Genomic DNA, 72,089 nt, shown 5'->3' on the forward strand with positions numbered 1-72,089 from the left:
CTGCCCTTATCTGTGGTGGAGCAGTAGCTATTCATATAGCTGCCCTTATCTGTGGTGGAGCAGTAGCTACTCATATAGCTGCCCTTATACATGGTGGAGCAGTAGCTACTCATATAGCTGCCCTTATCCATGGTGGAGCAGTAGCTACTCATATAGCTGCCCTTATCTGTGGTGGAGCAGTAGCTACTCATATAGCTGCCCTTATCCATGGTGGAGCAGTAGCTACTCATATAGCTGCCCTTATCCATGGTGGAGCAGTAGCTACTCATATAGCTGCCCTTATCTGTGGTGGAGCAGTAGCTACTCATATAGCTGCCCTTATCTGTGGTGGAGCAGTAGCTACTCATATAGCTGCCCTTATCCATGGTAGAGCAGTAGCTACTCATATAGCTGCCCTTATCTGTGGTGGAGCTGTAGCTACTCATATAGCTGCCCTTATCTGTGGTGGAGCAGTAGCTACTCATATAGCTGCCCTTATCCATGGTAGAGCAGTAGCTACTCATATAGCTGCCCTTATCTGTGGTGGAGCAGTAGCTACTCATATAGCTGCCCTTATCTGTGGTGGAGCAGTAGCTACTCATATAGCTGCCCTTATCCATGGTAGAGCAGTAGCTACTCATATAGCTGCCCTTATCCATGGTGGAGCAGTAGCTACTCATATAGCTGCCCTTATCCGTGGTGGAGCAGTAGCTACTCATATAGCTGCCCTTATCTGTGGTGGAGCAGTAGCTATTCATATAGCTGCCCTTATCTGTGGTGGAGCAGTAGCTACTCATATAGCTGCCCTTATACATGGTGGAGCAGTAGCTACTCATATAGCTGCCCTTATCCATGGTGGAGCAGTAGCTACTCATATAGCTGCCCTTATCTGTGGTGGAGCAGTAGCTACTCATATAGCTGCCCTTATCTGTGGTGGAGCAGTAGCTACTCATATAGCTGCCCTTATCTGTGGTGGAGCAGTAGCTACTCATATAGCTGCCCTTATCCGTGGTGGAGCAGTAGCTACTCATATAGCTGCCCTTATCTGTGATGGAGCAGTAGCTACTCATATAGCTGCCCTTATCTGTGGTGGAGCAGTAGCTACTCATATAGCTGCCCTTATCCATGGTAGAGCAGTAGCTACTCATATAGCTGCCCTTATCCATGGTAGAGCAGTAGCTACTCATATAGCTGCCCTTATACATGGTGGAGCAGTAGCTACTCATATAGCTGCCCTTATACATGGTGGAGCAGTAGCTACTCATATAGCTGCCCTTATCCATGGTGGAGCAGTAGCTACTCATATAGCTGCCCTTATCTGTGGTGGAGCAGTAGCTACTCATATAGCTGCCCTTATCTGTGGTGGAGCAGTAGCTACTCATATAGCTGCCCTTATCCATGGTAGAGCAGTAGCTACTCATATAGCTGCCCTTATCCGTGGTGGAGCAGTAGCTACTCATATAGCTGCCCTTATCCATGGTAGAGCAGTAGCTACTCATATAGCTGCCCTTATCTGTGGTGGAGCAGTAGCTACTCATATAGCTGCCCTTATACATGGTGGAGCAGTAGCTACTCATATAGCTGCCCTTATCCATGGTAGAGCAGTAGCTACTCATATAGCTGCCCTTATCCGTGGTGGAGCAGTAGCTACTCATATAGCTGCCCTTATCCATGGTAGAGCAGTAGCTACTCATATAGCTGCCCTTATCTGTGATGGAGCAGTAGCTACTCATATAGCTGCCCTTATCTGTGGTGGAGCAGTAGCTACTCATATAGCTGCCCTTATCCATGGTAGAGCAGTAGCTACTCATATAGCTGCCCTTATACATGGTGGAGCAGTAGCTACTCATATAGCTGCCCTTATACATGGTGGAGCAGTAGCTACTCATATAGCTGCCCTTATCTGTGGTGGAGCAGTAGCTACTCATATAGCTGCCCTTATCCATGGTAGAGCAGTAGCTACTCATATAGCTGCCCTTATCTGTGGTGGAGCAGTAGCTACTCATATAGCTGCCCTTATCCATGGTAGAGCAGTAGCTACTCATATAGCTGCCCTTATCTGTGGTGGAGCAGTAGCTACTCATATAGCTGCCCTTATCCGTGGTGGAGCAGTAGCTACTCATATAGCTGCCCTTATCCGTGATGGAGCAGTAGCTACTCATATAGCTGCCCTTATCTGTGGTGGAGCAGTAGCTACTCATATAGCTGCCCTTATCCATGGTAGAGCAGTAGCTACTCATATAGCTGCCCTTATCTGTGGTAGAGCAGTAGCTACTCATATAGCTGCCCTTATCTGTGGTAGAGCAGTAGCTACTCATATAGCTGCCCTTATCCATGGTAGAGCAGTAGCTACTCATATAGCTGCCCTTATACATGGTGGAGCAGTAGCTACTCATATAGCTGCCCTTATACATGGTGGAGCAGTAGCTACTCATATAGCTGCCCTTATCCATGGTGGAGCAGTAGCTACTCATATAATCTACTCTTTCCACCCCATCTCTATATGCACTCACTGTGTAGCATACCCTTTACCAGAGTGCTTATACTATAGTACCATGGGACAGAAATTCCATAAGAATACTTTGATTTTGGGGTGAGCCATGTCTGTTATCAATCACATTCATTTAAATCAATCAAATGTATTTATAAAGCCCTTTTTACATCAGCAGATGTCACAAAGTTCTTATACAGATAACCAGCCTAAAACCCCAAAGAGCAAGCAATGCAGGTGTAGAAGCACCATGGCTAGGAAAAATTCCCTTTGAAAGGCTGGAACCTAGGAGGAAACCTAGAGGAAGTAGGCTGGAACCTAGGAGGAAACCTAGAGGAACTAGGCTGGAACCTAGGAGGAAACCTAGAGAAACTAGGCTGGAACCTAGGAGGAAACCTAGAGGAACTAGGCTGGAACCTAGGAGGAAACCTAGAGGAACTAGGCTGGAACCTAGGAGGAAACCTAGAGGAACTAGGCTGGAACCTAGGAGGAAACCTAGAGGAACCTAGGCTGGAACCTAGGAGGAAACCAGGCTCTGTGACGTAGCTAGTCCTATTCTGGCTGTGCCGGGTGGAGATTATAAGAGTACATGGCCAATAAGGCCAGATCATTCTTCAAGATGTTCAAACTTTCATAGATGACCAGCAGGGTCAACTAATAATCACAGTGGTTGTAGAGGGTGCAACAGGTCAGCACATCAGGAGTAAATGTCAGTAGGCTTTTCATAGCCGAGCATTCAGAGGTCGAGACAGCATGTGCATGTGCATGGGAGGGGGGGTTGAAACAGCTGGTCCGGGACAAGGTAGCACGACCAGTGAACAGATCAGAGTTTCATAGCCACAGGCAGGACAGCAGAAACTGGATCACCACACGACCAGGAGTTATCAGGCCAGGTTGTCCTGAGGCCAGGAGTCATCAGGCCAGGTTGTCCTGAGGCTAGGAGTCATCAGGCCAGGTTGTCCTGAGGCTAGGAGTCATCAGGCCAGGTTGTCCTGAGGCTAGGAGTCATCAGGCCAGGTTGTCCTGAAGCTAGGAGTCATCAGGCCAGGTTGTCCTGAAGCTAGGAGTCATCAGGCCAGGTTGTCCTGAGGCCAGGAGTCATCAGGCCAGGTTGTCCTGAGGCCAGGTTGTCCTGAGGCCAGGTTGTCCTGAGGCATGGTCCTCCAGGAAGGTAGAGAGAGAGCGAGAGAGATGGCAGAATTACAGGGAGCATACCTAAGATCACACAAGACACCAGTTTTTGACGACTGACCCTAGCCCCCCGGCACATAGACTGTTATAAATGATCATGTGTAATAAAAGGAAAGGGATGTTTAATTTTTATGATAAAGATCAGCGTAACTTAAAGCTATTCTCTCATACCAGTCAGCTGCAAACTTCAATGTAATTTCCAAGCCCACTCTTACATGGAGAAATGGAGGAAATTGAGCTGTGCATGTTGATGTTATCACCAACAATTTTAGTAAGTTAACAAACAATTGAAATAACCGAAGAACACAGAGTTCTGTATTATCTCAAAGTCTGAGCCGACCAAATGTGTAATAATCAAGCTTTGCCTGTATGGCTGTAGGCCTTAATAAGGAAGAGGCAGGCCAGGCTCAGAATGAACTCATTGGGTGGTGGGTTGTTGTGTCTCTATTGTGGTCTGTGCGTTCTGCCCCCCTCCTGACCAGTCCTGCATTGGTAAGCCCTCTATTGTGGGTGTAAGCCTGTTTACAGGGACGGGGTTAAAACCTGCTAGAGTGGGGAATTTATTTTCTATCACCTACCTCTCTGCTTCAGACTGCTGACACCAACACAACCAATCAATCCACAGCCCCTCTCTCTACCATCCAACCCATATAGCTCGCTACCATCTATCTAATACTGTTTCGCCTGGCTATCTTAAGATTAATGCACTAGCTGTGGGTCGCTCTGGATGTGAGCGTCTGCTGAATGGCTGAATTGTAATGGAAATCTAGTGCTGTGTATATCATGTTATGGTGTTTCCTGTTTGGATCCCAGGAAGAGTAACCATTGCCTTGGCAACAGCTAATTGGGGATCCTAATAAGTACTAAATCCACCCCAGCCCTGCTACTGTGTGGTAGAATCACACACTACAGCATACAGAAGCCTAGACCATCTCCTTCTCTCCGCAATACCAGCTCCGAGCTAACTCACAGGCACTACACAGTGGTAGAAACACTCATTACAACAAGGGTTGCAAAATTCCAGGAACTTTCCAGAAATCCTGGTTGGAGGATTCCGGATTTTCTACCTATCACGTGTCTTGATTTCGGGAATCCCCCAACGTCATTGTTAGATCTATGAATTTGAATTCAGCATTTAGGGCTCCCGAGTGGTGCAGTAGTCTAAGGCACTGCATCTCAGTGCTAGAGGTGTCACTACAGACCCTGGTTTGATCCCGGGCTGTATCACAACCAGCCGTGATCGGGAGTTCCATAGAGCGGCGCGCAATTGGCCCAGTGTCGTCCGGGCTCGGGGAGGGTTTGGCCGGGGGGGGCCCTCATTGTAATCACAGTGGTTGTAAAATAAGAATTTGTTCTTAACTGACTGGCCTAGTTAAATAAAGGTTAAATAAAATATTTAAAATAAATGACGTGTGGAAACTAAAGGTTTGCATATTTGCTGTGTCAGTAGAGCCCTGTTGATTATCTCTTTTATACCATGGCTATAATTTAACACATTTACTGCTAGAAATGTGTTCATTTGCAGGTAGAAATGTGTTCATTTGCAGGTAGAAATGTGTTCACTTGCAGGTAGAAATGTGTTCACTTGCAGGTAGAAATGTGTTCATTTGCAGGTAGAAACGTGTTCATTTGCAGGTAGAAACGTGTTCATTTGCAGGTAGAAACGTGTTCATTTGCAGGTAGAAACGTGTTCATTTGCAGGTAGAAACGTGTTCATTTGCAGGTAGAAATGTGTTCAACATCCACTGAAGTAGGTAGCAAGTTTTTGTTTTCTTGCAGCTTATTTGTGGAACAATCTTCAAAATGTTCTTAAATGTGATGTTCTGGTGTCTCTGGGGTAATTCAGAACGCTGATTGAGGACCTTATTACTGATGAATGTGCTTGTTATTTATGACCATGTTTTTCTTTCTGCTTGCATTTTGTATTTATATTTCGATGTGTGTATTTTCTGTAATTCAGGGCTCAGTATGACTCCCTGATAAAATAAATATACTGAATGTACAAAACATCTTCCCATGACAGACTGACCAGGTGAATCAAGGTGAACGCTATGATCCCTTATTGATGTCACTTGTTAAATCCACTTCAATCAGTGTAGATGAAAGAGAGGAGACAGGTTAAAGAAGGATTTTTAAGCCTTGAGACAATTGAGACATGGATTGTGTATCTGTGCCATTCAGTGGGTGAACGGGCAAGACAAAAGACGTAAGTGCCTTTGAACGGGGTACTGTAGTAGGTGCCGTGTACACCGGTTTGTGTCAAGAGAAGACTGGTGTGCGTGTGTGTGTGTGTCTTTGTGCGTCCGTGTGTGTGTACCTTGTTGAACTGAGCCCATGACACCAGCATGTTGCTGTAGTCTCCAGTCTGGCTTGTCGAAGATCTTCTGGACCAGGAAGTGTTGGATGTAGCTGTCAAAGCAACGCTCTGTCCCGACCTTCGACGTGAGCTTACTGTTCAGGGTCCGCACATCTGCTTCCAGGGCACGCGCTCACGGAACCACAAACGGAATCCTGTCATTATAAGGTTAGAGGTCAAAAGGTTGATGTTGTGAGAAAAGTGAGCAGACATAATGTTTAGTCCACTGTGTTGATAGTGGGTGTGATATGAGTAGGAAGAGGGTTTTTATATATATATATAGATAGAGAGATAGAGAGATAGAGAGATAGAGAGATAGAGAGATAGAGAGAGATATGGAGATGGATAGATGAGAGAGAGGAGGAGGAGACAGATCAACAGACAGACAGACATAGAGAGAAACAGAGGCAATGAGCTTGAGAGATAGGCAGTCACTGGTTCAGAGAAAGCACAGTCCCAAATGATGGTTGCTAGGGTGTCGTTATCCTGACTCCTATTATCACCATCACGGGAACAGAGATCATCTATAATCACACAGATCATCTACAATCACACACAGATCATCTACATGTCAGTACAGCCATACTATTCACTGATCAACAAGATTACTGCTCACAGTTTCAATTGATGATCTAAACTATGCTTCTGTGTGTCATGAGTTATACGAAGTGGCAGACGACAAGTCTGGTTGCATATCTCAGACCTGCTGTGCTATAATACTACTATTGCCAAGACGTTAACCGATAACAGATGTACTGCCAAGTTACCCAAAAGTGAGGTCTAAGCAGTCATGTCAAAGTTCAAATGACATTACACAGGCCAGAGGGTGAGACCAGTGAAAGAGTGTAGAAAAAGTCCAATACTTTATTGCCATACCTTACAGAAAAAAAGGTATTGGTATGTCATTCGAGCTTTGACATGCAGTCTTGGTTTGGCTGTACAACTCTTATTGAAAAGGAGATGACAAGGAGTGCTGACCTGTATTCTGTAGGGAGTGTCACAGCCAGTGATGCTGATTTCTGTGGTGAAGAAGAGAGCAAACTCCTATGTTACAGACTCCAACCCCTTTCTGTCTGCTCTCTTGATCTTCTTCATAGACTGGAGGAAACGACAGAACAAGATAGATGACTTTATGAAGACTATAGACTGGAGGAAACGACAGAACAAGATAGATGACTTTATGAAGACTATAGACAGGAGGAAACGACAGAACAAGATAGATGACTTTATGAAGACTATAGACAGGAGGAAATGACAGAACAAGATAGATGACTTTATAAAATGTATTTTTTTTTCATCACAAATTCATAATTGTACATAAGAATTGGACTTCCTCTATTACATTTCCTTATGACATATGTAAATCCTTCCATGAATTTTCATAAGGACATCTCTCCCAAATCTGGTTGATTAAAATACCGTCCATGCACATAAACTCAGCAAAAGAACGTACATTTTTCAGGACCCTGTCTTTCAAAGATAATTCGTAAAAATGGCAAAAAATGTCCGTACTGTGAGACGCCAAAGACAGCACTACAGGGAGACAGGACGGACAGCTGATCATCCTCGCAGTGGCAGGCCACGTGTAACAACACCTGCACAGGATTGGTACATCCGAACATCACACCTGAGGGACAGGTACAGGATGGCAACAACAACTGCCCGAGTTACACCAGGAATGCACAATCCCTCCATCAGTGCTCAGACTGTCCGCAATAGGCTGACAGAGGCTGGACTGAGGGCTTGTAGGCCTGTTGTAAGGCAGGTCCTCACCAGACATCACCGGCAACAATGTCGCCTATAGGCACAAACCCACTGTCGCTGGACCAGACAGGACTGACAAAAAGTGCTCTTCACTGACTAGTCACGGTTTTGTCTCACCAGGGGTGATGGTTGGAGTCGCGTTTATCGTCGACGGAATGAGCGTTACACCGAGGCCTGTACTCTGGAGCGGGATCGATTTGGAGGTGGAGGGTCGTCATGGTCTGGGGCGGTGTGTCACAGCATAATCGGACTGAGCTTGTTGTCATTGCAGGCAATCTCAACGCTGTGCGTTACAGGGAGGTCTACACCTGTTGTATTCGGCGCATGTGACAAATACATTTTGATTTGATGTGGTACCCTTCCTGCAGGCTCATCCTGACATGACCCTCCGACATGAAAATGCCACCAGCCATACTACTAGTTCTGTGCGTGATTTGCTGCAAGACAGGAATGTCAGTGTTCTGCCATGGCCAGCGAAGAGCCCGGATCTCAATCCCATTGAGCACGTCTGGAACCTGTTGGATTGGAGGGTGAGGGCTAGGGCCATTCCCCCCAGAAATGTCTGGGAACTTGCAGGTGCCTTGGTGAAAGAGTGGGGTAACATCTCACAGCAAGAACTGGCTAATCTGGTGCAGTCCCCCAGGAGGAGATGCACTGCAGTACTTAATGCAGCTGGTGGCCACATCAGATACTGACTGTTACTTTTGATTTTGACCCCCCCCTTTGTTCAGGGACACATTATTCCATCTCTGTTAGTCACATGTCTGTGGAACTTGTTCAGTTTATGTCTCAGTTGTTGAATCTTGTTATGTTCATACAAATATTTACACGTGTTACGTTTGCTGAAAATAAACGCAGTTGACAGTGAGAGGACATTTCTTTTTTTGCTGAGTTTGACATTACAGGAACCTGACAGACGTGGTAAAAACCTGGTTGCAGTACATACCATATTCCGGAAGGTGGCACATGTGCTCTTACTGGAGATGTGTTCCGAAATGGCTGTGTTATTGATCAACTCGCCAACATTCTGACTGGAATAGTCAGAACAAAAACACTTATTTAAACACTTGCAGGCCTGCAGTCTAATGGTGAGTGATATCCCTGTCTGTTGTACATTAGGCCTACTGCTTTCTGTACAACTATAGATAGCTAAAAGGAAGTTGCACACAGAAATGTGCTAATCAGTGTTACGTTCCCCAGTTTCTGTGTTATATTTGAGTGTGTGTGTTTCAGGAGATGGCTTCCTGGAAGCCTCCCCAACCAACTGATTGGTCGACCCTAGGCTAATTGATGATTGGAGCTGACCCCGCCCCCTCGTCAAGAAGCAGCTTACTCTAATCACCATTGCCACCTGAAGATATAAAGCCAGTGTTCTGTTCAGGAGAGAAAAAGAGAAATGATTGGAGGTTAGAGGGAGATTGAATGTTTTGGAGAAAAGATTAGAGGGAGATTGAATGTTTTGGAGAAATCATTAGAAAGAGTTCTGTGTTTGTTGCTTTGTCAAAGCTTCTTTAGTGGCCTGAGTTAGTTTACTCAGTTTTGTTGTAAAGTGTTTGTGAAATTGTTAATAATTATTCTGTTTCATTTGTTCCCAGGGGGGAAGGGGAAGGCACTTAGGGAGTGCTTAGGCAAGAGGCCCGAGGGCATACATATACCCGTAGTATATTCAATGTCTAGGCACACTAGGTAAGACCTGGGCGGACCACCCCCTGTATTTTGGTTAGGGCACCAGGTGGTGCTTAGTTAGGTAAGTTAAGTGGGTAGGCAGGTTAGATAGGAGAGGGGGAGCTTTGATATTTACTTTCTTTCCTTTGGTTCCGTCCAGCCCCTTTTCCCCATATTACCGTGTAGGAAATAAATCCTAGTAAACGGTAAATTCTGCCTTTGTCGTCCTTTCTCGCACCTACGGTCCATACCTCTTTCGCTTCACGGAGAGTTGAGTTGCAGCAGGGAGTTGCGTTCCCTCTTTATAGAGGCGTGCGTAACAATCAGATTGTGAGAAGAAAGACTCTTCTTTGGCCATCTTATGAACATGGGTTTACTATCTAGGCCTATGGTAATGTCTTGAGTATAGATATTTGTATGCATTTGTTCTAAGGCTGCGTTTACACAGCCAGACCAATTCTGATCTTTTTTTCTACTAATTGGTCTTTTGACCAGTCACATCAGATCTTTTCACATCAAATCTTTTTCAGAGCTGATCTGATTGGTCAAAAGACCAATTAGTGAACAAAAATATAAAAATTAGGCTGCCTGTCTAAACACAGCCTAAGTGACTGAGTGGGCTACATGTAAATAAGTATTAGAGTAGTCCAAATGCTAACAGTCATATGTAAACAAAGCGATAGCCTTACATTAGTCTGAGGAAACCCTCTAAATCCCTAAATCCCCCTGGTGATAACTGATGTAAGACATGTTGCATATTTGCCAGGAGCATTAACGGACCAATTCACCTGTATAGCTTTTCTCTGTCATGGCAATCCTTGGTCCAGGACGATAATACTTCATGTCTCTTAGTTCAGCAAGACAGTAGACAGCCTGTCTATGTGCTCTTGAACACCTTAACCGTAATTGCTTCTGTAAATAGCTCTGGATAAATGACTAAAATGTAAAATGTAAATGGTCTGCAACACAAGACAGACTGTAGCTTGCCTGTCCCTTGTACAAAAAAGGTTGAGATGCACGCCGTTACATCACTGACCTGGGTACAGTGCCTAGCTGTCTGAGGTTCCTAGCCTGGGCCTCTGTGATGATCTGAGCCTTGATGAGGACTGGTTTCCCGGGTGCAACTTTTCCCCCCAGCAGGTAGCGCACCGTGGTGGAGAACTTAGACTGGGTCTTAATCACCTGGGGAGGCTGCTTGTCTACCATCAAATCAAATGTTATTGGTCACATACACATGGTTAGCAGATGTTAATGCAAGTGTAGCGAAAGGCTTGTGCTTCTAGTTCAGACCGTGCAGTAATATCTAACAAGTAATCTAACAATTTCACAACAACTACCTTATACACACACAAGTATAAAGGAATTAGTAAGAATATGTACATATAAATATATGGATGAGCGATGGCCGTGCGGCATAGGCAAGATGCAGTAGATGGTATAGAGTACAGTATATACATATGAGATGAGTAATGTAGGGTATGTAAACATTATATAAAGTGGCATTGTTTAAAGTGATTAGTGACACATTTATTACATCCACCTTTTTATTATTAATTATTAAAGTGGCTAGAGATTTGAGTCAGTATGCTGGCAGCAGTCACTCAATGTTAGTGATGGCTGTTTAACAGTCTGATGGCCTTGAGATAGAAGCTGTTTTTCAGTCTCTCGGTCCCCGCTTTGATGCACGTGTACTGACCTCACCTTCTGGATGATAGCGGGGTGAACAGGCAGTGGCTTGGGTGGTTGTTGTCCTTTATGATCTTTTTGACCTTCCTGTGACATTGGGTGGTGTAGGTGTCCTGGAGGGCAGGTAGTTTGCCCCCGGTGATAAGTTGTGCAGACCTCACTACCCTCTGGAGAGCTTTACGGTTGTGGGCGGAACAGTTGCCATACCAGGCGGTGATACAGCCCGACAGGATGCTCTCGATTGTGCATCTGTAAAAATTTGTAAGTGTTTTCAGTGACAAGCTGAATAGCTTCAGCCTCCTGAGGTTGAAGAGGCGCTGTTGCGCCTTCTTCACCACGCTGTCTGTGTGGGTGGACCATTTCAGTTTGTCCGTGATGTGTACGCCGAGGAACTTAAAACTTTCCACCTTCTCCACTACTGTCCCGTCGATGTGGATAGAGGAGTGCTCCCTCTGCTGTTTCCTGAAGTCCACGTTCATCTCCTTTGTTTTGTTGACGTTGAGTGTGAGGGAGCTGCAACCATAGAAATAGAATTACTAGAACGATCAATGGGTCTGTGATGGGTGGATTGGCAGCCACATTGTCCCCATCAGAGAGCTGCCACCATAGAAATATTATTACTAGAACGATCGATGGGTCTGTGATGGGTGGACTGGCAGCCACATTATCCCCCATCAGAGAGCTGCAACCATAGAAATAGAATTACTAGAATGATCAATGCGTCTGTGATGGGTGGACTGGCAGCCACATTGTCTCCCATCAGAGAGCTGCAACCATAGAAATAGAATTACTAGAACGATCAATGCGTCTGTGATGGGTGGACTGGCAGCCACATTGTCTCCCATCAGAGAGCTGCAACCATAGAAATAGAATTACTAGAACGATCAATGCGTCTGTGATGGGTGGACTGGCAGCCACATTGTCCCCCATCAGAGAGCTGCAACCATAGAAATAGAATTACTAGAACGATCAATGCGTCTGTGATGGGTGGACTGGCAGCCATATCATCTCCCATCAGAGAGTTGCAGCAGGAGAGGAAACATGACTTAATACTAGTGAGTCAGTACAATGCTGGTATGTCCAAAATACTACAGGTGTTTATGGTAATGCGATGCTTGTCTGTGTAAACATAGTAGATTCTAAGTTTTCCTAAAAAGGAAAATAATACCCAAACATGACCATAACAATGACAACAACAATATGACTCAGACATAACGCTAGGTGTTAGAGAGGCCCCTCCCACTGGGCACAAACTGGTTGAATCAACATTGTTTCCAAGTCATTAAAACATCTATGCCATGATGATGTTGAATCAAAGTGGAAAACTGATTGTATTCGCAAAAAGTCATCAATGTAAAGGAATTCCGGAAATGTTTTTCATTTTCCACCCAAATGTTACTTAAATCTGATGACGTGGTTCAAATGTTTGTTGATTTCACGTTGAATTCACGTCAGTTGACAACTCAAGCAAATGTAAATCAAAACTAGATGTTGAACTGACGTCTCCGTCCAGTGGGAATGACGTCTCCGTCCAGTGGGAAGGACGTCTCCGTCCAGTGGGAATGACGTCTCCGTCCAGTGGGAAGGACGTCTCCGTCCAGTGGGAATGACGTCTCCGTCCAGTGGGAAGGACGTCTCCGTCCAGTGGGAATGACGTCTCCGTCCAGTGGGAATGACGTCTCCGTCCAGTGGGAATGACGTCTCCGTCCAGTGGGAATGACGTCTCCGTCCTGTGGGAATGACGTCTCCGTCCAGTGGGAATGACGTCTCCGTCCAGTGGGAATGACGTCTCCGTCCTGTGGGAATGACGTCTCCGTCCTGTGGGAATGACGTCTCCGTCCTGTGGGAATGACGTCTCCGTCCAGGGGGCATGACGTCTCCGTCCAGGGGGAATGACGTCTCCGTCCAGTGGGAAAGACGTCTCCGTCCAGTGGGAATGACGTCTCCGTCCAGTGGGAAGGACGTCTCCGTCCAGTGGGCATGACGTCTCCGTCCAGTGGGCATGACGTCTCCGTCCAGTGGGCATGACGTCTCCGTCCAGTGGGAATGACGTCTCCGTCCAGTGGGAATGACGTCTCCGTCCAGTGGGCATGACGTCTCCGTCCTGTGGGAATGACGTCTCCGTCCAGTGGGAATGACGTCTCCGTCCAGTGGGAATGACGTCTCCGTCCAGTGGGAAGGACGTCTCCGTCCAGTGGGAATGACGTCTCCGTCCAGTGGGAATGACGTCTCCGTCCAGTGGGAATGACGTCTCCGTCCTGTGGGAATGACGTCTCCGTCCAGTGGGAATGACGTCTCCGTCCATTGGGAATGACGTCTCCGTCCTGTGGGAATGACGTCTCCGTCCTGTGGGAATGACGTCTCCGTCCAGTGGGAATGACGTCTCCGTCCAGTGGGAATGACGTCTCCGTCCAGTGGGAAGGACGTCTCCGTCCAGTGGGAATGACGTCTCCGTCCAGTGGGAATGACGTCTCCGTCCAGTGGGAATGACGTCTCCGTCCTGTGGGAATGACGTCTCCGTCCAGTGGGAATGACATCTCCGTCCATTGGGAATGACGTCTCCGTCCTGTGGGAATGACGTCTCCGTCCTGTGGGAATGACGTCTCCGTCCAGTGGGAATGACGTCTCCGTCCAGTGGGAATGACGTCTCCGTCCATTGGGAATGACGTCTCCGTCCAGTGGGAATGACGTCTCCGTCCAGTGGGAATGACGTCTCCGTCCTGTGGGAATGACGTCTCCGTCCAGTGGGAATGACGTCTCCGTCCAGTGGGAATGACGTCTCCGTCCAGTGGGAATGACGTCTCCGTCCTGTGGGAATGACGTCTCCTTCCATTGGGAATGACGTCTCATTCCATTGGGAATGACGTCTCCGTCCAGTGGGAATGACGTCTCCGTCCAGTGGGAATGACGTCTCCGTCCTGTGGGAATGACGTCTCCGTCCATTGGGAATGACGTCTCCGTCCATTGGGAATGACGTCTCCGTCCTGTGGGAATGACGTCTCCGTCCAGTGGGAATGACGTCTCCGTCCAGTGGGAATGACGTCTCCGTCCATTGGGAATGACGTCTCCGTCCATTGGGAATGACGTCTCCGTCCATTGGGAATGACGTCTCCGTCCAGTGGGAATGACGTCTCCTTCCATTGGGAATGACATCTCCGTCCAGTGGGAATGACGTCTCCGTCCAGTGGGAATGACGTCTCCGTCCAGTGGGAATGACGTCTCCGTCCAGTGGGAATGACGTCTCCGTCCAGTGGGAATGACGTCTCCGTCCAGTGGGAATGACGTCTCCGTCCAGTGGGAATGACGTCTCCGTCCAGTGGGAATGACGTCTCCGTCCAGTGGGAATGACGTCTCCGTCCAGTGGGAATGACGTCTCCGTCCAGTGGGAATGACGTCTCCGTCCAGTGGGAATGACGTCTCCGTCCAGTGGGAATGACGTCTCCGTCCAGTGGGAATGACGTCTCCGTCCAGTGGGAATGACGTCTCCGTCCAGTGGGAATGACGTCTCCGTCCAGTGGGAATGACGTCTCCGTCCAGTGGGAATGACGTCTCCGTCCAGTGGGAATGACGTCTCCGTCCAGTGGGAATGACGTCTCCGTCCAGTGGGAATGACGTCTCCGTCCTGTGGGAATGACGTCTCCTTCCATTGGGAATGACGTCTCCGTCCAGTGGGAATGACGTCTCCGTCCAGTGGGAATGACGTCTCCGTCCAGTGGGAATGACGTCTCCGTCCTGTGGGCTGTCTGACAGGAATGTCGTAAGAGTCAGTGACTGAAGTAGATTCCCAGAAGGGACTACAAACACATTTTGTTTTGTTTTCAAACTGAAGACATTGCAATGAAGGCAAATAAATTTTCTAATACATAATTAACAAATTAGATAACTACCCAACATATGAAAACACTAAACTGTTTTAATAAGCCTACAGTTTGGGTTAAAAGAACAGTCAATGAGGGATAACTTCAGTGTCACTGACTAAGATAACATTTTCTTGTCTGGTTCCACATACATTTGATTAGCATCTTTAGAACACACAATACAACATAGAACATATGAAACCAATGAAGGACAGGGGACTTTTCAGCGGACTATAAAAGTGATTGACATCATTGAACTAACAGTTTTCCCTATACTGAGCTTCAAAAGTATTGGGACAGTTATCATTTTTTGTTGTTGTTTTGGCTGTGTACTCCAGCACTTTAGATTTGAAATGATACAATGACTATGAGGTTAAAGTGCAGACTGTCAGCTTTAATTTGAGGGTATTTTCATCCATATCGGGTGAACCGAACAAGTCCCCCCATTTGAGAACAATATGTTTCTCAACACTTCTACATTAAAATGGATGTTTCTATGATTACAGATAATCCTGAATGGATCGTGAATAATAATGAGTGAGAACACACAAATATCATACCCCCCCCCCCCTAAAATGCTAACGTTCCCTGTTATTGTAATGGTGAGAGGTTAGAATGTCTTGGGGGTATGATATTTATGCGCCTCTTTCTCAACGATTCATTATTCACGATTCATTCAGTACTATTTGTAGTCATGGTAGCATCCACATGAATGTAGAAGTGTTTAGAAACATATTATACTCTTATTTACAATAAAAGTTACTCAAAAATGACACAATACATTATTTAGCATTAATTTCTATTGGGCACAAAATAATCTGAAACACAACCAAAACAAACAGCAAATGCATCCAACACATTTGTAGAGTTACAAGCTTGATGTAGTCATTGCATGCTAGGAATATGGGGCCAAATGCAACATTTTTGACTACTTTATTACACATAAGTGAATTTGTCCCAATACTTTTGGTCCCCTAAAATGAACAAAAAGGGAGGGAGAGAGAGAGAACATTTGTGAGTATAATGTTTACTGTTAATTTTTGGTTTATTTCACTTTTGTTTATGACCTATTTCACTTGCTTGGCAATGTAAACATATGTTTACATATGAACCAGGACATAAAACCAGGACATAACACCAGGACATAATATACCAGGACATGATATACCAGGACATGATATACCAGTATGTAAAATGGGGCGGCAGGTAGCCTAGTGGTCAGAGTGTTGGACTAGTAATCGAAAAGTTGCAAGATCGAATCCCTGAGCTGACAAGGTAAAAATCTGTTGTTCTGCCCCTGAACAAGGCAGTTAACCCACTGTTCCCCAGCAGGCTGTCATTGAAAATAAGAATTAGTTCTTAACTGACTTGCCTAGTTAAATAAAGATTTCAAAAATCTCCCAAACTAGTGATATGTTTTCTCTTTCCTGCTGCTGCAGAGTGCCTCACCAGCAGGAAATATAATTGAGAGAGAGAGAGAGAGAGAGAGAGAGAGAGGGTGAGAGAGAGAGAGAGAGAGAGAGAGAGAGAGAGAGAGAGAGAGAGAGGGTGGAAGATAGAGAAAAATTATTGGGATGTGTTTGTGCATCCACTTTTCCAGTTTTATTTGTGCAAATTCACATTGTATGTGCTTGCTTGGGTGCGTGCCTACATGTATTCTTGCATGCTCGTGTGTCTCATACCATTTCTGGTCTTCGATCCAGTTGACCAGGTAGCACCTCAAGGGGAAGGAGGGGGGATAGAGATGGTTGAGGGTCTGTGTGGCCAGATAAGCGATCAGCTGTTTCATCTGTATCCACTGTGCCATGGTGAAGCAGAACTGGAAGAGACAGGAATAAAGGACATCTGATGAAGAACTAAACACGCCGACCTAAACGGCACCATATTCCCTACATCGCAATCGCAATCCAACCACACTGCACACTGCCCTAACCCATCTGGACAAGAGGAATACCTATGTGAGAATGCTGTTCATCGACTACAGCTCAGCATTTAACACCATAGTACCCTCCAAACTCGTCATCAAGCTCGAGACCCTGGGTCTCGACCCCGCCCTGTGCAACTGGGTCCTGGACTTCCTGACGGGCCGCCCCCAGGTGGTGAGGGTAGGTAACAACATCTCCACCCCGCTGATCCTCAACACTGGGGCCCCACAAGGGTGCGTTCTGAGCCCTCTCCTGTACTCCCTGTTCACCCACGACTGCGTGGCCATGCACGCCTCCAACTCAATCATCAAGTTTGGGGATGACACTACAGTGGTAGGCTTGATTACCAACAACGACGAGACGGCCTACAGGGAGGAGGTGAGGGCCCTCGGAGTGTGGTGTCAGGAAAATAACCTCACACTCAACGTCAACAAAACAAAGGAGATGATTGTGGACTTCAGGAAACAGCAGAGGGAGCACCCCCCTATCCACATCGACGGGACAGTAGTGGAGAAGGTGGAAAGTTTTAAGTTCCTCGGTGTACACATCACGGACAAACTGAATTGGTCCACCCACACAGACAGCGTTGTGAAGAAGGCGCAGCAGCGCCTCTTCAACCTCAGGAGGCTGAAGAAATTCGGCTTGTCACCAAAAGCACTTACAAACTTCTACAGATGCACAATCGAGAGCATCCTGTCGGGCTGTATCACCGCCTGGTACGGCAACTGCTCCGCCCACAACCGTAAGGCTCTCCAGAGGGTAGTGAGGTCTGCACAATGCATCACCGGGGGCAAACTACCTGCCCTCCAGGACACCTACACCACCCGATGTCACAGGAAGGCCATAAAGATCATCAAGGACAACAACCACCCAAGCCACTGCCTGTTCACCCCGCTATCATCCAGAAGGCGAGGTCAGTACAGGTGCATCAAAGCAGGGACCGAGAGACTGAAAAACAGCTTCTATCTCAAGGCCATCAGACTGTTAAACAGCCACCACTAACATTTAGCGGCCGCTGCCAACATACTGACTCAACTCCAGCCACTTTAATAATGGGAATTGATGGAAATTATGTAAAAATGTACCACTAGCCACTTTAAACAATGCCACTTAATATAATGTTTACATACCCTACATTACTCATCTCATATGTATATGTATATACTGTACTCTATATCATCTACTGCATCTTGCCATCTTTATGTAATACATGTATCACTAGCCACTTTAAACTATGCCACTTTATGTTTACATACCCTACATTACTCATCTCATATGTATATACTGTACTCTATACCATCTACTGCATCTTGCCTATGCCGTTCTGTACCATCACTCATTCATATATCTTTATGTACATATTCTTTATCCCTTTAGACTTGTGTGTATAAGGTAGTAGTTGTGGAATTGTTAGGTTAGATTACTTGTTGGTTATTACTGCATTGTCGGAACTAGAAGCACAAGCATTTCGCTACACTCGCATTAACATCTGCTAACCATGTGTATGTGACAAATAACATTTGATTTGATTTGATTTGATTTGATACATAGCGTACTGCTTCTGGCTCAATTCAATCAAAACCACATTGCTGTATTAAGAAATCACAGTTGGTTTTGGTTACTGTAAAAGCCTTCTGCTGCCAGTTAGGGTCACGTTCATCTACCTCTCATGCAGATGCTTTCAATTAATGTGTCAGCTATGTTGCTTTGATTGAGTTCCAGCCGAAGCCAAAGGGGCCTGAATAGGGAATACTTCAGATAAATCTGTGAATATAAATCCCTTATAAAGAGGTTATTTGTAAGAGCAGATTGTCAGGAGGTCATTGTTAGTTCCATGCATCATACAGAGACAAACCCCAGAGGTCTATACCACAAAGGAGGGTCAAGGAGCTAGTCAGCTAACTTTAATAAATATTCTGGTATAACTTTTTATTTTTTAGAAAGATAAGCTTGATATGGGCATGGTCTCATTGATTCAACTAACAAAAGCACATGTCTAAGTTGAGCTTTTTTTAATGAATCAGAAAACCAATAGTCATTTCTGGTTGCTTATTAAGTTAGCTGGCTAAATCCTTGATCCTTCTTTGAAGTACACCCCTCAGAACAGTCATTACGTCACTGTGTTACAATCACTTCCGGTCATGTAAATTACCACCCTGACTCAGTAATGAGAATAAGATAAAAGATGCAAGTCCTCAACAGGACAGTGGAGGGACTTATACAAACAAAAAGGTTATCATTTGCTACCTTGTTGTTGTCATGTTGTGTTGCTACCTTGTTGTTGTCATGTTGTGTTGCTACCATGCTGTGTTGTCATGTGTTGTTGCCATTCTGTGTTGCTGTCTTAGGTCTCTCTTTATGTAGTGTTGTAATGTCTCTCTTGTCGTGATGTGTGTTTTGTCCTAAAAATATATTTTTTATCCTAGCCCCCGTACCCGCAGGAGGCCTTTTGCCTCTTGGTAGGCTGTCATTGTAAATAAGAATTTGTTCTTAATTGACTTGCCTAGTTAAATAAAAATACAATTAAAACATTGTCCATCTATTGTTATGTTAGTAACGCAATGCCATCATCCCTAAACAAATTAAAGCAACAACATAAAACAGCATTCAAAAACATTGCTATGAGAACTATGGAAGAAATACTGTGCAAATGCCAGACATGCAGAAAACAAAATACAATTTTCCAAGTAAAGAATATGGTATAGAGACAAGAACAAGACAGAACTGTTGAGACAATCTACACTATATATACAAAAGTATGTGGACACCCCTTCAAATTAGTGGATTTGGCTATTTCAGCCACACCCATGGCTGACAGGTGTATACAATCGAGCACACAGCCATGCAATCTCCATAGACAAACATTGGCAGTAGAATGGCTTTACTGAAGAGCTCAGTGACTTTCAACGTGGCACCGTCATAGGAAGCCACCTTTTCAACAAATCAGTTTGTCAAATTTCTGCCCTGCTAGAGCTGCCCCGGTCATCTGCAAGTGCTGTTATTGTGAAGCTGAAATGTTTAGGAGCAACAACGGCTCAGCCGCAAAGTGATAGGCCACACAAGCTCACAGAACGGGAGTGCAGAAGCACGGAACTATTCGAAGGGACCTTCATGAAATGGGTTTCCATGTCCAAGCAGCCGCACACAAACCTAAGGGCACCTGGTGCAATGCCAAGAGTCGGCTGGAGTGGTGTAAAGCTCGCCGCCATTAGACTCTGGAGAAGTGGAAACGCATTCTCTGGAGTGATGAATCACGCTTCACCATCTGGCAGTCCGACGGACAAATCTGGTTTTTGCGGATGCCAGGGGAACGCTGCCTGCCCCAATGCATAGTGCCAACTGTAAAGTTTGGTGGAGGAGGAATAATGGTCTGGGGATGTTTTTCATGGTTTGGCTAGGTTCCAGTGAAGGGAAATCTTAATGCTACAGCATACAATGACATTCTATACGATTCTGTGCTTCCAACTTTGTGGCAACAGTTTGGGGAAGGCCCTTTCCTGTTTCAGTATGACAATGCCCCCGTGCACAAAGCGAGGTCCATACAAAAATGGTTTGTCGAGATTGGTGTGGAAGAACTTGACTGGCCTGCACAGAACCCTGACCTCAACCGCATCGAGCACCTTTGGGATGAATTTGAACACCGACTGCGAGCCAGGCCTAATCGTTCAACATCAGTGCCCGACCTCACTAATGCTCTTGTGGCTGAATTGAAGCAAGTCCCTGCAGCAATGTTCCAACATCTAGTGGAAAGCCTTCCCAGAAGAGTGGAGGCTGTTATAGCAGCAAACGGGGGACCAACTCCATATTAATGCCCATGATTTTGGAATGAGCTTGTTGACAAGCAGGTATCCACATACTTTTGGTCATATAGTGTGCTTAATACACCTAGCCTATAGCTTAATACACATAGCCTATAGCTTAATACACCTAGCCTATAGCTTAATACACCTAGCTTATAGCTTAATACACATAGCCTATAGCTTAATACACCTAGCTTATAGCTTAATACACCTAGCCTATAGCTTAATACACCTAGCCTATAGCTTAATACACCTAGCTTATAGCTTAATACACCTAGCCTATAGCTTAATACACCTAGCTTATAGCTTAATACACCTAGCATATAGCTTAATACACCTAGCTTATAGCTTAATACACCTAGCCTATAGCTTAATACACCTAGCCTATAGCTTAATACACCTAGCCTATAGCTTAATACACCTAGCCTATAGCTTAATACACCTAGCTTATAGGAGGGAATTCCGACCCTAAGCACATAAAGAAAGATCTAGTTACACTGCAGCTGGCCCAGAACAGAGTGGCACGTCTTGCTCTTCATTGTAATCAGAGGGCTAATATACTATGCATGCCAGTCTTTCTTGGCTGAAAGTTGAGGAGAGACTAACTGCATCACTTCTTCTTTTATAAGAAACATGAATGTGTTGAAAATTCCAAATTGTTTGCATAGTCAACTTACACTTAGCTCTGACACACACACACTTACCCCACCAGACATGCCACCAGGGGTCTTTTCACAGTCCCCAGGTCCAGAACAAATTCAAGATTCAGATAAAGCAACACCTCACCGCACAACGCCTCTCCCCTATTGACCTCAATATTTTGTGTGTATGTATTGATATGTAGGCTGTGTGATGTCCTTGAGCTGTTCTTGTCTATCAATGTTCTGTATTATGTCACGTTTCTTGTTTTGTGTGGACCCCAGGAAGAGTAGCTGCTGCTTTTGCAACCGCTAATGGGGATCCTAATAAAATGCCAATAGCATGCTATTCATTCGAAATGAAGTTGTGGCGGAGGTATGTCTACAGATATGCCATATTCTGACTTTGACTTAATTCTCTCGTAATTCCACCACCTTTACGAGTGATAAAACAATGAACAAGGTCAAGCATCCTGTCGGTTCCAAATGGAACAACACCTACTTTATGTTTTCCAATAGAAATAACACCATTCTCCTGTCATTTACAAATTGATAAGAGCTATTGATAAGAGCTAAGAAAATGAGTAAGCCGTTTGGATGAGGGGATTGTAAATATAAATGACAATTGTTTTAGATCTATTTTACCTTATGATCAGTGGAGACCAATGTGAAACAAGTCATATGGCAGCAAACTGAAGCATATCAACACATCACATTTTCCACAGGGACGTTTATTAAATGCTGGACTTATAACCTTTTTAGTGATGACATTTAGAGACCCTTCACTATAGGCTTCTGTAGACATGCACAAATGAAAGTACAGCACCAAACCTACCGGGGATTAAAAAAAACCTGGAACCTGGCACACGGTTCACGACGTCTGGACCGTTATCATCACAGTTCCATAATTAGTGAGGATTATTAGTGTAGATTTATAGGACTACTGTTCCACCCCTATTGTACACTTTTCTCACCTTCCAATATTTCATGGATTGAACAATTGAATATGGCAACTTTCAGGATGAATCAAACCACTGTATTTTTGATTCACCAATATATTTAGTGCATAAAGGCTCTTCAAACCTGTCTTTCTATTATTCATAAATACTTTCCTAACCCTAAATAATATACAAGATCAGATAATTTTTTAATCTACCAATTGTTGCTGAATAGGTGACGAATATGAGTGTACTTACATGGCTTTCTTTCATTGATCCCTAATATTCTGAACCGTTCTCTCCGTATATTCTACACTGTTAAAATGAAGTGCTTTGTAGCACCAAAACTAGTGGCAACTGAGCTGCCACCAACTTGAAGGAGATGAAACCTTAACTTTGCTGGAAACACATCATCCCGAGATGTTCTGAAACATGACAGTGTGTTGTAACACCACTTAAGCAAGTATTGTGCAACACCTTGCCAGAGACTGGTTGATAATTTGTTTGTCACATGCGCCGAATACAACAAGTGTATGCTTTACCGTGAAATGTTTACTTACAAGCCCTTAGCCAACAGTGCAGTTCAAGAAGAGTTAAAAAAATATTTAATAGTAGACTAAAATAACTAAAGTAATAATAAAAAGTAACACAATAACAATAACAATAACGAGGCTATATACAGGGGGCACCGGTACCGAGTCAATGTGCGGGGTGACAGGTTAGTCGGCGTAGTTTGTATGTAGGTTGGGGTGAAGTGACTATGCATAGATAAACAGCGAGTATCAGTCAATGTAGTAGTCCAGGTGGCCATTTGATTAATTGTTCAGCAGTCGGAAGTTTACATACACTTAGGTTGGAGTCATTGAAACTCGTTTTTTCAACCACTCCACAAATTTCTTGTTAACAAACTATAGTTTTGGCAAGTCGGTTAGGACATCTACTTTGTGCATGACACAAGTAATTTTTCCAACAATTGTTTACAGACAGATTATTTCACTTATCATTCACTGTATCACAATTCCAGTGGGTCAGAAGTTTACATACACTAAGTTGACTGTGCCTTTACACAGCTTGGAAAATTCCAGAAAATTATGTCATGGCTTTAGAAGCTTCTGATAGGCTAATTGACATAAGTTGAGTCAATTGGAGGTGTACCTGTGGATGTATTTCAAGGCCTACCTTCAAACTCAGTGCCTCTTTGTTGACATCATCGGAAAATCAAAAGAAATCAGCCAAGACCTCAGAAAAACAATTGTAGACCTCCACAAGTTTTGTTCATCCTTGGGAGCAATTTCCCAACACCTGAAGGTACCACATTCATCTGTACAAACAATAGTACGCAAGTATAAACACTATGGGACCACGCAACCATCATACCGCTCAGGAAGGAGACGTGTTCTGTCTCCTAGAGATGAATGTACTTTGGTGCAAAAAGTGCAAATCAATCCCAGAACAACAGCAAAGGACCTTGTGAAGATGCTGGAGGAAACAGGTACAAAAGTATCTATATCCACAGTAAAACGAGTCCTATATCGACATAACCTGAAAGGCCGCTCAGCAAGAAAGAAGCCACTGCTCCAAAACTGCCAGTAAAAGTCCAGACTACGGTTTGCAACTGCACATGGGGACAAAGATCGTACTTTTTGGAGAAATGTCCTCTGGTCTGATGAAACAAAAAGAGAACTGTTTGGCGATAATGACCATTGGCCATCGTTATGTTTGGAGGAAAAAGGGGGAGGCTTGCAAGCCGAAGAACCCCATCCCAACTGTGAAGCACGGGGGTGGCAGCATCATGTTGTGGGGGTGCTTTGCTGCAGGAGGGACTGGTGCACTTCACAAAATAGATGGCATCATGAGGCAGCAAAATTATGTGGATATATTGAAGCAACATCTCAAGACATCAGTCAGGAAGTTAAAGCTTGGTCGCAAATGGGTCTTCAAAATGGACAATGACCCCAAGCATACTTCCAAAGTTGTGGCAAAATGGCTTAAGGACAACAAAGTCAAAGTATTGGAGTGGTCATCACAAAGCCCTGACCCCAATCCCATAGAACATTTGTGGGCAGAACTGAAAAGGCATGTGGAGCAAGGAGGCCTACAAACCTGACTCAGTTACACCAGCTCTGTCAGGAGGAATTGGCCAAAATTCACCCAACTTATTATGGGAAGCTTGTGGAAGGCTACCCGAAACGTTTGACCCAAGTTAAACAATTTAATGGCAATACTACCAAATACTAATTGAGTGTATGTAAACTTCTGACCCACTGGGAATGTGATGAAAGAATTAAAAGCTGAAATAAATCATTCTCTCTTCCATTATTCTGACATTTCACATTCTTAAAATTTAGTGGTGATCCTAACTGACCTAAGACAGGGAATTTTTACTCGGATTAAATGTCAGGAATTGTGAAAAAAAATGAGTTTAAATGTATTTGTCTAAAGTGTATGTAAACTTCCGACTTCAACTGTAGCCTTCAATTCTACCATTGCACATGCCTACAGTTGTGACCTTCACAAAAAAATGGCAACACCTATTAGTAGGATCTTAACCCAACCATCGTTTTGTTTATTATTAAAGAAATGTTGTGGAAATACAAGAACAACCAAATGTTGATAAAGGACTGGTCAATTTGACCCTTCGGTAAGCCCCGCCCCCCCTTGGTTATTTTTGCAACCTCAGACAAAATTTGACAGGTGTGGTGACAGGTGTGGTATTTAGCAAATGTTATTGCGGGTGTAGCGAAATGCTTGTGTCCTAGCTCCAACTGTGCAGTAATATGTAACAGTGCAGTTGTATCTAAAAACAATCACAGCAATACACACATCTAAAAGTAAAATAAAGGAATTAATAAATATATAAATATTAGATCAAGCAATGTCAGAGTGGCATTGACTAAAATACAGTAGAATAGAATACAGTATATACATATGTCATGAGTAAAGCAGTTTGTTAACATTATTTAAACATTATTAAAGTGACTATAGTGTTCCATTATGAAAGTGGCCGGTGATGTATATAGTCTATGTATATAGGGCAGCAGCCTCTAAGGTGCAGGGTTGCGTAACCAAGTGGAAGCCGGCTAGTGATGGCTATTTAACAGTCTGATGGCCTTGAGATAGAAGCAGTCTCTCGGTCCCAGCTTTGATGCACCTGTACTGACCTCGCCTTCTGGATGATAGCGGGGTGAACAGGCCGTGGCTCAGTTGGTTGTTGTCCTTGATGATCTTTTTGGACTTCCTGTGACATCGGGTGCTGTAGGTGTCCTGGAGGGCAGGTAGTTTGCCCGCGGTGATGCATTGGGCCGACCGCACCACTCTCTGGAGAGCCCTGCGTTTGTGGGTGGTGCAGTTGCCGTACCAGGCGGTGATACAGCCCGACAGGATGCTGTCAATGGTTTGATTACATAGCAGGTTAGGATAATTAACGCAGCAGGTTAGGTGAATTAACGCAGCAGGTAGGAAAAGGCTTAGCTGTTGTCCCTGGCACGACCACTAGAAGGCGCTGTAGGCCTCCGTCCTAGACATAATTCTAAAAATGTAAACAAACCATCTGTAGTGCTGACAAGTGCAATTAAATCAACATATGTATGTGCCTTACTAGTGGAGGCAGGGGAGATGCCTTTGGATATACCGCATAACAAATTGTAATTTGTTTATTGGGTTGAAAGGCTGTGAGGTTGAGCATCCCACTGCTTCTGTTCTAGATGACTGTTGGGAATATACTAGTAGACAAGGCAGTGGTTTTGGTTGGACAGTTGGAAAGCTTGCTGATGAGAGTGGTTTGAGGGAGTTGGAGGTTGGCTCTTCTGTGGTGAGAGGGGATGTTCCTCCATGGTTACTCCCAGATCCTGTTGTTGATCAAACCTTGGTAGAGAAAGGGAAAGATGGGTCAGAAGTCAGTGATGAAGGGAAACTGGTTGACAGTTACATTGGTAGAAGTTTTTATGCTTTTTTAACCGCTTTTCACAGATGGATCCAAGGACCCAGATAGTGGAGCACAGGAGCAGGCGTTTACCTTCCTGAATTTGATGTGCAGATATGTAGAAAACAGATGAACTGTCAGTATACTCAGTTGAACTGTTGGCGATAGTAGTTGCCCTCCAGTGGGTGGAGGACATACAACCTGTTAGAATTATAGTATGCTCAGATTCTCTGTCTGTATTGAATAGTTTATCATCTGGTAAATCTAATAGGAGTGATCTACTATTGGAGGTATTCATGTTATTATGGAGAATTGAGAGAATGGGTGTAGTAGTGAGATTCTGCTGGTTTCCAGCACATTCGGGTGTGGAAGGGAGCTAATTGTAGACCAGTTAGCTAAAAAAGCTTTGAAACTAGATATAATTGATATTAATGCTCCACTGGGTAGAGGTGAGGTCAAATGTAAGATCAGAGCCATTTTGATAGATGTGTGGCAGAAGAGATGGGACTCTGAGCCCAAGGGCCGGCATTTATATGCTCTCCAAAGAAAGGTCAGTGGACCAAGTTTCAAAGGTCAGATTAGGAAGGAAGAGGTGGTGTTTGCTCGATTGCACTTAGGACATTCTACATTGAACTCATCATTATATCTGGTTGGCAAACATGTGAATGGTTTGTGTCCGGAGTGTATGGTCAATGAAACGGTGGAGCATGTGTTGTTATATTGTTGTAAGTATGTTGAAGTGAGGGTAAGATTGAAGTGTAGGGTCATTGAGGCACATTTAACGTTTGTTTGCGGACCGCCATTATATCGAAGAAGAAGAAGAAGAAGAAGAAGAAGAAGAAGAAGAAGAAGAAGAAGAAGAAGAAGAAGAAGAAGAAGAAGAAGAAGAAACAAAGCCCAATTCCCCAGGAATTGAACCACTGGCTAAATCCTCTTAGAATGATCTCAAAGTTGGTTGAGATCTGATTGGTCCGGTAAATTACTGTACACATATGATTGGTCAATTGCATTTGATTGGTGTGTGACCAAATGAAAAGTACAGTTCTTACCAATGGTTCTTGCACTCTGTAAAATGTAATCGCCAACGCTTTCCTGCCTGAGCAGAATGTTAAATATTTTGCTGGATCATGACCTCTGGGTGCATTACTGAGTATCATTTGCTGGTGTCAAACTACATATGAAAACATGATACATATTTTGAAAGCTGAGAAGGAGTTCTTTCAAATGATATGACAAACAATAGCACCCCATCAATCAGTCAAAAAAAAACACCTGTGAAAATGAGTATCGTATATGAAAATCCCTGCTTTCCCACCAAACAACTGCCATTTACACAACATTCTAATGAAAATATTCTGTTAGGCTTGATAATCTGATATCAGAATAAAAATATATTTTACTGTGCACAATTTAGTGGCCGACGGTTTTGTTCTGTGAACAGACACTTCCTTATGTGGGTAGTTTTATGTGGGTATATTTAATACATATCTAATTACAAATGGTATTTAGTCTTATATATGACAAGGAAAGACAGTAATATAACTGTAATGAAAGAAAAAAGGTCAGGGGAATACATTCTTATTCAAACCTGAAAACAAAGTGCAAGTTACATCGCTATCATAACCGTAACATTATACAACATTCATCTATATATATATATACACACACACACACAATCTTTAATATTTGCATCATGTGTTGGGACATACTGACCCATCTGCTGGTGGAACGCCTTCCTCAGGATCTCAGTGTTTGACAGCCAGACCTCTAGCACGACCCAGCTCCTCTGTCAACTCAGTGTAGGCCAGAGCTCTAGCACGACCCAGCTCCTCTGTCAACTCAGTGTAGGCCAGACCTCTAGCACGACCCAGCTCCTCTGTCAACTCAGTGTAGGCCAGACCTCTAGCACGACCCAGCTCCTCTGTCAACTCAGTGTAGGCCAGACCTCAAGCACGACCCAGCTCCTCTGTCAACTCAGTGTAGGCCAGACCTCTAGCACGATCCAGCTCCTCTGTCAACTCAGTGTAGGCCAGACCTCTAGCACGACCCAGCTCCTCTGTCAACTCAGTGTAGGCCAGACCTCTAGCACGACCCAGCTCCTCTGTCAACTCAGTGTAGGCCAGACCTCTAGCACGACCCAGCTCCTCTGTCAACTGAGTTTAAGCCAACGCCAGGTTCACCCTGCAGAGGAGGGACAATAGTTGATCATCTTTCAATGCTAGGGCTGCTTTCCAAATGACATCCTATTCCTTAGAAGGAGGATCAGTGTAGATATCATTGATAGCTACCTTTTACTAGTCCCTATTTCCGCAATGATTTACACTCACTGGAGTGTCACAACCGAAAACAATTTTGTTCCCTTACGATGCATAACCATTTGCCCTTACATTCAGGTGCTACACAATCAAACCATCTCCTATTTTTAGTTTAACAAAGCTAACAATTTCCAGAGTAGTCATCCAATACATAAAGTTTAACTTTTTCTGTTCTGACAGTCAGCCAATTGTAAGTGTGGTCTTTGATCTATTTGTGCCAGATAGCCAACTCCTATGGTAACATGGCATGACAACAATCATACAGTAGGACTTGGCAAAACAGCATAAACAGATCTGGGATCAGGCTAGCCAAACGTCGATTCTCTGCACTCTTAGAAAAAAGGGTTCCGAAAGGTTTCTATGTGGAGGGATCGGGTTCTACCAACAAACAAAAAATAACCTGTTTGATCTGAAGAACCCTTTTTGGAAAACAAAAAGGCAAAGGGTTCTACCTAGAACTTTGAATATCTAAGGACCGTTTTTGGAAGACAGTTTTTTTTAATGATATTTTGGAAGGCAAGAAGGGTTCTTTGGAAGGCAAGAAGGATTCTACATAGAGCCATATGTCCTATTTCCCAGCATGCTATATTGCAAGGTGATTTTCTGAACTGTTTGTTTTATTATCTGTATTCTTGCATGACCATTGATTGGTTAATGAATTTTATGCCACACAAAGATAAATAACATACATTTTTCTAAACTAATCCATTCTGTAAGTAGGTGGACTTATTGCAGTCATTTGTGGGATGGTTATATCCAGTTTAGAAGATCGAGGTAGTCTCAGTATTCAATCTTCCCTAACCTAGTAGTCATTCTAAATGCAGGTTGCGTGTGATAAAAAAATGCCACTTGTTGGATATGCTAACTCTGTCTGGATTTCACTAGGATTTACACATCACTTTAAAAGCCAGCATAATGTGACTTGTAGGCCTGATGTGGCCTGTAAACGAGGAGTTTCCTAACACCCCTGTGTTAGCCAGAAAAGCAATAAAATGAATCGCTTACCTTTGATGATCTTCGGATGTTTGCACAAAAAACCTCCATTTGTTTGGCGCGTTATGTTCAGTATTCCACAGCCTTAGGCAGGTCATCAAGGCTTGACGAAAATTCCATATAGTATCCGTAAAGGTCGTAGAAACATGTCAAACGTTTTTAATAATCAATCCTCAGGTTGTTTTTAACATCAATAATCGATAATATTTCAACCAGACTGTAAACTATTCAATACTGGAGAGAAAGAAAATGTCGAGCAACCAGTGTCGTGCGCAAGAACTAATGGAGGGACATCCGTCTATCCACTGACGTGTTTTGATAAATCTCGCTTATTCTTCAAAATAAAAGCTTGAAACTATGTCTAAAGACTGTTCACACCCTGAGGAAGCCACAGGAAAAGGAATCTGGTTGATATCCCTTTAAATGGACGAAAGGCAGGCAATGGAACAGTGATTTTTCCAAATAGAAGTCACTTCCGGGTTGGATTTCCTCAGGTTTTCGCCTGCAAAATCAGTTCTGTTATACGCACAGACAATATTTTGACAGTTTTGGAAACTTTAGAGTGTTTTGTATATGCATATTCTAGCATCTGGACCTGAGAAATAGGCAGCTTACAATGGGAACGTTATTTTTCCAAACATAAAAATTCTGCCCCCTAGCTTCAAGAGGTTATTAACAATCAGCATTAATACTAGCGGGTGAGGGCATTCACAGCCAACCGCTCAGACCAGCTCCAGGTTAGCCATTTTTTCAAGGTCCTTAATTTTGCCGGATTTAGCGACCAACAGTTTTTACATAGCCGTCTGCAGCTCGGGGAGACATGCCCCCCGCCCCCACCCCCACCCCCAAACATCTTCCCATGGCTATGACAGAGGGCTGAAGAAAGTATTGCCTATTAACTAACTAAGATGATAACTTCCAGTAAAGAGGTGATTGTTTTAGGGGTCTCGACCATCAGGACTCCGGCATGCCCACGCAGTGCTGTTGGCATGTGGTCACGTTTGAGGGACACATTGCAGCCTGGTCTCATAGACTAGACCAAACGTAAATCCGAGACAATCAGGTCGCTGATTCAAATCCCAGAGCCGAGTAGGTGAAAAATCTGTCGATGTGCTCTTGAGCATGACACTTAACCCTAATTGCTCCTCAAAAAACAATTGGTCAGATTTTTCTTAATCATTTGTCCAATAAAATAATGTTTTCCTTTGTATTCCCATTATGATTGATTGGTCCCTGAACCCTAGGAGGCCATTATGAAACATATAATTTGTAAAAGTGTAAAAGAAAAACCCTGACAAAGCTGAAATGCGTAGGCCTATGTTTTCTTCTATCAACTTCCTCTGTCCTCCAAGAGTTGCTGAATTTCCTCTAACCCTCTGATGAACACCAGCCAACCCTCAATGTGGCTGGTCAGTGCATACAGGGGCGGACTAGCCATCTGGCATTTCGGGAAAATGCCTGTCTAACTTGTTTTTATGGGGGGCGCAAAATGATAATTATCTGTCTAATAATGCTGAGCCTCAAGGAAAGACATTTGCAGGTGTGTTAGAAATGCTAGGGATCATTTTTGGTCCCAGTCCACTTATAGGAGAGGAGAGGGAAACACAGATGACTGCGTGGCCGGATGACTGCGTGGCCGGAGGACTGCGTGGCCGGAGGACTGCGTGGCCGGAAGACTGCATGGCTGGAGGACTGCATGGCTGGAGGACTGCATGGCTGGAAGACTGCATGGCTGGAGGACTGCATGGCTGCAGGACTGCATGGCTGGAGGACTGCATGGCTGGAGGACTGCATGGCTGGAAGACTGCATGGTTGGAGGACTGCATGGCTGGAAGACTGCATGGCTGGAGGACTGCATGGCTGGAGGACTGCATGGTTGGAGGACTGCATGGCTGGAAGACTGCATGGCTGGAGGACTGCAAGGCTGGAAGACTGCATGGTTGGAGGACTGCATGGCTGGAGGACTGCATGGTTGGAGGACTGCATGGCTGGAGGACTGCATGGCTGGAGGACTGCATGGTTGGAGGACTGCATGGCTGGAGGACTGCATGGCTGGAAGACTGCATGGCTGGAGGACTGCATGGCTGCAGGACTGCATGGCTGGAGGACTGCATGGCTGGAGGACTGCATGGCTGGAAGACTGCATGGCTGGAGGACTGCATGGCTGGAGGATTGAATGGCTGGAGGACTGCATGGCTGGAGGACTGCATGGTTGGAAGACTGCATGGTTGGAGGACTGCATGGCTGGAGGACTGAATGGCTGGAGGACTGCATGGCTGGAAGACTGCATGGCTGGTGGACTGAATGGCTGGAGGACTGAATGGCTGGAGGACTGCATGGCTGGAAGACTGCATGGTTGGAAGACTGCATGGCTGGAGGACTGCATGGTTGGAGGACTGCATGGCTGGAAGACTGAATGGCTGGAGGACTGCATGGCTGGAGGACTGCATGGCTGGAAGACTGCATTGCTGGAGGACTGCATGGCTGGAGGACTGAATGGCTGGAGGACTGCATGGCTGGAGGACTGCATGGCTGGAAGACTGCATGGTTGGAGGACTGCATGGCTGGAGGACTGCATGGCTGGAGGACTGAATGGCTGGAGGACTGCATGGCTGGAAGACTGCATGGTTGGAAGACTGCATGGCTGGAGGACTGCATGGTTGGAGGACTGCATGGATGGAGGACTGAATGGCTGGAGGACTGAATGGCTGGAGGACTGCATGGCTGGAGGACTGCATGGCTGGAAGACTGCATGGTTGGAGGACTGAATGGCTGGAGGACTGAATGGCTGGAGGACTGCATGGCTGGAAGACTGCATGGTTGGAGGACTGCATGGCTGGAGGACTGCATGGTTGGAGGACTGCATGGCTGGAGGACTGAATGGCTGGAGGACTGAATGGCTGGAGGACTGCATGGTTGGAAGACTGCATGGTTGGAGGACTGCATGGCTGGAGGACTGCATGGCTGGAGGACTGCATGGCTGGAGGACTGCATGGCTGGAGGACTGCATGGCTGGAGGATTGCACCATTGACCTTCGGTTTGAGACATCAGACATACTATACACAGTTCAGCTGGAGGTTGTCATTACTCGAACACTAGCAACACAAACACACACGCAATATTGGACTTGGTTGTTTTTATGTCTTATGTTTTATTTTTCTTCCAAGTCTTGAAAAGTGACACAGAAAGGTAAAGGTTATTTCCCTGTTGTAATTCCAATACTAAATCAGTGATTGGACGTAACACATTACAGAATGTATCCTTCACAGCAAATACTTACTGTGAAATGGCAACTAAAAGCGGTAATTTGAAATACTGTTTGAGACAAAACAATAACAGTCTTGCCTATAAACATCATCACCAGTGGGGTCAAAAGTTCAGCAAGTCATCTTTTACATTTATTTATCCTGTTAATGATAGGCTATCAGATTCCTATCTCTCTTTCCTGCTACCTCCCTCCCGCCCCCTCTCTCCGTGCCATAGCCTGGAGGAGTGTTGCAGCCAGCATCTGGAGTCCGGCTGTTTGAATGGGATCCTTTCTTACAGGGGCCTATCGGTCCAGCGAGCTCTGCAGACCCACCCAGGCAGGGGGAGTGGAGAGGTAGGGGTAGGCAGGGGGAGTGGAGAGGTAGGGGTAGACAGGGGGAGTGGAGAGGTAGGGGTAGGCAGGGGGAGTGGAGAGGGAGGGGTAGGAAGGGGGAGTGGAGAGGTAGGGGTAGACAGGGGGAGTGGAGAGGTAGGGTAGGCAGGGGGAGTGGAGAGGTAGGGGTAGACAGGGGGAGTGGAGAGGTAGGGGTAGACAGGGGGAGTGGAGAGGTAGGGTAGGCAGGGGGAGTGGAGAGGTAGGGGTAGACAGGGGGAGTGGAGAGGTAGGGGTAGACAGGGGGAGTGGAGAGGTAGGGGTAGACAGGGGGAGTGGATAGGTAGGGGTAGGCAGGGGGAGTGGAGAGGTAGGCAGGGGGAGTGGAGAGGTAGGTTAGGCAGGGGGAGTGGAGAGGTAGGGGTAGACAGGGGGAGTGGAGAGGTAGGGGTAGGAAGGGGGAGTGGAGAGGTAGGGGTAGACAGGGGGAGTGGAGAGGTAGGGGTAGGCAGGGGGAGTGGAGAGGAAGGGGTAGGAAGGGGGAGTGGAGAGGTAGGGGTAGACAGGGGGAGTGGAGAGGTAGGGGTAGGCAGGGGGAGTGGAGAGGAAGGGGTAGGAAGGGGGAGTGGAGAGGTAGGGGTAGACAGGGGGAGTGGAGAGGTAGGGTAGGCAGGGGGAGTGGAGAGGTAGGGGTAGACAGGGGGAGTGGAGAGGTAGGGGTAGACAGGGGGAGTGGAGAGGTAGGGGTAGACAGGGGGAGTGGAGAGGTAGGGTAGGCAGGGGGAGTGGAGAGGTAGGGGTAGACAGGGGGAGTGGAGAGGTAGGGGTAGACAGGGGAGTGGAGAGGTAGGGGTAGACAGGGGGAGTGGAGAGGTAGGGTAGGCAGGGGGAGTGGAGAGGTAGGGGTAGGAAGGGGGAGGGGAGAGGTAGGGGTAGACAGGGGGAGTGGAGAGGTAGGGGTAGGCAGGGGGAGTGGAGAGGAAGGGGTAGGAAGGGGGAGTGGAGAGGTAGGGGTAGACAGGGGGAGTGGAGAGGTAGGGGTAGGCAGGGGGAGTGGAGAGGAAGGGGTAGGGGTAGGCAGGGGGAGTGGAGAGGTAGGGGTAGGAAGGGGGAGTGGAGAGGTAGGGGTAGACAGGGGAGTGGAGAGGTAGGGGTAGACAGGGGGAGTGGAGAGGTAGGGTAGGCAGGGGGAGTGGAGAGGTAGGGGTAGGAAGGGGGAGTGGAGAGGTAGGGGTAGACAGGGGGAGTGGAGAGGTAGGGGTAGGCAGGGGGAGTGGAGAGGAAGGGGTAGGAAGGGGGAGTGGAGAGGTAGGGGTAGACAGGGGGAGTGGAGAGGTAGGGGTAGGCAGGGGGAGTGGAGAGGAAGGGGTAGGGGTAGGAAGGGGGAGTGGAGAGGTAGGGGTAGACAGGGGGAGTGGAGAGGTAGGGTAGGCAGGGGGAGTGGAGAGGTAGGGGTAGACAGGGGGAGTGGAGAGGTAGGGGTAGGAAGGGGGAGTGGAGAGGTAGGGGTAGACAGGGGGAGTGGAGAGGTAGGGGTAGGCAGGGGGAGTGGAGAGGAAGGGGGAGGAAGGGGGAGTGGAGAGGTAGGGATAGACAGGGGGAGTAGAGAGGTAGGGGTAGGCATGGGGAGTGGAGAGTAAGGGGTAGGAAGGGGGAGTGGAGAGGTAGGGGTAGACAGGGGGAGTGGAGAGGTAGGGTAGGCAGGGGGAGTGGAGAGGTAGGGGTAGACAGGGGGAGTGGAGAGGTAGGGGTAGACAGGGGGAGTGGAGAGGTAGGGGTAGACAGGGGGAGTGGAGAGGTAGGGTAGGCAGGGGGAGTGGAGAGGTAGGGGTAGACAGGGGGAGTGGAGAGGTAGGGGTAGACAGGGGGAGTGGAGAGGTAGGGGTAGACAGGGGGAGTGGAGAGGTAGGGTAGGCAGGGGGAGTGGAGAGTTAGGGGTAGACAGGGGGAGTGGAGAGGTAGGGGTAGGAAGGGGGAGTGGAGAGGTAGGGGTAGACAGGGGGAGTGGAGAGGTAGGGGTAGGCAGGGGGAGTGGAGAGGAAGGGGTAGGAAGGGGGAGTGGAGAGGTAGGGGTAGACAGGGGGAGTGGAGAGGTAGGGGTAGGCAGGGGGAGTGGAGAGGAAGGGGTAGGAAGGGGGAGTGGAGAGGTAGGGGTAGACAGGGGGAGTGGAGAGGTAGGGTAGGCAGGGGGAGTGGAGAGGTAGGGGTAGACATGGGGATTGGAGAGGTAGGGGTAGACAGGGGGAGTGGAGAGGTAGGGGTAGACAGGGGGAATGGAGAGGTAGGGTAGGCAGGGGGAGTGGAGAGGTAGGGGTAGACAGGGGGAGTGGAGAGGTAGGGGTAGGCAGGGGGAGTGGAGAGGTAGGGGTAGGCAGGGGGAGTGGAGAGGTAGGGGTAGGCAGGGGGAGTTGAGAGGTAGGGGTAGGCAGGGGGAGTGGAGAGGTAGGGGTAGACAGGGGGAGTGGAGAGGTAGGGGTAGGAAGGGGGAGTGGAGAGGTAGGGGTAGACAGGGGGAGTGGAGAGGTAGGGGTAGGCAGGGGGAGTGGAGAGGAAGGGGTAGACAGGGGGAGTGGAGAGGTAGGGGTAGGCAGGGGGAGTGGAGAGGTAGGGGTAGGCAGGGGGAGTTGAGAGGTAGGGGTAGGCAGGGGGAGTGGAGAGGTAGGGGTAGACAGGGGGAGTGGAGAGGTAGGGGTAGGAAGGGGGAGTGGAGAGGTAGGGGTAGACAGGGGGAGTGGAGAGGTAGGGGTAGGCAGGGGGAGTGGAGAGGAAGGGGTAGGAAGTGGGAGTGGAGAGGTAGGGATAGACAGGGGGAGTGGAGAGGTAGGGATAGACAGGGGGAGTGGGGGGGTAGGGGTGGGCAGGGGGAGTAGAGAGGTAGGGGTAGAAAGGGGGAGTGGAGAGGTAGGGGTAGACATGGGGATTGGAGAGGTAGGGGTAGACAGGGGGAGTGGAGAGGCAGGGGTAGACAGGGGGAATGGAGAGGTAGGGTAGGCAGGGGGAGTGGAGGGGGAGGGGTAGACAGGGGGAGTGGAGAGGTAGGGGTAGGCAGGGGGAGTGGAGAGGTAGGGGTAGGCAGGGGGAGTGGAGAGGTAGGGGTAGGCAGGGGGAGTTGAGAGGTAGGGGTAGGCAGGGGGAGTGGAAAGGTAGGGGTAGACAGGGGGAGTGGAGAGGTAGGGGTAGGAAGGGGGAGTGGAGAGGTAGGGGTAGACAGGGGGAGTGGAGAGGTAGGGGTAGGCAGGGGGAGTGGAGAGGAAGGGGTAGACAGGGGGAGTGGAGAGGTAGGGGTAGGCAGGGGGAGTGGAGAGGTAGGGGTAGGCAGGGGGAGTTGAGAGGTAGGGGTAGGCAGGGGGAGTGGAGAGGTAGGGGTAGACAGGGGGAGTGGAGAGGTAGGGGTAGGAAGGGGGAGTGGAGAGGTAGGGGTAGACAGGGGGAGTGGAGAGGTAGGGGTAGACAGGGGGAGTGGAGAGGTAGGGGTAGGCAGGGGGAGTGGAGAGGAAGGGGTAGGAAGTGGGAGTGGAGAGGTAGGGATAGACAGGGGGAGTGGAGAGGTAGGGATAGACAGGGGGAGTGGGGGGGTAGGGTTGGGCAGGGGGAGTAGAGAGGTAGGGGTAGAAAGGGGGAGTGGAGAGGTAGGGGTAGACAGGGGGAGTGGAGAGGTAGGGTAGACAGGGGGGGTAGAGAGGTAGGGGTAGACAGGGGGAGTGGAGAGGTAGGGGTTGACAGGGGGAGTGGAGAGGTAGGGTAGACAGGGGGAGTAGAGAGGTAGGGGTTGACAGGGGGAGTGGAGAGGTAGGGGGTGACAGGGGGAGTGGAGAGGTAGGGGTAGACAGGGGGAGTGGAGAGGTAGGGGTAGACAGGGGGAGTGGATAGGTAGGGGTAGACAGGGGGAGTAGAGAGGTAGGGGTTGACAGGGGGAGTGGAGAGGTAGGGGTAGACAGGGGGAGTGGGGGGGTAGGGGTAGACAGGGGGAGTGGAGAGGTAGGGGTAGACGGGGGGAGTGGAGAGGTAGGGGTAGGCAGGGGGAGTGGAGAGGTAGGGGTAGACAGGGTAGGGGTAGACAGGGGGAGTGGAGAGGTAGGGGTAGACAGGGGGAGTGGAGAGGTAGGAGTAGACAGGGGGAGTGGAGAGGTAGGGAGAGCCAGGGGGAGTGGAGGGTAGGGGTAGGCAGGGGGAGTGGAGAGGTAGGAGTAGACAGGGGGAGTGGATAGGTAGGGTTAGACAAGGGGAGTGGAGAGGTAGGGGAGGCAGTGGGAGTGGAAGGTATGGGTAGGCAGGGGGAGTGGAGGGTATGGGTAGGCAGGGGGAGTGGAGAGGTAGGGGTAGACAGGGGGAGTGGAGAGGTAGGGGTAGACAGGGGGAGTGGAGAGGTAGGGGTAGGCATGGGGAGTGGAGAGGTAGGTGTAGGCAGGGGGAGTGGAGAGGTAGGTGTAGGCAGGGGGAGTGGAGAGTTAGGGGTAGGAATGGGGAGTGGAGAGGTAGGGGTAGACAGGCGGAATTGGAGAGGTAGGGGTAGGAAGGGGGAGTGGAGAGGTAGGGGTAGACAGGGGGAGTGGGGGGTAGGGGTAGACAGAGGGAGTGGAGAGGTAGAGGTAGGCAGGGGGAGTGGAGAGGTAGGGTGGGCAGGGGGAATTGGGGGGTAGGGGTAGACAGGGGGAGTGGGGGGTAGAGGTAGACAGGGAAGTGGGGGGTGGGGATCGACAGGGGAGTGGGGGGTAGGGGGTAGGGGTAGACAGGGGAGTGGGGGGTAGGGGTAGACAGGGGGAGTGGAGAGATAGGGGTAGACAGGGGGAGTGGAGAGGTAGGGGTAGACAGGGGGGTAGGGGTGGGCAGGGGGGTAGGGGTAGACAGGGGGGTGGAGATGTAGGGGTAGACAGGGGGGTAGGGGTAGGCAGGGCAGGAAAGGGGATAGGAGAGGCAGCGTAAGACAGTGGGAATGGAGCTCGGCATTAGGTGGGTTTTGGGGCAGAATCAACAAACATAGCATTTTAGCCTCACACCTTTGCACATGTCCTCCCCTCTCCTCAATATACAGTGCCTACAGAAATGATTCATACCCCTTGACTTATACCACATTTTGCTGGTTTACAGCATCAATTAAAAATGGATTAAATCTATCTACACAATACCCCATAATGACAAAGTGAACACATGTTGTTAGATTTGTTTTGAAAATTTGTTTTGAAAATTAAATACAACACTATGTAATTGACAATATTCAACCCCCTGAGTCAATAGATGTTAGAATCACCTTTGGCAGCGATTACAGCTGTGAGTCTTTCTGGGTAAGTCTCTAAGAGCTTTGCACACCTAGATTGTAGAATATATAATTTTTTAAATTCTGGTTGTTGATCATTGCTAGACAGTCATTTTCAAGTCTTGCCATAGATTTTCAAGACAATTTAAGTCAAAACTGTAAACAGGCCACTCAGGAAGATTCAATGTCGTCTTGGTAACCAACTCCAGTGTAGATTTGGCCTTGTGTTTAAGGTTATTGTCCTGCTGAAAGGTGAATTTGTCTCCCAGTGTCTGTTGGAAAGCTTTTGCCTGTGCTTAGCTCTATTCAGTTTATTTTTATCATAAAAAACTCCCTAGTCCTTGCCGATGACAAGCATACCCATAACATGATGCAGGCACCACCAGGCTTTAAAATATGAAAACTGGTCCCCAGTGATGTGTTGTGTTTGTTTTGCCCCGAACATAACTCTTTGTATTCAAGCCATTATTAAGTCTATTTCTTTGCTACATTTTTAGCAGTTTTACTTTGTTGCAAACAGAATGCATGTTGTGGAATATTTGTATTATGTACAGGCTCTTTTCACTCTGTCATTTAGGTTAGTATTGTGGAGTAACTATAATGCTGTTGATCCATCCTCAGTTTTCTTCCATCACAGCCATTAAACTTTGTAAATATAATTAATTTATTTAAAAAATTAAAAACATTATTCCACTTTGACATTATGGGGTATTGGGTGTACGCCAGTGACAGAAAATCTAAATGTAATTAATTTAGATTTAGGTGGGCAATGCAAATAGTCTGGGAAGCCATTTGATTAGCTGTTCAGGAGTCTTATGGCTTGGGGGTAGAAGCTGTTTATAAGCCTCTTGGACCTAGACTTGGCGTTCCGGTACTGCTTGCCGTTCGGTAGCAGAGAGAAGAGTCTATGACTAGGATGGTTGGAGTCTATGACAATTTTTAGGGCCTTCCTCTGACACCGCCTGGTATAGAGGTCCTGGATGGCAGGAACCTTGGCCCCGTTGATGTACTGGGCCGTACGCACTACCCTCTGTAGGGCCTTGCGGTCGGAGGCCGAGCAGTTGCCATACCAGGCAGTGATGCAACCCGTCAGGATGCTCTTAATGGTGCAGCTGTAAAACCTTTTAAGGATCTGAGGACCCATGCCAGGGGAAATAGGCTTTGTCGTGCCCTCTTCACAACTGTCTTAGTAGGCTTGGACCATGTTAGTTTGTTGGTGATGTGGACGCCAAGGAACTTGAAGCTCTCAACCTGCTCCACTACAGCCCCACCGATGAGAATGGGGGCGTGCTCGGTCCTCCTTTTCCTGTAGTCCACAATCATCTCCTTTGTCTTGATCACGTTGAGGGAGAGGTTGTTTTCCTTGCACCACACGGTCAGGTCTCTGACCTCTTCCCTATAGGCTGTGCTTCCCTTTGTAGTCTGTAATAGTTTGCAAGCCCTGCCACATTCGACGAGCGTCGGAGCCGATGTAGCACAATCCGATCTTAGTCCTGTATTGATGCTTTGCCTGTTTGATTGTTCGTCGGAGGGCATAGCGGGATTTCTTATAAGCTTCAGGGTTAGAGTCCCAATCCTTGAAAGTGGCAGCTCTACCCTTTAGCTCAGTGTGAATGTTGCCTGTAATCCATGGCTTCTGGTTGGGGTATGTACGTACAGTCACTGTGGGGACTATGTCCTTGACACACTTATTGATAAAGCCAGTGACTGATGTGGTGTACTCCTCAATGTCATCAGAAGAATTCCGGAACATATTCCAGTCTGTGCTAGCAAAACAGTCCTGTAGTTTAGCATCTACTTCATCTGATCACTTTTTTATAGACCTGGTGCTTCCTGCTTTAATTTTTGCATGTAAGCAGCAATCAGGAGGATAGAGTTATGGTCAGATTTGCCAAATGGAGGGCGAGGGAGAGCTTTGCACACGTCTCTGTGTGTGGAGTAAAGGTGGTCTAGAATTTTTTTCCCTCTGATTGCACAAGAAATTAAGTAAAACGGATTTAAGTTTACCTGCATTAAAGTCCCCCAACCACTAGGAGCTCCGCCTCTGGATGAGCGTTTTCCTGTTTGCTTATGGTGGAATAGAGCTCATTGAGTGTGGTTTTAGTGGCAGCCTCGGTCTGTGATGGTATGTAGACAGCTACGAAAAATAGAGATGAAAACTCTCTAGGTAGATAGTGTGGTCTACAGCTTATCATGAGATACTCTACCTCAGGCGAGCAAAACTGAGACATCCTTAGATATCGTGCACCAGCTGTTGTTTACAAATATGCATAGGCCCCCGTCCCGTGTCTTACCAGAGGCTGCTGTTCTGTTCTGCCGATAGAGTGTATAACCCGCCAGCTGTATGTTCTTAATGTCGTTGTTCAGCCACGACTTGGTGAAACATAAGATATTACAGTTTTTAATGTCCCGTTGGTAGGATATACGTGCTTTCAGTTCGTCCCTTTTATTTCCACCGATTGAACATTAGCTACAAGAACGGAAGGCAAGGGCAGATTAGCCACTCCTCGACTGATCTTCACAAGGCATCCTGATCTTATTCCACGAAACTTACGTTTCCTTTTCCAGCGAATCACGGGGATCTGGGTCTGGTCGGGTGTCCGTAGTATATCCCTCGCGTCCAACTCATTGAAGAAGAACTCCTCGTTCAATTTGAGGTGAGTAATCGCAGTTCTGATGTCCAGAAGCTCTTTTCAGTCATAAGAGACGGTTGCAGCAACATTATGTACAAAACAAGTTACGAACAACGAGAAAAAACAAACAAAATTGCATGATTGGTTAAGAGCTGATAAGACAGCAGTCCTACCCTCCGGCGCCATCTGGTCTGTTAGAGAAGAAAGTTATACAATCTCTAGCAGAAGGCTGAGACATGGGGTTATGGTATAACTCTGATCTCTAGCAGAAGGCTGAGACATGGGGTTATGGTATAACTCTGATCTCTAACAGAAGGCTGAGACATGGGGTTATGGTATAACTCTGATCTCTAGCAGAAGGCTGAGACATGGGGTTATGGTATAACTCTGATCTCTAACAGAAGGCTGAGACATGGGGTTATGGTATAACTCTGATCTCTAACAGAAGGCTGAGACATGGAGTTATGGTATAACTCTGATCTCTAGCAGAAGGCTGAGACATGGGGTTATGGTATAACTCTGATCTCTAACAGAAGGCTGAGACATGGGGTTATGGTATAACTCTGATCTATAACAGAAGGCTGAGACATGGGGTTATGGTATAACTCTGATCTCTAGCAGAAGGCTGAGACATGGGGTTATGGTATAACTCTGATCTCTAGCAGAAGGCTGAGACATGGAGTTATGGTATAACTCTGATCTCTAGCAGAAGGCTGAAATGGGGTTATGGTATAACTCTGATCTCTAGCAGAAGGCTGAGACATGGGGTTATGGTATAACTCTGATCTCTAGCAGAAGGCTGAGACATGGGGTTATGGTATAACTCTGATCTCTAACAGAAGGCTGAGACATGGGGTTATGGTATAACTCTGATCTCTAGCAGAAGGCTGAGACATGGAGTTATGGTATAACTCTGATCTCTAGCAGAAGGCTGAGACATGGGGTTATGGTATAACTCTGATCTTTAACAGAAGGCTGAGACATGGGGCTATGGTATAACTCTGATCTCTAGCAGAAGGCTGAGACATGGGGTTATGGTATAATTCTGATCTCTAACAGAAGGCTGAGACATGGAGTTATGGTATAACTCTGATCTTTAACAGAAGGCTGAAATGGGGTTATGGTATAACTCTGATCTCTAGCAGAAGGCTGAGACATGGGGTTATGGTATAACTCTGATCTCTAGCAGAAGGCTGAGACATGGGGTTATGGTATAACTCTGATCTCTAACAGAAGGCTGAGACATGGGGTTATGGTATAACTCTGATCTCTAGCAGAAGGCTGAAATGGGGTTATGGTATAACTCTGATCTCTAACAGAAGGCTGAGACATGGGGTTATGGTATAACTCTGATCTCTAGCAGAAGGCTGAAATGGGGTTATGGTATAACTCTGATCTCTAGCAGAAGGCTGAGACATGGGGTTATGGTATAACTCTGATCTCTAACAGAAGGCTGAGACATGGGCTTATGGTATAACTCTGATCTCTAACAGAAGGCTGAGACATGGGGCTATGGTATAACTCTGATCTCTAGCAGAAGGCTGAGACATGGGGTTATGGTATAATTCTGATCTCTAACAGAAGGCTGAGACATGGAGTTATGGTATAACTCTGATCTTTAACAGAAGGCTGAAATGGGGTTATGGTATAACTCTGATCTCTAGCAGAAGGCTGAGACATGGGGTTATGGTATAACTCTGATCTCTAGCAGAAGGCTGAGACATGGGGTTATGGTATAACTCTGATCTCTAACAGAAGGCTGAGACATGGGTTATGGTATAACTCTGATCTCTAGCAGAAGGCTGAAATGGGGTTATGGTATAACTCTGATCTCTAACAGAAGGCTGAGACATGGGCTTATGGTATAACTCTGATCTCTAACAGAAGGCTGAGACATGGGGTTATGGTATAACTCTGATCTCTAGCAGAAGGCTGAGACATGGGGTTATGGTATAACTCTGATCTCTAACAGAAGGCTGAGACATGGGGTTATGGTATAACTCTGATCTCTAACAGAAGGCTGAGACATGGGCTTATGGTATAACTCTGATCTCTAACAGAAGGCTGAGACATGGGGCTATGGTATAACTCTGATCTCTAGCAGAAGGCTGAGACATGGGGTTATGGTATAATTCTGATCTCTAACAGAAGGCTGAGACATGGAGTTATGGTATAACTCTGATCTTTAACAGAAGGCTGAAATGGGGTTATGGTATAACTCTGATCTCTAGCAGAAGGCTGAAATGGGGTTATGGTATAACTCTGATCTCTAACAGAAGGCTGAGACATGGGGTTATGGTATAACTCTGATCTCTAACAGAAGGCTGAGACATGGGGTTATGGTATAACTCTGATCTCTAGCAGAAGGCTGAGACATGGAGTTATGGTATAATTCTGATCTCTAACAGAAGGCTGAGACATGGAGTTATGGTATAATTCTGATCTCTAACAGAAGGCTGAGACATGGAGTTATGGTATAACTCTGATCTCTAACAGAAGGCTGAGACATGGGGTTATGGTATAACTCTGATCTCTAACAGAAGGCTGACATGGGGTTACGATATAATGGTATTCCCCACAGTCAAAATAAAATGTTCTTTGTGCATTTTAGTCTTATCCATAGCGATTTACTGTAGTGAGTACATACACTATCATACTTTTTCGAAGTGGTCCTCCATGAAAATCAAACCCACAAACCTGGCAAGCACCATGTTCTACCAACTGAGCCACACAGCACACAACTCTTTCTTCCTGCTTTAACGTGTGTCTCTGAAAGATATTACAGAGCCCAGCCTGCCTCTTAAAGAGGCACGTACAGATTACCATGTAGACCTATTGACAGCACAGCATATCACAACACAGCACATCACGGCATGTCACAGCACAGCATATCACAGCACATCACGGCATATCACAGCACACTATATCACAGCACAGCACAGCACAGCATATCACAGCACAGCACAGCACAGCACAGCACAGCACAGCATATCACAGCACAGCACAGCACAGCACAGCACAGCATATCACAGCACAGCACAGCACAGCATATCACAGCACAACACACTATATCACAGCACAGCAGATCACAGCACAGCACAGCACAGCAGATCACAGCACAGCATATCACAGCACAGCACAGCATATCACAGCACAACACACTATATCACAGCACAGCACAGCAGATCACAGCACACTATATCACAGCACAGCATATCACAGCACAGCACAGCAGATCACAGCACACTATATCACAGCACAGCAGATCACAGCACAGCACAGCAGATCACAGCACACTATATCACAGCACAGCATATAACAGCACAGCACAGCAGATCACAGCATTTCACAACACAGCACAGCACAGCATATCATAGTAGAACACTGTCTCCATGCAGAGGCTTTGAACTAGCAGGAGGTCAGGTTGGCTTCTCGAAATGTAAAAAGCTTTCATTTTGTTGTTTTTATTGTCTGTTTCTTTATCTTGTCCCATGTGACAAATCCTATCCTTCTTCCTCCTTATTCTCAGAATCTCTGTTAATATGTGTCCTATTCCCTGTGGGGCTGGATCAGACTTAGTACATCTTTCAGTACTTTCACTACATCTTTCCTACGCATGCCTTTCCTGCGCACAGTTTTTGGTATTCAGACTTGCCTCATTCAGTCATGTAATACGCTCCGAATAAAATGCATTCAACCACTGAAAACGCTCCCACTGGCTGATCAACACATTTGTCTATGGAGTTCATGTTCAATAGGTTTTTCAGTACATTTATCTTAATCTTGGAAATAGGGGGCGCCCTTTTCACTTTTGGATAAAATTGTGCCCAATTTAAACGGCCTCGTACTCTGTCCTACATCATATGATATGCATATTATTATTACTATTGGATAGAAAACACTCTGAAGTTTCTAAAACTGTTTGAATTATATCTGTGAGTAAAACAGAACTCATTTGGCAGGCAAACTTCCAAACAGGAAGTGATAATTCTGAAATGGGTCTCTGTGAAAGGCATCGCCTATTCAATTGCCTTGTATTTATGGATCTGTATGCACTTCATACGCCTTCCACTAGATGTCAACAGGCAGTAGAACGTGGAATGAAGTGTCTAGCCTTATGTGGGACCGGATGAGAGTCTTTGGAGTGACAGGTCAGCCATATTGGCAGTATTTGGTTACGCACTTGGGTATGTCATATCTTTGTCTGCAATGCGTTAGGTAGACCCGAAGAAATGCTCCGTCTGGGACGTTATTGGATATATATGAGAAAAACATCCTAAAGATGGATTCTCAACTGAGTTTGACCAGTTTATTCAACTTTTATTATCACTTTTTGAATTTTTCGTTCATTGCGTCAAATCTTCATGGACACGTGAGCTACACATGCTAGGCAAAGTTGCTAATTCGACAGAAGAAATGGACATTCTAAAACAAAACAACGATTTATTGTGGAACTAGGATTCCTGGCACTGCATTCTGATGAAAGTTCATCAAAGGTAAGGGAATATTTATGATGTTATTTTGTATTTTTGTTGACTCTGTTGACTCCAACATGGCGGAGAATGGCTGAGCGCTGTCTCAGATTATTGCATGCTGTGCTTTTTACTAAAATTTCTCCGGACATTTTGGAGCCATTTCTGACCATGTCGCCAATGTAAAACCATGATTTGTAGCTATAAATATGCAAATTTTCGAACAACACATAAATGTATTGTATAACATGATGTCATAAGACTGTCATCTGATGAAGTTGTTCAAAGGTTAGTGATTCATTTTATCTCTATTTGTGGGTTTTGTGAAGGCTATCTTTGCGGTGAAAAAATGGCGTTGTGTGTTGGGCTATTGTGGTGAGCTAACATAAATATATGTTGTGTTTTCGCTGTAAAACATTTTAAAAATCGGCATGTTGGCTGGATTCACAAGATGTTTATCTTTAATTATGTGTACAACATGTATTTTTCATAAATGTTTTATGATGAGTATTTCTGTATTTCACGTTGCTCTCTGTAATTATTCTGGCTGTTTTGGAGCCATTTCTGACCATGTCGCCAATGTAAAACCACGATTTGTAGCTATAAATATGCACATTTTCGAACAAAACATAAATGTATTGTATAACATGATGTCATAAGACTGTCATCTGATGAAGTTGTTCAAAGGTTAGTGATTAATTTTATCTCTATTTGTGGGTTTTGTGAAAGCTATCTTTGCGGTGAAAAAATGGCGTTGTGTGTTAGGCTATTGTGGTGAGCTAACATAAATATATGTTGTGTTTTCGCTGTAAAACATTTTAAAAATCGGACATGTTGGCTGGATTCACAAGATGTTTATCTTTCATTTGCTGTATTGGACTTGTGATTTCATTAAATTATATTATATTATGTTCCCTGTGGCGCTAGGCTAGGCTATGCTAGTCAGCGTTTCTGATGAGAATGATCCCGGATCCGGGATGGGTGGTCCGTAGAGGTTTTAAGCCATACCTTTTAGAGTGAATTTTGTCAACAGACGCACTAGAATATATGGAGAGAAAGGTTCAGAATATAAGCCGTCTAAATATATGCCTATTCGTCTTCGTTTCAGCATCAATTGGTAGATTTAAAAAATACTCTGATCTTGTAGATTATTTAGGGTTCTGAAAGTATTTATGAATCCTAAAAAAAACTGTGTTGGAGAGACAGAATCTACCAAAAGCAACTTAACAACTTTACATTCTATAGCTAAGTAAAATATCATCAGCCAGCTAACTTCATATTAGCTTGTTATCTCAATTTAGGCCTATTTATCATTGTACGTTAACAACTAATGCTCTAAATGCATTTGTAGATAACAGCAACGGAAGGAGGGGGAAATTATTTTCTGCTCCAGCTGTCAGAAAAATGGAGTAGGTTTACTAGTTAGACGGGGTTGTGGGATGACATTATCAAAAGATTCTCCAGCTGTAGTCCCTGGAGAGGAAAACTAAGCAGACAGACAGAGAGATAATAGTCAGGACTGTCTAATTGTGATAAAATGAAGCCTGTTTCTTTGTGATGTCGGGTGGAGATTATAACAGAACATACCCAAGATGTTCAAACGTTCATAGATGACCAGCAGGGTCAAATAATAACAATCACAGTGGTTGTAGAGGGTGCAACAGGTCAATACCTCAGGAGTAAATGTCAGTTGGCTTTTCATAGCCGATCATTCAGAGTATCTCTACCGCTCATTTGCATATTGTTGAGCTAGCTATTGTTCTCAGTTTAAAATGATACAAGTAGATAATGTATACCGTTTGAGGCTAACGGTTTTATAAGACAGATTTTCTACATGATTTTTCTGACATAAAATTGTTTAGTGCAAATCCAACCCTTCTATTCTAGGTACTGTACTATACAGGGAAGTAAGGTGCTGACAGTCTGTAAGGGAAAGGGAGATACCTAATCAGTTGTACAACTGAATGCCTTCAACTGAAATGTGTCAACCGCATTTAACCCCATTTAACCCCAAACCCCTCTGAATCAGAGAGGTGTGTGGGGCTGCCTTAATCGACATCCACGTCTTCGGCACCCAGGGAACAGTGCTGCTGCCTTGCTCAGGTGCAGGATGACTGATTTTTACCTTGTCAACTCAGGGATTCAATCCAGCAACCTTTCGGTTACTGGCCCAATGCTCTAACCACTAGGCTACCTGCCGCCCCACAGGCTAATTCAAAATGTCAAAAAGCAACATAATGGGGCATGGGGAGCATTCTAATTCTCCCTTGTTTATTTGCTGAGAATGATTTTAGAACACAGAGACAAAACCAGAAGGTCAATGGCATGGAGGAGGATTGCGGAGATGTTGATCGTGGGTGAAGAGAGATTTGCAAGTCAAAGCCACCATTTCCATTACCCAAAGTACACATTCATGAGTTATTTTACATGTAGGCCTATGTATTTGACAGGAAGTGAGCTAACATCATCAATCTCATGACACAGGTTTAATGGAAGAGCCATAAACTATAATATATGAGAATCATAATGTTAATAAAGACAACGTAATCCAACTGGTATCATATTACAGGGGAAATTCATGCTTAATGTATGATTTACAATGTTATAATGCCTTTAGCTGGTGATTTCTATCTGTTGGTGGACAAGTTTCACAATTTAATTTAGTCAACACATTCACAAATGGTGGATTTGATCACAGTTTTGAGGTTGAGGTGGATTTATGTTCATAGCTAGCTATCAGCACAAGCAAACCCCGATCAACACCGGAAATCTCAGCAATCCTCCTCCAGGCCATTGACCTTATCATTTTGTCTCTGTGTTCTAGCAAAGCAACATCATATAGAGTTGGAATAGCAGACAGTGATGATTGTCTTCTTACCTCCATCCATTGCTTGTCTGGAAATAATTACAGGCAGAACTACGTTTTATGATCGGAAGATTTTCAAGCAAACATCTGCTCCTCATCTGATTGGTTAATGGAAGCGGTGGCCGGTGCAATTTGCATAAACTAGAGCGCCGCTGGCAGCGTTTACGCCACTAAACTTCCCACAATCCCCTGCACATTGCTCCGCGTGCTCGCGGAGGTTGAACTTCGTCTAACAAATTGGGAAGTGGTGGAAACCCTATTAATTAAGGCTTGCTCTGCACTACGGTCCATAACTATTTCATTAGCTTACATGTCTCACATGTCTTGTTAAGAATGATTCTCAGCAACAACCACACGACCCTGACCGTGTTTACAGAGCAAGCAAATGAAGGTAAATTAAACTATGTAATTAAATGGAATGATTATGTAGGCTACACCAACTGAAGGGAACTAACAGTAATGGAATGATTATGTAGGCTATACTAACAGAAGGGAACTAACAGTAATGGAATGATTATGTAGGCTACACCAACTGAAGGGAACTAACAGTAATGGAATGATTATGTAGGCTATACCAACTGAAGGGAACTAACAGTAATGGAATGATTATGTAGGCTATACCAACTGAAGGGAACTAACAGTAATGGAATGATTATGTAGGCTATACCAACAGAAGGGAACTAACAGTAATGGAATGATTATGTAGGCTATACCAACTGAAGGGAACTAACAGTAATGGAATGATTATGTAGGCTATACCAACTGAAGGGAACTAACAGTAATGGAATGATTATGTAGGCTACACCAACTGAAGGGAACTAACAGTAATGGAATGATTATGTAGGCTATACCAACTGAAGGGAATTAACAGTAATGGAATGATTATGTAGGCTACACTAACTGAAGGGAACTAACAGTAATGGAATGATTATGTAGGTGTAACGTTCGTCGTATGGAGGAAGAGAGGAGGACCAAGGCGCAGCGTGAAAAGTATCCATTTTAATAGAATACGTAACAAACAAACAAAATAACGATCAACGAGAATAACACGAAACGAAACAGTTCTGTCTGGTGCAGACACACAAAGACTGAAGACAACCACCCACAAACCCCAACAGAAAACAGGCTACCTAAATATGGTTCCCAATCAGAGACAATGACTAACACCTGCCTCTGATTGAGAACCATATCAGGCCAAACACAGAAACGGGAAAACTAGACACACAACATAGAATGCCCACTCAGCTCACGTCCTGACCAACACTAAAACAAAGAAAACAAAAAAGAACTATGGTCAGAACGTGACAGTAGGCTATACCAACTGAAGGGAACTAACAGTAATGGAATGATTATGTAGGCTATACTAACAGTAATGGAATGATTATGTAGGCTATACCAACTGAAGGGAACTAACAGTAATGGAATGATTATGTAGGCTATACCAACTGAAGGGAACTAACAGTAATGGAATGATTATGTAGGCTATACCAACTAAAGGGAACTAACAGTAATGGAATGATTATATAGGCTATACCAACTGAAGGGAACTAACAGTAATGGAATGATTATGTAGGCTATACCAACTGAAGGGAACTAACAGTAATGGAATGATTATGTAGGCTACACCAACTGAAGGGAACTAACAGTAATGGAATGATTATGTAGGCTATACCAACTGAAGGGAACTAACAGTAATGGAATGATTATATAGGCTATACCAACTGAAGGGAACTAACAGTAATGGAATGATTATGTAGGCTATACCAACTGAAGGGAACTAACAGTAATGGAATGATTATGTAGGCTATACCAACTGAAGGGAACTAACAGTTGGCATTGTAATATGTGTGATTATTAGGCCTGCTGACGGTCGATACTGATAGTGACTAATATTAACATGATAGAAACAGGAAACGGAGAAAGTCAGGGTAGCCTATAATTAAGACATTCGAGAGTTCCCATCCCTGTAAGTTTAAAAGCAGTACAATTTAAATTCTACATTGTGGCACAGCATTTCATAAACTGGACTCTGGGAAAGTTGATACTGTATGTTGCTATGCTTCAGTTGTCTGCCATATGACTGGTTTCACATTAGTCTTCAGCGATTATAAGGTAAAAATACATCTAAAACAAGTGTCATTTATATTTACAATTCCCTTATCCAACCGAGCTCTTATCAATAGCTGTTATCCAGTTGTACATTAAATGCTTGGAGAATAATTTTACTTTAAAATCAAGTAGATGGTTTTTCCACTTGGAACCGGTATGTTTGCTAGACCTTGTTTCCTTGTAAAAGGTGGTGGAATAATTAGGGAATTCAGTCAAGGTCAGAATACGGCACATCTGCAGACACACCTTCATTTAATCATCTCCACCCCAAACGAATAGCTGGTGAATATCATGCTATTCTCATGCTAAAGTTCAAGGTCAGAATACGTGTAGAGAGAAAGTGCATGAAATGGGAATTATTCTGAATTTACGTGCGCGTAACTCGGATCGGAATTCAGCCCATTGTGATTACATTTATGGAACAGAAATGACAGATTCAATTCAAATCATTTTAAGTAGATTATCCACTCATCTATAAAGCACATGCATCCAGGGCCTCAGCATAATTGCTGTTGGTTTGTGTTTGGTGAATGGACAGGGGTACAGGACTGGACCTGGGTTCAAATGCTATTTGAAATATTTAAAATACTCTATCCTGCCAGGAGTACCAGTTGGGCGGGGTTTACAGTTTGGGGACTGTCTAGTCCCCAAACTAGTCTAGCTCAATCAAGCACAGCAGAATATTTTGAATACTATTTGAACCCAGGTCTGGACAGGACAGTGCCTGGCTTATAACCTACACTAGGCCAGGAGCAAAGGGGCTGATCCGCCCTTCCATCCACACCCAGCCCTATTAAAGCCACTGTGGACCAGAGCTTTTCTACATTGTCTTCCTGCTGTGTCCTATCTGATCGATGTTGACTGGGGGTCACCTAAGCCTGTAGCAGCCAGGGGACCAGGGAATTGCGATGTTTGTGTTTGTGGTGTGTGGTGGTGCACACAGGGGGCTAAACGTTTACATGCATTAATTTGACTTCATTTGACTTCATTTGACTGGTGGCCCAGGCTGAGGTACAGACCATAGTGACACAGAGCCCATGGACAGACTGCGCCCTATGTTAACCGCCTTTCTCCCCAGAGCTAGAGATAGCTCAGAGGTTAGGAGAAAACCAAGAGGCTGTTTGGGTGAACTTTAGTCTTGCGTTGCCACACTCCAAAGTCAGCTTTTGTTTATTTCCAAACGAACACGAGAAAGCCGGAAATCAAGGTTCTGTGTGATGACTCTGAGGGTTTCAACAGGGAAATCAAGTACACGCTCAGACTGGGTGGGTAGTTTACACAGCTGACTGTTATGCAGGAGTTGGATGGTGATGTTGTGCCTCTATTGACGTTATTCGACTGACTGACACTGGCTGACTGGCTGGCTGGCTGACTGGCTGGCTGGCTCGTTGGCTGGCTGACTGGCTGGCTGGCTGACTGGCTGGCTGACTGGCTGACTGGCTGGCTGACTACCTGACTGGCTGGCTGGCTGGCTGGCTGTCTAGCTGGCTGGCTGGCTGGCTGGCTGGATGACTGACTGACTGACTGACTGGCTGGCTGGCTGGCTGACTGTAGTGGAAAGGACACAGATCTGGGAGGTTAAACACCTCCTGGGTGTTACTGTAGAGCTGCTGGGTCCCTCTGTCTCTCACTGATTCCTCTTAGACCTCTGAGACCTCTGTCTCTCACTGATTCCTGTGGTAAAACATTCACTGTATTCAAAAAGTATTTTCTCACTCAGATTGGATCTCTCTCTCTCTCTCTCTCTCTCTCTCTCTCTATTCTCTATGTTGGTTAGGTCAGGGTGTGACTAGGGTGGGTAGTCTATTTTTTTATTTTCTATGTTGGCCTGGTATGGTTCCCAATCAGAGGCAGCTGTCTATCGTTGTCTCTGATTGGGGATCATATTTAGGCAGCCTTTTCCACCTGTTGTGTGAGGGATCTTGATTTTGTATTGTAGCTTCAGCCCTACAAAGCTGTAGGTTTCGTTCGTTACTCTTTCTTGTTTTGTGCCGGTTATCATTAATAAAAAATGATTAACCTACCCCACGCTGCATCTTGGTCCGACCATCCTTCCAACAACGGTCGTTACACTCTCGCTCCTTCTATCTCTCTCTTTCTGTCTCCCTCTGTCTCTCTAACCCTTAAAAGCAATACAGCTTTTTAAGAAATCACGAATTGGAATGTGCTTGTGTGATTGTGTGTATGTTTTGAAATGAAGGTTAACCGGCCTAGGGGGTGGGGTAGTTTAGGGTAACTGATTGTAGAGTGTGTGTGTGTGTGTGTGTGTGTGTGTGTGTGTGTGTGTGTGTGTGTGTGTGTGTGTGTGTGTGTGTGTGTGTGTGTGTGTGTGTGTGTGAGAGAGAGTAGAATGTATCTTTATCTGAAAGAACAGAGGACAGAGCAGACCGTGAGAAATTACTGATTGTGGGTGCGTGCCTGTGTGTAATTCTCTGCCTGATAATGTGTGTATGGGTGTTCGTGTGCATGGCTGCCTCAGCGTGTGTGATCAGTTGAATGACAGGCTGGTGGGAACAATATTGACTATTAGCAGGTAACTTTTGGCGCCCCACCAAACTGTTCTGTTAGAAACACTCCTTTTAAACCCCTGCACACACACACACACACACACACACACACACACACACACACACACACACACACACACACACACACACACACACACACACACACACACACACACACACACACATCTCAGGTGCTCATCCCAGGCTCCCAACTCTCCTCACTCCTCAGGCCTGCAGCAGGGAGGGTGGTGAGAGGGGGGCTGGAGAGTGGGACGTCTCTTCCATCTCTCCCAGGCCCAGAGGGGGGGGGGGGGGGGGGGGTGCTGTCTCTCCTTGGCCCAGAGGAGGGGATGCTGTCCCTCCCAGTCCCAGAGGAGGGATGCTGTCTCTCCCAGGCCCAGAGGAGGGGACGCTGTCTCTCCCAGGCCCAGAGGAGGGGATGCTGTCTCATTGACCAGTGCTGACCAGGAGGCAAAGAGAGAGAGGAGGCTGATGGTAGGAGCCTGATAGATAGATCAATCTGGTGATAGGAGCCTGATAGATAGATCAATCTGGTGATAGGAGCCTGGTAGAGAGATCAATCTGATGGCTAGAACAATAGCCATCTGTCATGCGTGGCTGCTCTCCCTTCCACAGCTCCGTAGGGACCAGCCAGTGGTGACTTTATTTATTTTCACTCTCCCTTTTTTCCAGGGTAACTTCTGCCCCTTTACAATGGGCCTTTTGTCCCCCTCCCTCCGCCCTTTTCCAACTCTTTAGCCCTTCGAGCTCAATTGGAACAAAAGTTGAAAGCGCAACTATTCACCTTCCTCCCTTCCTCCCTCCTGCTCTCTGATTCCCATTATGACTTCTGGCTCCGACTCTCTGTCTCTAGCTGTGCTGCTGCTGCGCGCGCGTGTGTGTGTGTGTGTGTGTGTGTGTGTGTGTGTGTGTGTGTGTGTGTGTGTGTGTGTGTGTGTGTGTGTGTGTGTGTGTGTGTGTGTGTGTGTGTGTGTGTGTGTGTGTGTGTGTGTGTGTAGAGAAGATGCCTGCATGGTGTGGTCCTGGACTATGGGAATGAACTGAGACAAAGCCTCACACTCCAGCGCTTACCATGCTCAGCAATTTCACACATCTCTTATTTCCCACATTGGATCCCTTCCTCAATCTGTTACTGTTATCTCAATGATGGCCTCTTCCTGTCAGCTCCATTGTTTGTCACTCCCTATCCCCAGTGTCCAGGAAGTCAGCTCCACTAAAGATGACGTTACATAGCACACGCTGCCCGTTGGTGCACAACACAAAACACTTCCCCCCTGGTTGATAACTGTGTGTGTGTGTGTGTGTGTGTGTGTGTGTGTGTGTGTGTGTGTGTGTGTGTGTTGACCAGCCGGCACATATGAATGACAGGCCTGTAGAAACCTGGAGCTGTGGTCTCGAACCATTAATTTACACACACACACACACACACACACACACACACACACACACACACACACACACACACACACACACACACACACACACACACACACACACACACACACACACACACACACACACACACACACACACACACACACACACACATCTCAGGTGCTCATCCCAGGCTCCCAACTCTCCTCACTCCTCAGGCCTGCAGCAGGGAGGGTGGTGAGAGGGGGGCTGGAGAGTGGGACGTCTCTTCCATCTCTCACAGGCCTAGAGGAGGGGATGCTGTCTCTCCCAGGCCCCGTGAGGGGGGGGGGGGGGGGGGGGGTGCTGTCTCTCCCAGGCCCAGAGAAGGGGATGCTGTCTCTCCCAGGCCCCGTGAGGGGGGGGGGGGGGGGGGGGTGCTGTCTCTCCCAGGCCCAGAGAAGGGGATGCTGTCTCTCCCAGGCCCAGAGGAGGAGGGGGGATGCGGTCTCTCCCAGGCCCAGAGGAGGAGAGGGGATGCTGTCTCTCCCAGGCCCAGAGGAGGAGAGGGGATGCTGTCTCATTGACCCATGCTGACCAGGAGGCAAAGAGAGAGAGGAGGCTAATGGTAGGAGTCTGGCAGAGAGTTCAATCTTATGGTAGGAGCCTGATAGAGAGATCAATCTGATGGTAGGAGCCTGGTAGAGAGATCAATCTGATGGTAGGAGCCTGGTAGATAGATCAATCTGATGGTAGGAGCCTGGTAGATAGATCAATCTGATGGTAGGAGCCTGGTAGATAGATCAATCTGATGGTAGGAGCCTGGTAGATAGATCAATCTGATGGTAGGAGCCTGGTAGATAGAACAATCTGATGGTAGGAGCCTGATAGAGAGTTCAATCTGATGTTAGGAGCCTGATAGAGAGTTCAATCTGATGGTAGGAGCCTGGTAGATAGATCAATCTGATGGTAGGAGCCTGGTAGATAGATCAATCTGACAGTAGGAGCCTGGTAGATAGATCAATCTGATGGTAGGAGCCTGGTAGAGAGATCAATCTGATGGTAGGAGCCTGATAGATCAATCTTATGGTAGGAGCCTGGTAGAGAGATCAATCTGATGGTAGGAGCCTGATAGATCAATCTGATGGTAGGAGCCTGGTAGATAGATCAATCTGACAGTAGGAGCCTGGTAGATAGATCAATCTGATGGTAGGAGCCTGATAGATAGATCAATCTGATGGTAGGAGCCTGGTAGATAGATCAATCTGATGGTAGGAGCCTGATAGAGAGATCAATCTGATGGTAGGAGCCTGGTAGATAGATCAATCTGATGGTAGGAGCCTGATAGATAGATCAATCTGATGGTAGGAGCCTGGTAGATAGATCAATCTGATGGTAGGAGCCTGATAGAGAGATCAATCTGATGGTAGGAGCCTGGTAGATAGATCAATCTGATGGTAGGAGCCTGGTAGATAGATCAATCTGATGGTAGGAGCCTGATAGATAGATCAATCTGATGGTAGGAGCCTGGTAAATAGATCAATCTGATGGTAGGAGCCTGGTAGATAGATCAATCTGATGGTAGGAGCCTGGTAGATAGATCAATCTGATGGTAGGAGCCTGGTAGATAGAACAATCTGATGGTAGGAGCCTGGTAGATAGATCAATCTGATGGTAGGAGCCTGGTAGATAGATCAATCTGATGGTAGGAGCCTGGTAGATAGATCAATCTGATGGTAGGAGCCTGGTAGATAGATCAATCTGATGGTAGGAGCCTGGTAGATAGATCAATCTGATGGTAGGAGCCTGGTAGATAGAACAATCTGATGGTTAGAACAATAGCCATCTGTCATGCGTGGCTGCTCTCCCTTCCACAGCTCAGTTCACTATAGGGCCAAGGGACCAGCCAGTGGTGACTTGTCTCATTTTCAACACATTGGACGGAGGCTGACTCCTCTTCTTAAGGGGTTCAAGCCGGTCCATGATAGATTGGGATTCAGATTCCAATTTGTTACTGCTTTCATCAACAAGACTTTTCAAGGGGAAACTTCTACATCTGATGGGTAAACTACTCCAGAAGATGTTGGTTGGCCAACTTGAGACGTTGAACACCATGTTTTCATCAGGGCTCTCTCAACATCTCAATAAACTCCAACCTGATACAGTAGCTAAGGTTACGTTTACACAGGCAGCCCAATTCGGATCTTTTGACCAATTATTGGTCTTTTGTCCAATCAGATCAGATCTTTTGCCCATAATTGCAGCCTAAATGCCCCAGAAAGGTTGCCAAAGAGGAAGTGAAGTAGCCTGGTGGTCCAGTCTGTCCGTGCTTTAGTCAACTCCTATGTGTGTTTGTCCTTTGTATGGCATGACAACCATAGTAGAGTTGGTTACACTACAGCAGTATTAAATCAGGCTGGGAGTGAAAGCTTGGAGTGTTGATCTAGGAACAATTGAGCCTTTTTGATCATAATTAAAAAGATTATATCGACAGATCCTAGATCAGCACTTCTACTTTGAACTGCTTTGTGGATACGGGCCGAGGCTGGGAGTAAAAGCTAGAAAGGAGAGACTGTGACAGATGATAAAACAAGGTAGTGAAGGGGATCATTTACAGCCCCCAGCAGGGCTACAGTTTCAGCCAGGCACCATAATGGACTATCTGGCAAATAAGCCAGTGCTTTCTGTGTCCTGTAGATAATAGTTCCCAGCTGTTTGTGGTTCGGGGGAACAAAGGGCTGTTTGTAAAAGGTGATCTGTTGATTGGTCCTAGCGTCAGTACGAAGCTGTTTGATTGGCTCGGCTTTAATAGGACTTGGATCAGAGGAGAGCTGGCATCTGTGTACGGTACTGCCTTACGCACACACACACACACATCCTGGGGCTGACTCAGCATACCATAACAACACTGGCCAATCTCTCTCTGTGTATGTGTCCAAGTGGAGAGGGAGAGAGAGTTGGAGAAGGAGAGGGAGGGAGAGAGGTGGAGAGAGGTGGAGATGGAGAGAGGTGGAGAGAGAGAGAAAGAGGTAGAGAGGTGGAGAGGTAAGAGGTGGAGAGAGGTGTAGAGGGAGAGAGAGGTGGAGAGAGAGAGAAAGAGGTAGAGAGGTGGAGAGGTAAGAGGTGGAGAGAGGTGTAGAGGGAGAGAGAGATGGAGATAGAGGTTAAGAGGGAAAGAGAGGTGAAGAGGGAGGGGAGAGGGAGAGAGGTGGAGAGAGATAGATGGAGAGGGAGAGAGAGAGATAGGTGGAGAGGGAGAGAGAGATAGGTGGAGAGGGAGAGAGAGGGGGAGATGGAGATAGAGGTGAGGGGAGAGGGAGAGAGGTGGAGAGAGAGAAAGAAGTAGAGAGGTGGAGAGAGTGAGTGAGAGGTGGAGAGGTAAAGAAGTGGAGAGGTAAAGAAGTGGAGAGGGAGAGAGAGGTGGAGAGGTAGAGAGGGGGGCAGGGAGAGAGAGGTGAAGAGGGAGAGAGAGATGAAGTTGGAGAGATAGGTGGAGAGGTAAGAGAGGGGGGCAGGGAGAGAGAGGTGGAGAGGTAGAGAGAGGTGAAGAAGGAGAGAGAGGTGAAGAAGGAGAGAGTGGTGAAGAGGTAGAGAGGGGGACAGGGAGAGAGAAGTGGAGAGGTAGAGAGGGGGACGGGGAGAGAGAAGTAGAGAGGTAGAGAGGGGGACGGGGAGAAAGAGGTGGAGAGAGGGAGCGAGAGGTGGAGAGGTAAAGAATTGGAGAGGTAAGAGGTGGAGAGGGAGAGAGAGGTGGAGAGGGAGAGAGAGATGGAGAGGGAGAGATAGGTGGAGAGGTAAAGAAGTGAGGATGTAAGAGGTGGAGAGGTAGAGAAGTGGAGAGGTAAGAGGTGGAGAGGGAGAGATAGGTGGAGAGGTAAAGAAGTGAGGATGTAAGAGGTGGAGAGGTAGAGAAGTGAGGATGTAAGAGGTGGAGAGGTAGAGAAGTGGAGAGGTAAGAGGTGGAGAGGGAGAGATAGGTGGAGAGGTAAAGAAGTGAGGAGGTAAGAGGTGGAGAGAGAGAGGTGGAGAGGGGGAGAGAGGTGGAGAGGGAGAGAGGTGGAGGGGTAAAGAAGTGGAGAGGGAGAGCGAGGTGGAGAGGGAGAAATAGGTGGAGAGGTAAAGAAGTGGAGAGGCAAGAGGTGGAGAGCTAGAGATAGGTGGAGAGAGATGGAGAGATAACGGAGTGGAGAGGGAGAGAGAGGTGGAGAGGTAGAGATAGGTGGAGAGGGAGAGAGAGATGGAGCGATAACGGAGTGGAGAGGGAGAGAGAGGTGGAGAGGGAGAGAGAGGTGGAGAGGGAGAGATAGGTGGAGAGGGAGAGATAGGTGGAGAGGGAGAGAGAGAGAGAGAGGTAAGGAGGTGGAGATGGGAGAGAGAGGTAGAGAGGTGGAGAGATGGAGAGGGCAGGAGGTAAAAAGGTGGAGAGGGAGAGAGGTGAAGTGAGAGAGAGTGTTCTCTTGGGGTTTGTTGCAGTGTAAGTAACTAAGCTTGGTCCAAGCTAAAACGGCTCAAAGGGCAGGGGCCTATCTCCTGTTTTTTCTTTGAGTCAGCTTAGGTTACATGTTTACATTTTAGTCATTTAGCACGTACAAGAGTGCTCAAAACTGTTATCAACGGGTGGCTACTTTAAAGAATCTAAAATATAAAATACATTTTGATTTAAAAAAAATTTGGTTACTATATAATTCCATATGTGTTATTTTATAGTTTTGATGTCTTCACCATTATTCTACAATGTAGAAAATAGTAAAAATAAAGAAAAACCCTTGAATGAGTAGGTGTGTCCAAACTTTTGACTGGTACTGTACATTAGTGCATTCATCTTAAGATATCTAGGTCTACAAATTGAGAAGTCATGTGACTAAACTGAATAAAAAGAAGAAGAAACTGCACATATGAAACAAAGACAAAAGAAAAATAGAATGATAGTAAAAAGATTTGGAGCACCTTAAATTACATTTTGGGAAAAAAAGCCGGCCTCAGCTCCATCATTCATTGAATCAGATGGCTCATTCATCCCAAAACCAATTGATATTGCCAACTACTTTAATGACTTTTTCATTGGCAAGATTAGCAAACTTAGGCATGACATGTCAGCAACAAACGCTGACATGTGACGCACTCAGGCGTAGTGGGTGCGGAGTCAGGCGCAGGAGGCTGACGGTACAGAATAGTGCTATTATTACGGCACAAAGAAAATCGTAAACGCCAAAATGCCGGGCGCACAACCACGATTTGCCCAAAAACAGGACCCAACTAGTCCGGAGAAAAACCCAACACGAAACACACTGCCACACATAAACACAGTGGGAAAATAAGCCCGCACAAAGAGCAGGCGGGCCTACCGGCTTAAATAGCCCAACTAAAAACCTAAACAAGAAACAGGTGAAACCAATAAGACAAAACCAACAGAAAAGGGAAAAGGGATCGGTGGCAGCTAGTAGACCGGTGACGACGACCGCCGAGCGCCGCCCGAACAGGAAGAGGAGCCACCTTCGGTAGGAGTCGTGACATGACACTACCGTACACATCCAAGTATATCTGACCAAATTATGAAAAACAAGCATTGGATTTTGAATTCCGTAGTGAGTGTGGAAGAGGTGGAAAAAAATGATTGCTGTCTAACAACAATGACAAGTCACCGGGGTCTGACAACTTGGATGAAAAATTAGGACAATACGTATGATATTGCCACTCCTATTTGCCATATTTTCAATTTAAGTCTACTAGAATGTGTGTGCCCCTAGGCTTGGAAGCAAAAGTCATTCCGCTACCTAAGAATAGTAAAGCCTCCTTTACTGGCTCAAATAGCGATCAGCCTGTTACCAACCCTTAGTAAACTTCTGGAAAAAATTGTGTTTGACCAGATACAATGCTATTTCACAGTAAGCAAATTGACAACAGAATTTCAACATGCTTATAGGGAAGGACACTCAACAAGCACAGCACTTACACAAATGACTGATGATTGGCTGAGAGTAATTGATGATAAAATTGATTGTGGGGGCTGTCTTGTTAGACTTCAGTGCAGCTTTTGACATTATTGATCATACACCCCCTGCTTTACACCCCCTGCTATAATGTGGATAAAGAGTTACTTGTCTAACAGAACACAGAGGGTGTTCTTTAATGTAAGCCTCTCAAATATAATCCAGTTAGAATCAGGAATTCCCCAGGGTAGCTGTTTAGGCCCCTTGCTTTTAATTGTTTTTACTAACGACATGCCACTGACTTTGAGTAAAGCCAGCGTGTCTATGTATGCGGATAACTCAACACTGTACACGTCAGCTACTACAGCGACTGAAATGACTGCAACACTCAACAAAGATCTGCAGTTAGTTTCAGAGTGGGTGGCAAGGAATTAGTTAGCTCTAAATATTTCTAAAACTAAAAGCATTGTATTTGGAACAAAACACTCACTAAACCCTAAACCTCAACTAAATCTTCTAATAAATAATGTGGAAATTGAGCAAGTTGAGATGTCTAAACTGCTTGGAGTAACCCTAGATTTTAAACTGTCATGGTGAAAACATATTGATGCAGTAGTAGCTAAGATGGGGAGAAGTCTGTCTATAATAAACCGATGCTCTTCCTTCTTAACAACACTATCAACAAGGCAGGTCCTACAGGCCCTAGTTTTGTTGCACCTTGACTACTGTTCAGTCGTGTGGTCAGGTGCCACAAAAAAGGACTTAGGAAAATTGCAATTGGCTCAGAACAGGACAGCACGTCTGGCCCTTGGATGTACACAGAGAGCTAATATTAATAATATACATGTCAATCTCTCCTGGTTGAAAGTGGATGAGAGATTGACTTCATCAGTACTTTTATTTATGAGAGGTATTGACATGTTGAATGCACCGAGCTGTCTGTTTGAACTACTGGCACACAGCTCGGACACCCATACCCCACAAGACATGCCACAAGAGGTCTCTTCAAAGTCCCCAAGTCCAGTACAGACTATGGGAGGTGCACAGTACTACATAGAGCCATGCATAGATGGAAGTCTATTCCACATCAAGTAACTGACGCAAGCAGTAAAAAATGTTTTTTAAACAAATAGAAAACACCTTATGGAACAGCGGGGACTGTGAAGCAACACACACATTGGCACAGACACATGCATACACACACATGCGCACACACACACACGATAACATACGCACTATACATACACATGGATTTAGTACTGTAGATATGTGGTAGTGGTGGAGTAGGGGCCTGAGGGCACACAGTGTGTTGTGAATGTATTGTAATGGTTTTAAAATGGTATAAACTGCCTTAATTTTGCTGTATCCCATGAAGAGTAGCTGCTGCTTTGGCAGCAGCAAATGGGGAACCATAATAAATACAAATACAAATACATTATGACTTCTGCCGCGTTCAAAACTACTGGAAACTAGAAACTGGGAAATCGCAGACTTCAGTGAATTCAAAACACCTGGGAACTCGGGAAAAAATGAGCTCCGACTTGGAAAGAGGAGAGGAGGAGCTGGCTTTCTATGCGCAGCCGCATATACCCTCTGTCGGTGTTTGAAACCGAGGCTATAGAGGAGTACATCATGAGGCGCTCCAACAATGTTTCATCTTCACGTCCACTTCCCCTGCATCGGCAGGCTTCTTCTTCGTGGGCAAAGAAGGATGGAGGGTTATGCCCGTGCATTGATTACAGAGGTCTGAATGCCATCACCACTAAATACCGTTACCCTCTCCCGTTGGTCCCGGCAGCAATCAAATAGCTCAGCAGGGCCCGGTTCATTACCAAATTGGACCTGCGGGGTGCCTACAATCCGCATCCGCGAGGGTGATGAATGGAAGAAAGTAGAGTTGTTAGATGACCCTGACCACCCTGGCACGGTGTCTGGTCACTACGAGTACGGTGTTTGGTCACTACGATTACTTGGTTATGCCTTATGGATTCGCAAATGCTCCGTCAGTGTTCCAGACATTTGTTAACGAGGTGTTCCGGGACATGCTCGGATGCCAGGTGGTCGTGTATATCGATGACATCCTGGTCTACTCTGCCACCTTGGATAATCACATCGCTCACTTCTGAGTAGTCCTGGAACACCTTCTGGCTAAGCACCTATATGTCAAAGCGGAGAAATGTCAATTCCATCAGGAGCTGTCTCCTTTCTGGGTTACCAGAATGGCCCGCAAGGAGTGATGATGGACGGTAAAAAGGTAGATGCTGGCAAAAACAACGTTTTTGGGGTTTGCCAACTTCTACCGCTGTTTCATCAAGAACTTTAGCTCTATTGCCTCTCCTCTCACCTCTCACCTCTCACCTCTCACCTCTCACCTCTCTCCTCAGGGGTGGTCCCTGTAAGTTGGGGTGGAGTCTACTGAAGGGATGTTTAACCTCCGCCTCGTTGCTTAACCTGTCTAGGACAGGGGTTCCTCTAGCGCCACTCCTCCCACATTCCACTGAAAAGGCAGAGCGCGAAATTCAAAAAATATTTTTTAGAAATATTTAACTTTCACACATTAACAAGTCCAATACAGCAAATGAAAGATAAACATCTTGTGAATCCAGTCAACATGTCCGATTTTTAAAATGTTTTACAGCGAAAACACCACGTATATTTATGTTAGCTCACCACCAAATACAAAAAAGCACAGACATTTTTCACAGCACAGGTAGCTTGCACATAACCAACCAAACTAACCAAGAACCAACCAAACTAACCAAGAAACAACTTCATCAGATGACAGTCTTATAACATGTTATACAATAAATCTATGTTTTGTTTTGAAAAATGTGCATATTTGAGGTATAAATCAGTTTTACATTACAGCTACCATCACAGCTACCATCAGAAATAGCACCGAAGCAGCCAGAGTAATTATAGAGACCAACGTGAAATACCTAAATACTCATCATAAAACATTTCTGAAAAATACATGGTGTACAGCAAATGAAAGACAAACATCTTGTGAATCCAGCCAATATTTCCGATTTTTTAAGTGTTTTACAGCGAAAACACAATATAGCATTATATTAGCTTACTACAATAGCCTACCACACAACAGCATTGATTCATGGCAACAGTATTGATAGCGACAAAACCAGCAAAAGATATTAATTATTTCACTAACCTTCATACACTTCATCAGATGACAGTCCTATAACATCATATTACACAATACATATATGGTTTGTTCGAAAATGTGCATATTTAGAGCTGAAATCCGTGGTTATACATTGTGAAAACTTAGCATCTTTTTCCCAGAATGTCCGGATATATTTCTGACACTCACCTATTCTGACCAAATAACTATTCATAAACTTTACTAAAAAATACATGTTGTATAGGAAATGATAGATACACTAGTTCTTAATGCAATCGCCGTGTTAGAATTCTAAAAATAACTTCAGTACGACATGCAGCTTACGTTGTAGCGAGAGAGCGCCCAAAATCTGGGCGCAAACTAATAGTAAACATGTTCGACAGATATATGAAATAACATCATAAATGGGTCCTACTTTTGATGATCTTCCATCAGAATGTTGTACAATGGGTCCTTTGTCCAGAACAATCGTTGTTTGGTTTTAGAATGGCCTTTTCCCTCTCGATTTAGCAAGCAAAACTAGCCAAGTGGCGCTAAGCTCTCCTTCGTGAACAAACGCAGAGAACGGAAGACGCCAAAACTCCCGAAAAAAATTCAATAATCTGATTAAAACCTTTTCTCAATAGGGGGTGCTGTTTGCACTTTGTAAAAATTTAGTTCCCAAATTAAACTGCCTCGTACTCAATTCTTGCTCGTACAATATGCATATTATTATTACTATTGGATAGAAAACACTCTCTAGTTTCTAAAACCGTTTGAATTATATCTGTGAATAAAACAGAACTCGAGTTGGAGCAATCTTCCTGTCAGCAAGTGAGAAATCTGAAATCAGCCAGGCTGTTCTGAGGTCAGTTTATTAATTTGCATGTCTTCTATTGGTTGAGATGCACTGCATACGCCTTCCCCTGGATGTCAGCAAATAGTGAGAATTGGAATGGAGTTGCTAGGCAGATCTGAGGCCATATAAATGGACTGGGAACGTGGGGTCCAGTCTTTCCTTCAATCGCCATGACGCAAGACAGACCTCAGGATGGCGTTCTAGAAAGCTCCCGTTATAGCCCTTAGATATATCCGGCTCTGATTTTATTCGATATAGGTGTTAAAGACATCATAATGTTGTTATTTTAAACCGAGTTATATCAGTTTATATCAGTATATTGCGATTTTCGGATATTTATTTGTGCTGCATTCTAGTGAGTTGGGCACGTCTGGGCCACATGGCTAATGTTTACTGCTAATTCCAAAGTTGAAGGCGACAATCTACAACCGAGCAACGATTCTTTTGGACAAAGGACAACTTGCCCAAGATTCTGATGGGAGCTCATCAAAAAGTAAGAACTATTTATGATGTTAATTCGTTGTTCTGTTGAAAAATGTAACTCATATTCCGCCATTAATTTCGGGTGCGGTCTCGCTTTAACGCACGCTGTATGTCGTAGTAACGTTAATTTTAAAAATCTAACACAGCGGTTGCATTAAGAACTAATGTATCTTTCATTTGCTGTCCAACCTGTATTTTTTAGTCAAGTTTATGATTAGTTACTGATTAGATTAGGTGCCTCTCCCAAGATTTCTCCCGACATATTGTTGGCAGCTTGGCTACTATTCTCATTGTATAACCACGATTTGTGCCGCTAAATATGCACATTTTCGAACAAACTCTATATGTATTGTGTAATATGATGTTATAGGACTGTCATCTGAAGAAGTTTGAGAAGGTTAGTGAAAAAATTAATATCTTTTGCTGGTTTATTCGTTATCGCTATTGTTGGCTTGAATCAATGCTGTTGTGTGGTTGGCTATTGTAGTAAGCTAATATAATGCTATATTGTGTTTTCGCTGTAAAACACTTAAAAAATCTGAAATATTGGCTGGATTCACAAGATCTTTGTCTTTCATTTGCTGTACGCTGTGTATTTTTCATAAATGTTTTATGATGAGTATTTAGGTAATTCACGTTGGTCTCTGTAGTTATTCTAGTTGCTTTGGTGAGAGTTGTGATGGTGGCTGCAATGGTAAACTATGATTTATACCTGAAATATGCACATTTTTCTAACAAAACATATGCTATACAATAAATATGTTATCAGACTGTCATCTGATGAAGTTGTTTCTTGGTTAGTGACTATTTATATCTTTATTTGGTCGAAATTGTGATAGCTACCTATGCAGGAAAAAAATGGTGGAAAAAAAAAGTTGTGTCTTTTGCTATCGTGGTTAGCTAATAGATTTACATATTGTGTCTTCCCTGTAAAACATTTTAAAAATCAGAAATGATGGCTGGATTCACAAGATGTGTATCTTTCATCTGGTGTCTTGTACTTGTGATTTAATGATATTTAGATGCTAGTATTTACTTGTGACGCTATGCTAGGCTATGCTAGTCAGCTTTTTTACTGATGGGGGTGCTCCCGGATCCGGGATTGTGATGAAGTAGAAGTTAAACTATATTGAAAAAACATACTTTACGATGATATTATCACATTTATCAAATAAAATCAAAGCCGGAGATATTAGACGTCTATAGCAAATGCTTTTCAGAAGCCAATACTGATGACCTTTATGCGTCTTCCTGAACAAAGGAATTCGGGGTCATGTCATTCCAAGCTCTCTCTTTTGACCATAGAAATACCTAGAAACCCCATTTCACCTCTCACAGCCTATTGACATCTAGTGGAAGGCGTATGAAGTGCATGTATAGTCATACATTTCAAGCAAATTGATAGGGAGGCCCTGGAACAGAGCCTCGATTTCAGATGTTTCACTTTCTGACAGGAAGTTTGCTGCAAAATTAGTTCTGTTTTACTCACAGATATAATTCAAACGGTTTTAGAAACTTGAGAGTGTTTTCTATCCAATAGTAATTATAATATGCATATTGTACGAGCAAGAATAGAGTACGAGGCCGTTTAAATTGGGCACGATTTTTCCCCAAAGTGAAAATAGCGCCCTCTATCCTCAACAGGTAATCCAGATTCTATGCTGCCCTTCGTGGTGGAGATAGACACTTCAGACGTGGATAATCCAAGATAATCCACCAAAATTGTATCCATGTGCATATTCCTCAAAGAAACTGTCTCCTGCAGAGAGGAACTATGAAGTTGGCGATCGGGAGCTCCTGGCGGTGAAGTTGATATTACAGGAGTGGAGACAATGGCTGGAGGGCGCCAAGGACCCATTTCTCTGGTGTACTGGTGTACATACTGACAGGTGTACATACTGACAGCGAGGCGGCTGAACCCGCGCCAGGCAAGGTGGGATCTTTTCTCCACTAGATTTCACTCTGACATATCGCCCAGGTTCAAAGAACACCAAAGCCGATGTCCTGTCCAGTCGCTACAATTCAGGAGAGGTTCTTGCCCTGAGTGCACCCATAATTCCACCCTCTCGAGTCATAGCCCCTGTGGTCTGGGACGTATATGTGTACATTTGCCAGGCCCTTGAGAGGGAACCCGCACCCACTACCTGTCCTCCTGAGTGCATCTACTGTTGAAGTCGGAAATTTACATACACCTTAACCAAATACATTTAAACTCAGTGTTTCACAATTCCTGACATTTAATCCTAGTAAAAATTCCCTGTTTTAGGTCAGTTAGGATCACCACTTTATTTTAAGAATCTGAAATATCAGAAATATAGTAGAGAGGATATATTTCAGCTTTTAATTCTTTCATCACATTCCCAGTGGGTCAGAAGTTTACATACACTCAATTGGTATTTGGTAGCATTGCCTTTAAATTGTTTAACTTGGGTCAAACGTTTCGGGTAGCCTTCCACAAGCTTCCCACAATAAATTGGGTGAATTTTGGCCCATTCCTCCTGACAGAGCTGGTGTAACTGAGTCAGGTTTGTAGGCCTCCTTGTTCGCACACGCCTTTTCAGTTCTGCCCACAAATGTTCTATAGGATTGAGGTCAGGGCTTTGTGATGGCCTCTCCAATATCTTGACTTTGTTGTACTTAAGCCATTTTACCACAACTTTGGAAGTATGCTTGGGGTCATTGTCCATTTGGAGGACCCATTTGTGACTAAGCTTTAACTTCCTGACTGATGTCTTGAGATGTTGCTTCAATATATCCACATCATTTTCCTTCCTCATGATGCCATCTATTTTGTGAAGTGCACCAGTCCCTCCTGCAGCAAAGCACCCCCACAACATGTTGCTGCCACCCCTGTGCTTCACGGTTGGGATGGTGTTCTTCGGCTTGCAAGCCTCCCCCTTTTTCCTCCAAGCATAACAATGGTTATTATGGCCAAACAGTTCTATTTTTGTTTCATCAGACCAGAGGACATTTCTCCATGTAGTATGATCTTTGTCCCCATGTGCAGTTGCAAACCGTAGTCTGGACTTTTTTATGGAGGTTTTGGAGCAGTGACTTCTTCCTTGCTGAGCGATATAGGACTTGTTTTACTATGGATAAAGATAGTTTTGTACCTGTTTCCTCCAGCATCTTCACAAGGTCCTTTGCTGTTGTTCTGGGATTGATTTGCACTTTTGCACCACAGTACGTTCTTCTCTAGGAGACAGAACGCGTCTCCTTCCTGAGCGGTATGACGGCTGCATGGTCCCATGGTGTTTATACTTGCGTACTATTGTTTGTACAGATGAACGTGGTACCTTCAGGCGTTTGGAAATTGCTCCCAAGGATGAACCAGACTTGTGGAGGTCTACAATTGCTTTTCTGAGGTCTTGGCTGATTTCTTTAGATTTTCCCATGATGTCAAGCAAAGGTAGGCCTTGAAATACATCCACAGGTACACCTCCAATTGACTCAAATGTTGTCAATTAGCCTATAAGAAGCTTCTAAAGCCATGACATAATTTTCCGGAATTTTCCAAGCTGTTTGAAGGCACAGTCAACTTAGTGCATGTAAACTTCTGACCCACTGGAATTGTAATACAGTGAATTATTAGTGAAATAATCTGTCTGTAAACAATTGTTGGAAAATTGACTTGTGTCATGCACAAAGTAGATGTCCTAACCAACTTGCCAAAACTATAGTTTGTTAACAAGAAATTTGTGGAGTGGTTGAAAAACTCCAACCTAAGTGTATGTAAACTTCCAACTTCAACTGTACATTCCCACTGGGATAAAGGATCGGCTGCTGACCTGGCCGCACACAGTTGTCGTCACTGGACATCTAGGTATCACCCACACTATTCAAGCTATCTCCGAAATGTACTGGTGGCCCACCTTGCCGCAGGACGTCACTCGCTACGTCGACTCGTGTTCCTAATGTACCAAGGAAACGCTCCGGCAGGGAAACTCCTTCCCATTCCCGTACCTCAGCGTTCCTGGTCTCATCTGTCCATTGATTTGGTTTTTGCACCATTTTGGTGGTGTGGACAGAATCTCTAAATCCTGCCCTTTTATCCCTCCCACTGGTCTCCCTACTGCTCTCCAGGTCGCTGAGGCACTGTTCCAGCAGGTTTTCCGATATTATGACCTTCCGGAGAACATCCTCTCCGACCGTGGCCCCCAATTCACGTCACTATATGGCAAGCCTTCATGGAGAAGCCGGTCAGCCTCACTTCCGTGTACCGACCTCAGTCTAACGGGCAGGTAAAAAAGATGAACCAGGAGCTGGGGAGGTTCCTGAGGATTCACTGCCAGGACCGGCAGATTTCTTCCCTGGGAGGAGTACGCTCAGAATTCATTGCGTCACTCCTCCACCGGGCTGACTCCCTTCCAGTGTGTTCTGGGTTATCAGCCAACCCTGGCTCCGTGGACCACGAGCCTGATTGAAGCCCCTGCCGTGGACTAGTGGTTCAGGCATGCAGAAGAGGCTTGGAACAATGCCCACATGAGGCTCCAGCGCGCTGTCCGCCGCTAGACGGAACAGGTGGATCGCCACCACAGTAAGGATCCCGTGTTCCATCCTGGTGATTGCATCTGGCTCTCCACCAGGAACCTCCCACTCCGCCTGTCCTGTAAGAAGCTGAGCCTGCAGTTTGTGGGGCCATTCAAGGTCCTCCGGAGGGTCAACGAGGTAATATATAGACTACAGCTCCCCACTAATTACCGAATCTATCCATTGTTTCATGTTTCCCGCCTCAGGCAGGTGGTTCCCTATGCAGGATGGGTATGGTCCAGAGGAGCGGTGTTGGGTTCTGGTGGACGACATTCTAGATCCAAACATCATCCAATATTTCCACGTTCACCATCCGGACCGGCCCGTTCCTCGCCCTCGAGGTCGTCCCCCTGGTCAGCGTCGTCCAAGGCTGGAGGCGCGCGTCGGGGGAGGGGGGTACTGTAACGTCTGCTTTACTAACCACTGGTCCTGGCAACCCATCATTACGTACACCTGGCAACCCTCATTACGTACACCTGGCAACCCTCATTACGTACACCTGTCAACCCATCATTACGTACACCTGTCAACCCATCATTACGCACACCTGGCAACCCATCATTACGCACACCTGGCAACCCATCATTACGCACACCTGGCAACCCTCATTACGCACACCTGGCAACCCATCATTACGCACACCTGGCAACCCATCATTACACACACCTGGCAACCCATCATTGCGCACACCTGGCAACCCTCATTACGCACACCTGGCAACCCTCATTACGTACACCTGGCAACCCATCATTACGTACACCTGGCAACCCATCATTATGCACACCTGGCAACCCTCATTACGTACACCTGTGCCCCTTCATGAGGCACACCTGGACTTCATCACTACCCTGATTACTCCCCCTTTATCTAGCACTCCCTAAATCAAATCAAATCTCATTTTTATAGGTCACATACACATATTTAGCAGATGGTACTGCGGGTGTAGCAAATGCTTGTGTTTCTAGCTTCAACAGTGCAATAGTATCTAACAATTCACAACAATACACACACATCTAAAACTAAAATAATGGAATTAAGAAATATGTAAATATTAGATTGAGCAATATCGGAGTGGCATTGACTAAAATACAGTAGAATAGAATACAGTATACACATATGAGATGTATATACTAGCATCACTCTTCAGGCAGTATTGTTTCTGTGTTCATGTCCAGATGCTCTCTTGTTTTGTATCTATGGTCGTTATTATTATTAAAGTCACTACCTGCACCTGCTTCCTGACGTCACCATTACAGTGCCTCACCCTAATAATTTGGTCTATTTTCCCCTCTTAACGTAGCCTACTGTTCTGACTTGATGGCGCACATGTAACCTGTAGTCTGTTTTAGGAAAATGTAATCATATGCCCCCTTTATTTATACCGTTCTGACTTGCTGAACAAATAGTTATATTGACTGTGTCCGTCCTAGCTCGCTCATTAATGTAGATATTTTTTTAACACCCTTTTTCTTCCCAATTACGATCTTGTTTCATCGCTGCAACTCTCCAACGGGCTCGGGAGAGGCGAAGTTCGAGTCATGCCTCCTCTGAAACAAGATCGGCCAAACCTTGCTTCTTAAACAACTTCTTCGGGATTGGTGTCCCGTCCACGGGACGGTTGAGCTAACGTAGGCTAATGAGATTAGCATGAGGTTGTAAGTAACAAGAACATTTCCCAGGACATAGACATATCTGATATTGGCAGAAAGCTTAAATTCTTGTTAATCTAACTGCACTGTCCAATTTACAGTAGCTATTACAGTGAAAGAGTACCATGCTATTGTTTGAGGAGAGTGCACAGTTTTGAACTTGAAAAGTTATTAATAAACAAATTTGGGCAGTCTTGATATAATATTTTGAACAGAAATGCAATGGTTCATTGGGTCAGTCTAAAACTTTGCACATACACTGCTGCCATCTAGCGGCAAAATCCAATTTGCACCTGGGCTGGAATAATACATTATGGCCTTTCTCTTGCATTTAAAAAAATACCCAAAAACGTTTTTTTCTTTGAATTATCTTTTACCAGATCTAATGTGTTTCCACAAACTTCAAAGTGTTTCCTTTCAAATGGTATTAAGAATATGCATGTCCTTGCTTTAGGGCCTGAGCTACAGGCAGTTAGACTTGGGAACGTCATTTTAGGCGAAAATTGAAAAAAGGGGCGGATCCTTAGAGGTTTTTAACACTCGCTTAACCCGGAAGCCAGCCACGCCAATGTGTCATAGGAAACACCGTCCAACTGACAACCGAAGTCAGCCTGCAGGAGCCCAGCCCGCCACAAGAAGTCGCTAGAGCGCGATGAGCCAAGTAAAGCCCCCCCCGGCAAAATCCCTCCCTTAACCTGGACAACGCTGGGCCAATTGTGCGCCGCCCTACGGGACTCCCGGTCACGGCCGGTTGTGACACAGCCTGGGATCGAACCTGGGTCTGTAGTGACGCCTCAAGCACTGTGATGCAGTACCTTAGACAGCTGCGGCTCACGGGAAGCGCTCTCATTAATGTCTTAATGGGAATTTCGGATTGCCTCATATCCGCTTGTCGTTCCCTTATGCCATAGTTTATACATCTCAATTGTCATTAGAAACGACATTCGTTTAAGCAAGTCACCATAGCAGCTATGTTTTTTAAAAAGGCAGTAAATGAGGCTGAATGAACTGTTTCGCTGCCAGACAAGGCTCCACTGATAACCAGGTGTAGCGGTGGTAAGGATTCACTCCATGGTGCTTCTGCTGTTGGGACAGCTTTATGTAGGCCCTAACAGTTCCTGGGAACCGTTTGTCACAGTTATAGTGCAACTCATGTATTGTTTAGTGTTGTGTTGTGTAATGGTTTTGTTGGCATGCATCT

The 72,089-nt window shown here is 45.6% G+C and overlaps 1 long non-coding RNA gene across 1 annotated transcript; it reads right to left on the bottom strand.

The window, feature by feature from the left end:
- Window positions 1-25,643: 25,643 nt before the first annotated feature.
- On the bottom strand, window positions 25,644-52,582 carry LOC120058814. The gene is made up of 3 exons (XR_005478064.1): window positions 52,460-52,582; window positions 27,926-28,393; window positions 25,644-26,154 (listed from the first exon to the last, which is right to left on the bottom strand). It is a non-coding gene; the product is annotated as an uncharacterized LOC120058814 (long non-coding RNA).
- Window positions 52,583-72,089: the final 19,507 nt, after the last annotated feature.

The sequence above is a fragment of the Salvelinus namaycush genome, chromosome 14 (assembly GCF_016432855.1).
Source record: "Salvelinus namaycush isolate Seneca chromosome 14, SaNama_1.0, whole genome shotgun sequence".
NCBI lineage: Eukaryota > Metazoa > Chordata > Actinopteri > Salmoniformes > Salmonidae > Salvelinus > Salvelinus namaycush.